The sequence below is a fragment of the Corylus avellana genome, chromosome 9, assembly GCF_965113065.1.
Source record: "Corylus avellana chromosome 9, dhCorAvel1.hap1.2, whole genome shotgun sequence".
Lineage (NCBI taxonomy): Eukaryota > Viridiplantae > Streptophyta > Magnoliopsida > Fagales > Betulaceae > Corylus > Corylus avellana.
The window spans coordinates 12,745,126-12,817,214 of NC_142498.1; the positions used below are offsets into that span (position 1 = coordinate 12,745,126).

The 72,089-nt window shown below is 36.1% G+C and overlaps 4 protein-coding genes and 1 non-coding gene across 5 annotated transcripts; 2 read left to right on the top strand and 3 right to left on the bottom strand.

The window, feature by feature from the left end:
• Positions 1-18,502: 18,502 nt before the first annotated feature.
• LOC148583709 (small nucleolar RNA R71) lies at positions 18,503-18,608 on the top strand. The gene has a single exon (XR_015909178.1). It is a non-coding gene; the product is annotated as a small nucleolar RNA R71 (small nucleolar RNA).
• Positions 18,609-21,767: 3,159 nt separating this feature from the next.
• On the bottom strand, positions 21,768-26,226 carry NFU3 (NFU domain protein 3). Its single transcript, XM_059604147.2, has 4 exons — positions 25,969-26,226; positions 25,764-25,881; positions 24,550-24,848; positions 21,768-22,134 (listed from the first exon to the last, which is right to left on the bottom strand). Exons 1-4 carry the CDS (start codon positions 26,053-26,055, stop codon positions 21,943-21,945), a joined length of 696 nt encoding a protein of 231 aa, XP_059460130.2. The 5' UTR covers positions 26,056-26,226; the 3' UTR covers positions 21,768-21,942.
• Positions 26,227-34,494: 8,268 nt separating this feature from the next.
• Positions 34,495-34,935, bottom strand: LOC148583710 (uncharacterized). Its single transcript, XM_088510776.1, has one exon. It carries the CDS (start codon positions 34,933-34,935, stop codon positions 34,495-34,497), a length of 441 nt encoding a protein of 146 aa, XP_088366902.1.
• Positions 34,936-39,957: 5,022 nt separating this feature from the next.
• Positions 39,958-43,664, top strand: LOC132190566 (ras guanine nucleotide exchange factor Q-like protein). The gene is made up of 3 exons (XM_088510642.1): positions 39,958-40,269; positions 41,566-41,804; positions 42,667-43,664. The coding sequence occupies exons 2-3, from the start codon at positions 41,568-41,570 to the stop codon at positions 43,282-43,284; spliced, it is 855 nt and encodes a 284-aa protein (XP_088366768.1). The 5' UTR covers positions 39,958-40,269; positions 41,566-41,567; the 3' UTR covers positions 43,285-43,664.
• Positions 43,665-60,146: 16,482 nt separating this feature from the next.
• Positions 60,147-64,288, bottom strand: LOC148583711 (receptor-like serine/threonine-protein kinase SD1-6). The gene is made up of 8 exons (XM_088510557.1): positions 64,216-64,288; positions 62,819-63,946; positions 62,571-62,690; positions 62,316-62,491; positions 61,299-61,509; positions 60,959-61,196; positions 60,724-60,871; positions 60,147-60,455 (listed from the first exon to the last, which is right to left on the bottom strand). Exons 1-8 carry the CDS (start codon positions 64,286-64,288, stop codon positions 60,147-60,149), a joined length of 2,403 nt encoding a protein of 800 aa, XP_088366683.1.
• Between the last annotated feature and the right edge of the window lie 7,801 nt (positions 64,289-72,089).

Here is a 72,089-nt window from a genome sequence, read left to right on the forward strand (position 1 = left end):
TTTTTTTTTCCAAAATGCCCCTAATACTTAATGGTTGGGTCATTTAAGATATAACCATATGATTAACTTTTATCATTCAATTATATATTATATAGATACTTATAATCATAAATACAATTATATATTGTATACCAATTAATTATTGTTACGTAACTATTTTTTTGAGAAATACTTAATAATTAATATACATTGACTATTGTTAATTTGTTACTTAATAAGTAATATACTATATAAGTTATTTTTATTAAATTAATATATATGCATATATTTATTAATTAATATGTATATAAATATATACGAATCGTGCTAATAAGCAAGCCGAGCCCATATACGAGTATGTTCACGAACTTTGAACGAGTTAGCCGAGTTTTATACAGGTATGTATTGTTTAATAATCGAGTCTAGTTTCGTGTCCACAAACGACTCATTTAATAACCAAGTTGCGCATGAGCTAAGCTCGGGTTTTCAAGAAGTTTTTTCACCCGTGGTAAAAATGTTTTCTATTAGAGTTGTTTTGAGTTTAGTTGCCAAAATGAATCTAGAGATCGAGCAACTTGATGTGAAGATTTATATGGAGACTTGGAGGAGGAAATTTATATGGAGCAACCAGAGGGATTCGTGTAACACCCTACCTCAATGACACACAATATTGTCCGTTTTTGGCTCCCCCAAACCAGACTTCCCAGGAGGTCACCCATCCTGGTACTACTCCAGCAGAAGCACGCTTAATTGTGGAGTTTTGATGGGATCATAACCATCACGGTTTTAAAACGCGTTGTTGTCATTAAGGGCGTAGTATACATTTAAGAACATCGTCATCTCCATACCCAGGCAATGTGAGATGTCAAAATCACTCCCTCTTAGGACCCAGCATCCCCGTTGGCGACCCTCATGGGATTAGCCCATTCTTGGCGTCCGTCCCAGCGAGTGCCCGCTAGCGATCTTCATAGGCTTGTGCACGCTCTCCCCATCTCAGGCTAGGCAATGGCTCTGGTACCATTTATAACACCCCACCTCAATGACATACAATATTAGCCGCTTTTGGCTCCCCCAAACCAGACTTCCCAGGAGGTCACTTATCCTGGTACTACTCCAGAAGAAGCACGCTTAACTGCAGAGCTTTGATGGGATCATAACCATCACGGCTTTAAAATGCGTTGTTGTCATTAAGGGTGTAGTATACATTTAAGCACATCATCATCTCCATACCCAGGCGATGTGGGACGTCACAGTTTGCAATTAAAGGCAAAGAACATCTAGTATGTCGATTCAAAAAGAACTTGTACAAACTCAAGCAGGCACCGAGACGGTGGTATAAGAAATTCGATTCCTTTATGGTTGAGCACAGGGATGATATAACTACATCAGATCATTGTGTATTTGTGAAGAAATTCTCTAATGGAGAATGAAAAACGCTATGCCGACTCCAAAAACTTGTTTATCACAATTTATGTGGAATTAATACTATGAAGCAATAAACAATTCAATCACCCCAAATATATAAAGCAATAAAGAGGTAGACACAGATATTTTGGTTACGAAGAGGAAACCTTTTAGAAATCGATCTAAAAGTAAAACCTCTTCAGGGCAGCCAAGCCGAGAAAATCACTATCAAAAGATTACCTAGAGATTACAGACACTAGGAACACTTACAACCCTTTGCAAGACCTTGGCTCTGTAAAATCTACAAGCCTAGAACTCGTGTCCTTTCTCACAATCTTCTTCAACGTGATTCTCCTTTACCGAATCCTTCCGATAGACTTTTCAACCATAGATTTATCAAATGAATAACTAAAACTCTAGGAGATTCAATTTAACGCTCACCACATTGATCTCTCTTAGTACAGCCTCCGACGAACTCTCTAGGGGCAAAAATTCGTGCCTCTCTCTTCTATAATGATGTATATATATTAATACATCAAACCCTAGACCTAGGCCCACTAAAAACACGTTTTTGGTCATAATAGGTACGCGGTGTCCAGACAGGTTAGTTGGCTCTCCGGATAGGGCCTTGCGGAGCAAAAATATGCTTGCTGGAAAGCCTGTTCGGACAGCCTAGCACCGTGTCCGGACATGGCCTGTTGTGGGGAGAAAACAGCATTTTGGAAATGTTGTCTAGCCTTGATCAACAGCTCCGATCAATGGGCGTTTGTGGTCCGATTGAGCTAAAATTTTGCAGGGACGTTTATGACACATGAATCTACATTATGAACGGTGAAGATTTTATTCTAAGCATTATATATTAGTGTTTGAGCCCGTGGACAGTAACCTCTGCATTTTGGAACTGAATTAAGCCAACACAAGAACCAACAAACTCCCCCTTTGGCAATTTGGTGACAAAACCATAATGCCGAGCCAATCCCATCATCTCCCATATTTACTCCCCCTTTTTGTCACAGAATGACAAAAGGTCTTCATGTTTCTTAAAACACTTCACAAAATACATTAAGGCGTATGTAGAACAGGAATACAGAAATAAAACTCATGATCACAGATAATAGAACAAGCATGAAGTAATGCAAGATCATGAAGAAACATCAGCAAAAACTCCCCCTCAATGTGTGACTCAATATCAACAAGGGAAAAATGTTTCAAACAAGAGTATTCATAAAAAGAGTATATCCAATAAATGATCAAAAATAGCAGATTAGGAGAAACTCTTGTTGAATGTGCCAAAAAAAATACTCAAAGCATGCAAGAGTATCAAAAGATGAATAAACAAAATCATTGTAGCAACTCATGTCATGCAATTATGTACCATCACTATTTATGCTATATGTGTTGTGTGTGATAAGCTACAGTCAAGAGTCAAGCAATGGACAAAACATATATTGACAAAGAAGGCACATTAAAACTTCGAAACCATATGAAAGAAATTCATATCTTGTTAGGTTAGAAGTCAAACCTTACTAGGGCCTAGTCACCCTCATCCAATATTCTCCCCCTTAGTCTTATCACAAGGCTCAAAACTACATCTAGAATTTTAATTATGGATGAGTCAAGCACAAAAAATTGACACAGTGAAAATTTCATTTTTGCAATATTTTGGCATTTTGCACATTTCACTTTAGATTTTCTCTTTGAGAACATGTCTTTTATAAAAATTAAAGTACAAGACATAAGGGTTTGAACTGAAATTTATAGGTTTTAGGTTCAATTGGCATTTGGTCAATTTTAACCCAAAAAAAAGAAAAAAATCCATCTTATGCATATGGTTTGTCCAACATAACAAATTTGTCATGGATTGACATTCCTTCTTGAAGCTTAAGTGCATAGAGCTATCATAAATGAAATGTACCACAATAACACATACTTGAATGGATCAATGATAGTTCACTAAAAAGATAATCAACTCAAGCATGATAAGTGTATTTCATAGGTACATAAATTAAGAGGATTTCCAATTAAGCAATTAAAAAGCATTTAAAGTATATACCCATCTTAACATTTCAAACATCTTTGCAACACCAATTCCTTTCTCAAAAATTTATTAACACAAATAAACCACAAAGAAGAGTAGCAAAGAAAAACAACACGTTTGAATTGAGATTACAACATGCAATACATGAATGTTCTTTAGCTTTAAACTTTCATCACATCTTATAGGTCCTACTGCAAAATAATGATTTGGTTTAATAACTAGTTCTAGGTCTTCACAAGACATTACACATTCATGAACACTTGATTAGCAAGTATACAAAAATCTTGGTGGTCCGCACACAACATCTCATTTATAAGCCTTTCAAAGATCATAACATATGAATTTCTTGAAAAGTCCTTTATGAATATGCCTCACAACAAGAATTTTAAAACAAACATGTATACTTCACACAAAAAGTGTAACAAAAAAAAAAAAATTGTAATGCATAAACTAGAAAGCAAAAACAAAAAAAAATGTGAAGCAATGAAAAACAACATGCTCTAGGACTTTCAAAAACAAGCAAAACAACTAATCCTAGGCATGTTATTGACTCACCTAAATTAAGGTGAGATCACTACCACTCCCCCTCAATGGGTAAATGTTATTTAGGAAGGATGATAACATTTATGACACATATGGGGTTTCAATTTAAAACAATTTGGTCAAATATGACCAACTTTGCCACAATGATGACAGGTGGGAACAAACCTTTGAAAATGTTGTCTTTTATGAGGAGGGATATATTTAGACTTTGATCTAAGTAAACAAGACTCTATATCACATTTTTCTTTCTTAGGGGCAATCGGGTTTTTCCAAAGTCTTTGGGATTTAAAATGAAAACAGTTTGGTCTGATGTGGCCAATAATCCCACAATTGTGGCATGTAGGAACAAACTTAACTAGATTTTGTTTCTTAGAAGAAGTCTTGGATTTAGATTCCACACAATTACTCAAACATGAAGTTTTGTCCTTTTCCAAATAGACTATATTAGCCTTGACTTCTTTAACATTCAAAGGCTTAACAAACAAGGTCTTTCTTTTAGATTTAGAAGCGTGTGAAGTAGAGCTACCAACATTATTAACAATTATACTATGCTTGTTATCAACACAGAAAAAGGATTATCACTAGAGGATTTTTGTGAGAGTTCTTTAGAAACTTTCAAATCATTCTCAAGTGATATATTCTTTTCAACAAGCATAGACATCTCAGAATTTAAACAATCAATTAAGGCATGTGATTCAGACAATTTGTTCATCAAGGATTCTTTTTCCTGTTCTACAGTTTAAAAATTTTTACAAATCTTTTTGTATTTTTAGGACAGTTGACTATACTCATCCGATATAATCTTGTACACATCGTTAAGATCATCAAAACTAAAAGAGTCAGACTGAGATGTATTCATAGTAAAAAGGAGTCAAGGATTTCACACAGGAATTTAAGCCAAACAAAGTGAACCCGCTCTGATACCAATTGAAAAACGCTATGCCAACTCCAAATACTTGTTTATCACAATTTATGCGGGATTAATACTATGAAGCAATAAAAAATTTAATCACCCAAAATATATAAAGCAATAAAGAGGCAGACACAGATATTTTGGTTACGAAGAAGAAACCTTTTAAAAACCAATATAAAAGTAAAATCTCTCCAGGGCAGCCAAACCGAGTAAATCATTATTAAAAGATTATCCAGAGATTACAGACACTAAGAACACTTACAACCCTTTGCAAGACCTTGGCTGTGTGAGATTGACAAGCCTACAACTCGTCTCCTTACTCACACTCTTCTTCAACATGATTCTCCTTTACCGGACTCTTCTGATATTTTTCTCAACCGTAGATTTATCAAAGGAATAACTAAAACTCTAAGAGATTCAATTTAACGCTCACCACATTGATCTCTCTTAGCACAACCTCCGACGAACTCTCTAGGTGCGAAAATTCGTGCCTCTTTCTTCTATAATGATGTATATATATATCAGTACATCAAATCCTAGACCTAGGCCCACGAAAAACACGTTTTTGGGCATAATAAGTACGAGGTGTCCAGACAGGTTAGTTGGCTGTCCAGACAGGGCCTTGCAGAGCAAAAATATGCTTGCTGAAAAGCCTGTTTGGATAGCCTAGCACCGTTTCCGGACATGGCCTGCAGTGGGGAGAAAGTAGAATTTTGGAAATGCTGTCCAGCCTTGATCAATAGCTCCGATTGATAGGTGTTTGTGGTCCGATTAAGCTAAAATTTTGAAGGGACGTTCATGATACATAAATCTACATTATGAACAGTTGAGATTTTATTCGGAACATTATATATTAATGTTTGAACCCATGGACAGTAACCTCTGCATTTTGGAACTGAATTAAGCCAACACAAGAACTAACAGAGAATTTATTATTCTCATGATATACATGGATGAGATGTTGATTGTTGGTCGTGACACTAATAAAATTGACAAACTGAAGAAATAGATGAGTAAGTCCTTTGCTATGAAGTACTTGGGACGCATAAAGCAGATTCTTGGTATTAAGATTGCTCATGATAGTAAAAATGCAAAATTGTAGCTATTACAAGAGAGTTGTATCGAGAAGGTATTGGATAGATTCAACAAGAGCAAAGCAAAGTAGATTCATGGCATGAAGATCTCTTGTGATAGGAAAAATGCAAAATTGTAGCTATTACAAGAGAGTTATATCGAGAAGGGTTTGGATAGATTCAACATGAGCAAGGAAAAACATGTGAGCTCTACACTTGTATGTCATTTGAAGTTGAGTTCAAAGCAAAGTCATACGAGTGAGAAAGAAAATGATGAAATGAATAAAGTGCCTTATGCATCAGCCGTGGATAGCTTAATGTACGCTATGACGTGTACAAGGCCTGATATTGCTCATGTTGTTGGAGTTGTCAATTGGTTCATTTCTAATCTTGGCAAAGAACATTGGGCAGCTGTGAAATGGATTTTCAGGTATCTTAGAGGTACTTCGAGTATATGTTTGCGCTTCGGCAGTGGTAAGTAGGTGCTTGATGGGTTAACATATGCATATATTGCGAGGGATATTGATTATATAAAATCTAGTTCAGGGTACCTGATTACTTATTTAGGGGGAGCAGTGTCATGGCAATTTAAATTGTAGAAATGTGTTGCTTTGTTTACAACAGAGGCATAGTACATTGCCATCATAGAAGCAGCCAAAGAATTATTATGGATGAAAAATTTCTTACAAGAATTAGGTCTATAACAAAAGAGGTATGTGCTTTAGTGTAACAGTGAGAGTGCTATCCATCTTAGTCGAAATTCAACTTTCCATTCAAGATCGAAACATATTGATGTTAAATATCATTGGATTCGTGATGCATTGGATGAGAAGTGGTTACAGATTGAGAAAATCCATACTATTGAGAATGGGTCAGATATGATGAAAAAATAGTTACCTATGCAAAAGCTTGAAACTTGTGGCAACTTGGTGAGCTTGGTGGAGCCCCCCACATAGTCGGGAGGGGGAGATTTGTTGGGTGGTCCCTCCCATGTGGGGACCAACCCATAGGGCCTTTTAGAAGGCACACGCAGCGACACGATGTGTCTTTTAAAAGGGCAACAAAAGAAAGAAAAAATATATAAGAAGAAAAAGAGAGAGAGAGAAAAGAAAAAAGAAAAAGGGTTTTCGACTAACCACATTCGTTAGAGATTGGAGAATCGTTTGTGGTCCAATCTTGATGAAATTTTAGTATATTGTTCCTAACAACGAAAGCTACGTATTTACAGATGTCGATAATTGGAATTCCTCTCTAGTTGCGTGGTTGCTCATATCCACTTGGTGAGATCTTTCTTTGCTCTTGTTGGAATCCACTTTTATAGTGATGAATTTATGTTTAATCTAAGAATGCATGTATTCTGGATGTGGTGATAACCTCTAGATATTTCTCTAGGAAGGACAATGTAAACATATTATCATTGATAGTGGAAGATTTAACTGAACTAGGTCTCGTGGTTTTTCCCTTCGCATTGGAGGGTTTTCCATGTAAAAATCTTGGTGTCTTGCTTGTAGGTTGCTTTATTAATTTTTTGCATTGTGAGTTTATTTTTAGGTGCTAGTGTGACTATTTAATTTACACAAAGATGAGTAGATTAATTTTACAATGTATCTAAAATTGGTGTTCACCCCTAACATTAGGTGTCCCTTAGGGTTTAGAAAACTTAAAGACGCCTAATATATATATAATGAAATGAAAAGACATATAAGAAGGTGAAAACCGTTCCTAAAATTTACCCGCTAATGCGTGTCCTCCAAGCTACTACCACTAGCCGGTCGCTATCTCCCCCGTTCTTTGTTCAAGCTGTTGCTCAATGTGCTTTTTTACTGCTTTTTTTTTTCCATGTATTTTTATTTTCCTTTGCACCTTTGTTTGCCTTTTGCAGCTTGTACATTTTGTGGGTTGCTGTCTCCTAGCTCTGTGGCGTTTATATCTTATTCTGGAGACTTTTCTAACCAAAATTGTGTTAGTTTCTCTCTTTCCTACATTCCCTATATCAAACTACGACAGTGCATTGGTTGCTTGAATCTCTTTTTAATGGTTGTTGTTGGTTCCAACTGGGGGTTCAAATAGGTCCTGATGTGGTATTTTTGTGACCAAAAATATCAATTATAAAATTACCACTCGCAATAAAACGAATCCCGTAGGATAGGGCTATATTGAGGGTGTCGAACCTCAAGGATTGCAGGGGTTTAATTATCAAAATTCGAAAGATTGAAATTAACTTAATTCGAAAGAGACTAATTTGTTTGTGTAATTTCAAAGTGCATGAAAATAAAGAGAGTAAATATATGAGAGAGAGAGAGAGAGAGAGAGAGAAAGAGTAGGGTATTGATTTCACCACTATCCGCACATCAATGGTTAACCATATTTAATTCTAGCAATTCATTCTTTGCATGTTATAATTTAAACAAGAAAACACATGAAAATAATTTCATACAATCAACGGAATAGCATAACCATCTTTGGTTAGCACGGATCGTCTACCTAAATTAACTAAACTAGGGCGTAGCACGATCCGTCTTTTCTAGGTATGGTTTATCTAACCCTATTGATTGCATGCCAATTAAGAACCATTGTATAACCATTATTCTTATAGTCACAGAAAATAAGAACGATTTGAGTTCAATTGTTGTGCAAATTTATTTAACTCGCAAGTTCGAATCAATTGTAGTTTAATGGATTGCAAGTGCGAGGTCGATCCCACAGAGAATTGTATTTTTGAAAGAGCAATTTATATCTAAACTAATTAAATTCTAATCTAGTTCCAAAAGGGTTTTGATTTTTGAATTTTGAAAATTAAAGGATAAACATAAACTAAATAAAATAAAACAAAAGGTAAAGACTAAGGTTTAGGAATCCACACTCACAGAATCATAACAACATACTCAATGTTCATCAATATTTATCCGAAGTTTTCACAATTTAAATCTTAAGTATGTTTTACTATGCTTCAAAGAATTAATCAAAACCATCCCATGTATCCATTCATTGCCCAAATCACAAAAGGAATCCAAATTCAATTGAAACACCAGATGTATCTGTAAAACAAATCACAAGGGATATCCAATTTTTATGAGTTAAAAACCAAGCAATCATATGAAATTATCTTAAATCATCACATGTATCCTTGAATCACAAGAGATATCCAAGAATCACTCCACACATTGATTAGAAGTAAAACAATTGAAATATAACACTCAATAAAATTGGATAAATAAAGACTTACATAAAAGTGATGTCATTCTTCATCAATGAGGCTTCATCCCCAACCTTAGTTGGGAATTTAGCTCCACATAAAAATAAAATCTAAACCTAAAACTAAAGAAAAACTAAACAAAAGAATTTTGCTCTCTGAAATTGTGTCCCCTTTTCTTGAATGCAAAGAAGTTTATTTATAGGCTTAGGGAAGTCCTAGAAGCCCAAGTAAACCTAGATAATTCGGAGGTCTGTCTCCCAGTCAAAATAGAAGTCTGAAATCCGAATAGGATTCGTCCAGATTTGTGTCCTTTAATTGTGAGGTGATTTTGGCATAGAAACCGTCCGAATTACGAAAATCCTATTTCACAACAATTTTGAGCTAGCTTTCTAATACCGTTTGAATCACTTCAATCCGATATTTGACCGGAGAGTTATAGTCAAAATACTAAGACGTGTGCAGAATCTGAATTTGAATCCGATCCGAAATCTTATCCAATCTGAACTTTAATCTGATTTAACATTTTCTTGTATTTGGTTAGACTTAACCACACAATCTAGGTCTTCTCAAAGTATTCTTTTTTCCAAACTTTGCATTTTTCCCTTTAAAGCTGTAGTTTTTCTTCAATGACCTACAAAATACTAAAAACACAAAACTAACACAAAATATTAAAAAACGACACAGCTAAAGGATTAACTAATGTAAATAAAGGGGTCCAAATATGCAATATTTGGCACTTATCATCAATAATAGTAAAATAATTTCTAAGACAAGATAAGAATTTTACTAATATTGAATTGGAATAAAAGAACAATTGCATTTATAAGAAGAACAAAAATCAAATGTAACAATCCTCAGGGTTATACAATCAACATGCATAAATTGAAAAGCTAAAAATTAAATACAATCAAACCAATATGCTTGGAAAGGGTTACATTAATACCTCATAATTGGTATAGCCGCTCATGATGTTCTAAGCTCCACAGACAATTTACTGAAATTTTAACTCTAGAAAGCGGTGTGTCTGTTTACAATGTTTAGAGCCCTATTTATAGGGATTAGGAGAACCCTAAAAACCCTAGAAACCCTAAGAAAGCCGGAGGTGAAAGCCAAATCCACGCTGGAAAAGGATTGCTGCCGCGCACCACAAGCCCGTGTGCGCTCGATCCGAAGTTTTGTGCTCTCGTGCTTAGCTGTTGTGCGCACGAGCCCAGGCATGCGCTCGATCCTTGGCCGCAGACGCTCGATCGTAAGTGCACTCAAAAAACAAAACAAAATCAAACAAATAACAATGCTAAGGAATTAACATATGTAAATGAAGGGGCTTGAATGTGCAACATTCGGCGCTTATCACACCCCTTAACTTACATATTGCTAGTCCCTTAGCAATTCAAAACAGAAAATAAAGTTAAAAATAAAAAGATAAATCCATCTTTCGTGGGATGTACAGTTGCATTTTATGCAACAAGCCTTTTAAACCCCTTGGAGTTCCCTAGAGGACGAGTGAAGTCTCGTGAGGGTTTTCCTTGGATGATACCCACAAACATTTTTCAACCATGTAGTTCTCAAGAATGCAATATCATGACCATCATGGTTCTCATTCATTAGTAGGCTTAATAGAACAAACACTATCTTCACAATTTCAGGAAATTACAAATTAGCTTCAATCATGGCAATTATGAGATATTACAGGATTCAACTAGTGTATGTGAACTCAACACATAGTCATGGGATTTCAAAACTCATCTCAATCATGCATGGATCAATACTCAAAATTCATTAGACTCCCCATTGGATAAAACAACCAAGGCAAAAATTCTCCCCTTTTTTTTTTTTTTTTTGTTTGTTTGTTTGTTTTTTTTTAAAAAAAACACTTAGCCCCCTCAAGCTTTCTGATTGACCCATGTATCGAGCGTTAAGCCAATGACTCCCAAACCAGACGGTTTTAGCGCAATAGGTGTAAAGACACCTCTAAGGACTTACTAACTCGAGTATAAAAGGATACGTAGCTAAGCTAAATATTTTTTTTTATTATCGATCAAACCAAACTTCTCACTTTTTGACGCGAACACTCACTGCTTAATGAGGCAAGAGGTCCGGTTACTTGGTGAAAAGCTCAAAATGATATATATATATATATATATATATATATATATATATATATATATATATATATATATATATATTGGAAAATGACCTTGGCATAAATTCTTTAATATATATATATATATATATATATATATATATATATATATATATATATATATATATATTAAAGAATTTATGCCAAGGTCATTTTCCCTATAAGTTACCCAACTACATTCCAAATATTAAAACCAGACATCACTGATTCTAGATGCCCCACAGACTACATGCTAGTATGCTTGTGGAAATCAAATTAAAACAAGTAATATCTCATGCTGCCAATGAAAGTAACACAATTTGAATTCCTTAATCAAGTGATCATGTGTTTGTCATATTAAGCCCATCAATGAATTTCAAATCACAACAGGCAAATTAATTGCATGCTCAGAACTAACATGTATGCTCACACCCCCCAACTTAAAATACACAATGTCCTCAGTGTGTGGTAAAAAATAATAAAGCAATGCAAGGGATAGGAGTACCTGACCTGTCACTGCGGCGCAAAAGAAGATGCCCCTGAAATCAGGTGGCAACCGTGCTAAAATAGTGCGCAACAGTGCTTGCTGGGCTTCAAATCTTTCATCTGCCAGGCGCCTGTCCTCCGCCTTCTGGGTAGCAAGCTCAGATCGGAGCTCCTACAGTTCTTTGTGGTGGGACTCATATTGTGACATGCTCATAGTAACAGTCTCCGCCGCTCCCTCTCTCTCTGTGCTGGCCCAGCTGCGGGTGGATCATTGTGCATAGGGGCATCAGCCTCCCTAACGACCTCAGCTGCTGTAGGCTCCCGACGTCATCTCGGCATGTGGGAACAACTCTGGTTCCACTAGATCAGTCCAAACTGAGGGTGAGTAGAAATAGGCCCATCCGCGGGTGTGGGTGAGGAGAGAAGGGAAGGGAAGTCCCCATGAAGACGAACCCTGAGTGCAGGGCACAATCGCCTTGTCCCAAAACTTGTGTATCTGATCTTAAATGAGCTGAGGGATGGAAATCCAAAAGCCTCTCTGAAAAGCATATAGTGCCGCTAAGAAGGGACCGCGCCGTTGAGTTTTGTGTCCAAATGGACACATATTCCGCTGCAAAATGAAGTCCACGAACAAAAGTAGGGAAGGCAACAGGACCTTGCTTGTACAGTTGCGGAGATCATCGGTATAACGGTCGTGGCAGATGTCATCCACAATATGCTGCAGTGTAAGATCGGACGGTAGGTCTGAGTATCGAAGGGAGCCATCTCGAGCCAAAATATTCGAAGGGCACTCATGAGAACATTGCAAAGTAGCAGCAATGTCGTCGGTGGTCAGCTCAATGTCAATGCCCGCCACAGATGAAGAGAGGATGCCTGGCCGAGTACAGTCGAATGTGAGATGATGATAAAATTCTCGGACCAGGCCTTCGTAAGCAACGGGGCTGACTTGCTGGAAAAGTGCTGTGAGGCCGCGGCGTTTGCATTCTTTGACGACCCACTTGGTTGCTTGGAGGCTTTTGAAAACTGTGTCAATGGCAAAAGACGTCTCCAAGATGAGCTTCCATTTCTTCCCACGGCATTGTGAAGGATAGGCGGGGGCTACGGGGGTGGTATCCCGAGCAGGGGAAGACCGGGAGGTGGAGGCATGGGCTTGAAGCATGCTGTTGCTTCGTTGAGGCTTTTTGTCGAACACCTGGTGGGCACCCTAAAAATGCAGTGATGTAGAACCTCCTTTATTTGCTACCAAACCCCCTGCAAAATGAAAGAAACCAACACAGGAGCATTTTGTGTGTGGAGAAGCACCCACGGACTGCTTTTTTCACAAAAAAATTGGGGAAAATGGCACGGTGGGGATGGGGAAAAAAAAAAAAAAAGGAAAAGAGAAGAAGAAAAGGGGGAGAGAAGAGGGTTGGAGTGGTGGCGCGGTGACCGTGAGGTGGCGAGGCAACCGTGGGGGAGAGGAGTGGTGGTGGTGGACAGTGGTTTGGGGTGGGCGGTGGTGATCTACGGGTGGAGTGGCACGGTGGTGGGAGAAGTGGGGTTACAGTGCAGGGGAAGAAATGGGGGAAAGAAAAGGGGCCTGTGACCTAAAAAGGTCACATGAGACCTCTGAACGAGTGCGCTTGAGCGGGCACTAGCGTGCGCTCGATCGCACTTGCACAGAGGGGTGAATGGATGGGCGGGGGTACGCTCGAGCACTCCTGAAGGTACGCTCGAGCACATTCGTGCAAGTGTGTGTAGGTGTTGAGCTGCTGCGCTTGATCCCACTAGGGGTGGGCTCGAGTGTAGGCCCGTGTTCTGGGATCGAGTGCACAGTGGGTGCGCTCGAGCCCAGGGTGACAGTATTTCAATTAAAAAATATAGACGGGATCCGTCAAATTGACAGATTCCATGTCTGTTCCTGGCTCGAAGTGCTGGGTGTAAGGCTTCAACCTTTGACTGTTGACCTTGAGCAGAGTGCCATCCTTTGGGTCCCACAATTCGATGGCGCCATGGGACGACACCGAGGTGACTATGAAAGGACCGTCCCATTTGGAGCGGAGCTTCCCAGGGAAAAGCCAAAGTTTGGAATTGAAAAGCCATACTTGCTGGTCTGGCACAAATGTCTTGGGTAGGATATGTTGGTCATGAAAAGCCTTAGTCCGCTCCTTATAAAGGCGAGCACTATCATATGCATTTTGTCGCAACTCTTTCAACTTTGTCAACTGAAGTTTCTGGTGGGGGCCGGCTGCTTGCATGTCGAAATTGAACTGCTTAATTGCCCACAGAGCCTTGTGTTCTAATTCCACAGGGGGTGACATGCCTTGCCATATACCAGTCTAGAAGGAGACATCCCAATTGGTGTTTTGTAAGCTATGTGGTAGGCCCATAATGCATCATTGAGGCGCAAGGACCAATCCTTGCTGCTTGGCCTGACCGTCTTCTCCAGAATATGCTTAATCTCTCGGTTAAAAACTTCCACTGGGCCACTTGTTTGAGGATGGTAAGGAGTTGCTACCTTATGTGTGACGGAGTACTTGAGAAGCAAGGTTTTGAAAAATCGGTTGCAAAAGTGTCTGCCTCCATCACTGATGATGGCCCGAGGAGTACCAAATCTGCTGAAAATGTTGGCTTGGAGGAACTTCACCACAACCTTATGATCATTGGTCTTGGTGGCAATGGCTTCTACCTATTTAGAGACATAATCCACTCCTACCAAAATGTACTCATATCCACAAGACAGTGGGAAGGGTCCCATGAAGTCGATACCCCAGACATCGAAAATCATGACAATGAGGATGGGGCTCAATGGCATCATGTCCCTCCGAGACATAGCTCCTAAGCGTTGACATCTCTCATAAGCTCGGCAAAATTCATAGGCATCTTTGAACAAGGTGGGCCATGTGAATCCGCATTGTAGAACCATGGCAGCTGTCTTCTTGGCACTGAAATGTCCTCCACAAGCTAGAAAATGACAGAATGTGAGAATACTAGAAAATTCACTCTCAGGGACACAGCGTCGGATGATCTGATCAGCACAATACTTGAACAACTCTGGATCTTCCCAAAAATAGAATTGAACTTGCTTGAAGAAGCGGTCCTTATCTTGCTTAGACCAATAAGAAGGAATCTGTCCTGAAGTTAGATAATTGACAATATCGGCATACCACGGCAGATTTCTCGGAGTGATTTCAAATAGTTGCTCATCTGGGAAAGAGTCATGAACAAGAACCGGCAAGGGTGTCTCAAACAAAATTCGTGACAGATGGTCGGCAACAACATTCTCAGTGCCCTTCTTGTCCCGAATCTCAATATCAAATTGTTGCAGAAGTAGTATCCAGTGGATCAATCGTGGCTATGTTTCCTTCTTGGCCAGCAAATGTCGTAGAGCAGCATGATCAGAAAAAATGATAACCTTTGATACCAGAAGATATGAGCGGAATTTATCCAAAGCAAAGACCACAGCTAGCAATTCTTTCTCGGTGGTTGTGTACTTGACTTGAGCATCCACTAGAGTCTTGCTAGCATAATAGATGACATGAGGGAGCTTGCCTACCCAATGTCCCAATACTGCACCCACAGCATAGTCGGATGCATCACACATGATTTCAAAGGGCTAAGACCAGTCAAGAGGCTGCATGGTGGGGGCAGAAGATAATAGAGACCAGAGCTTTTGGAATGCCTCTTGACAGGCTTCATCAAATTGAAAAGGGGTGTCCTTAGTAAGCAAGTTACACAAGGGCCTTGAAATTTTACTGAAGTCCTTGATGAAGCGGCGATAGAAGCCGGCATGCCCTAGGAAAGAACAGATCTGCTTCACTGAAGTGGGTGGCGGTAAATTTTCAATTAGCTCAACTTTGGCCCGGTCCACCTCAATACCTCTTTTGGACACTATATGGCCCAAAACTATACCTTCCTGCACCATGAGTGGCTCTTCTCCTAGCTTAAGATCAGGTTAGTTTCTTTGCAACGTTGAAACACAAGTGAAAGAATATGGAGACATTTATCAAAAGAAGATCCAAAAAAAGAAAAGTCATCCATAGATACCTCCAAAAAATTTTCCACCATGTCGGAGAAGATAGACATCATGCATCTCTGGAATGTGGCAGGTGCATTGCATAAGCCGAAGGGCATGCGTCGGTAAGCAAAGGTGCCGAATGGACATGTGAATGTCGTCTTCTCTTGGTCTTGGGGATCAACTGCTACTTGATTATACCCGGAATAGCCGTCTAGGAAGCAATAGAAGCTTTGGCCAGCAAGACGCTCCAAAATTTGATCAATGGGAGCAGGAAGTGATCCTTCCAGGTATGGAAATTGAGCTTTCGGTAGTCGATGCAAACACGTCATCCAGTGGTTGTGTGCTGTGGGTCCAACTCTCCAACTGAGTTCTGAACGACAGTGATGCCGAATTTCTTTGGAACCACTTGAGTGGGGCTCACCCATTTGCTATCTAAGATAGGGTAGATGATGCCTGCATCAAGTAACTTGATTACCTTTTTCATCACTACCTCTTTCATGTTGGGATTCAGCCTGCACTGTGCCTCACGGGAAGGTCGAGCATCTTCTTCCAAGTGGATCCAATGCATACAGATAGAGGGGTCGATGCCTTTCAAATCTGCCATGGCCCATCCAATGGCCTCTTTATGCTCCTTTAACATTGCTAGCAGATTGTCCTCTTTGTCCTTTTGAAGGTCGGAAGCAATGATGACCAGCAAAGTGTTGTTAGATCCCAGAAATCCATACTTGAGCTTTGCTGGTAGGGGCTTCAACTCAAGCTTCGGTGGAGATAGTAGAGAAGGAACAGGAGGAGTGCTCGATGTCACAGGTAGGGGCTCCTTTACTACTCTCCATGGATGGAAATCTACACTTCCAGCTATTTCTAGCAAATCATGGACCTCTTTGATGTAGTGGTCGGTGTTGAACTCTTCAAAGTTGAAGTGAATCAAGCAGGCTTCCACTGGATCCTTGGTCAGGAGATTAGGTAGTGAATCTTCTACATATTCTTCAATGTTGTCCAGAAAGAAACACTCATTTTGATCAGGAGCATGCTAAAATGCAGTAAAGATATTCAACCTAACCTTCATATTGCCAAATGAGATCTCCATGACTCTAGTTCGGCAATTGATGCATGCATTAGCTGTGGCTAAGAAAGGACGCCCAAGGATGACAGGGACCAGCCTATTAGGATTGGGCATAGGCTCAGTGTCAAGCACTATAAAGTCGAATGGGAAGAAAATTTATCCACCTGGATGATCACATCTTCTACAATCCCTCCAGGCTTCTTAATAGACCGATCAGCTAGTTGCAAAATCACTGTGGTGGGCTTCAGCTCCCCTAGGCTGAGCTGCTGATATACTGAATATGAAAGTAAATTCACACCAGCTCCTAGATCTAGGAGTGCCTTATCAATTTCCCTTTGTCCGATGATGCATGAAATTGTAGGAGCCCCGGGGTCCTTGAACTTCTGAGGAGTGTTGTGCTTAATCAGGGAACTCACTTGCTCAGTCATAAGGACTTTCTTGGAGATGTTATTTCTGGTCTTCCTCTTTTGAGAACACAAGTCTTTAAGGAACTTGGCATAGGCAAGCACTTGTGCGACGGCATCAAGAAGGGGAAGATTGATTTTTACCTGTTTGAACATCTCCATCATTCCTTGTATTTTCTCTCCTTGTTTCCCAAAGTGGGAAGGTGCCTTGAGACGTTCTGGGAAGGGGGCCCGTGGCTCATATGGAATCTCTAGAGTGGGAGCTGCTGATGACGAAGCCTCATTGCTTACTTGCTTGCATTTATCATTCTACAGATTATGTGCAACCTTCGTGTGCTCATCCTTCTTCTCCTCCACATGATTGTCAATTACTATTCCATTTCCCAGGGTGGTGATGGCTTGAACTTGCTGATGGTATGAAGTGCCCTTATCTACCATGTAGTGCCCCTTAGGATTTACCACTAGCTGACTTGGAAGCTTTCCTTCGTCCCTTTTGTTGAGGGTGTTGGTATGTTGTCCGACTTGAGCTTCCAGCTTGGCAATGGATTAGGAATGTGAGTTAACTATCTCCTCTTGAGATTTCACCGTCTGCTTTATCTCGCCCGCCAGCTCACTCATCATTTTTAGCTTCCGATCCTCAAAATTAGAATCTGAGGGAGGTGGTGCGGCCTGGTATTGTTGTTGTGGAGGCCGGTAAGTGAATGAGGTTGGTAAGGCTGCCTATTGGATTGAGCTTGATTTTGTGGCCCTGGGGCTGGGTTGCCCGAATTTGAGTTCTTCCATGAGAAATTTGGATGATTTCTCCATCCGGGGTTGTAAGCATTGGAATATGGATCATTACCCAATCTGGAGAAAGCTACATTAACCTGCTCATTAGCAATATCAATAAAATTTCCAGCAAGAGGGCAGCCATTTACATGATGCATAGGACTTGAACAAATTGAGAAAGATTCATGTGGTGTGTGCATGTGGGCAGTATTAGAAGTAAAACCAACAGTCATCAAAACTTGATCTAGCTTCTTGGTGATAGCCTTAACCACTTGGTTGGCCATGTTTGGGTTATAGCCTGCTTCATACAAATTCTTTGTCTTGAGTGCTTTAGGTGCTGGTGCCCTTCGTCTGGTGGAAACCTGCTGAAGAGAATTGTTATTCAAATTTTCAAACATAGACCATGCTTCATCTTCGCTTTTTAACATGAAAGTTCCCCCACAAGATGCATCTACCATATTTCTATTGGACTCGGTTAGGCCATCATAGAAACACTGAACGAGCTACCATTTCGGGACACCGTGGTGTGGACATGATCTAAGTAAGCCCTACAGCCTATCCCAAGTCTCATGGAAATCTTCTCCCTTATATTGGGAGAAGCCAGTGATAGCTCTCCTAGTGTCATTGGTCATTCCTATGGGAAAATACTTCTTAAGAAATTCTTGCTGTAATTGAGCCCAAGAAGTGATGGAGTTGGGTGTTAAGGACTGGAACCAATGGTTGGCTTTTTCCTTAAGGGAGAAAGGAAAAAGACGCATCCTTAGGGCATCCTCAATGAATACATTCATTTTAATGGTAGAACAAATTGCTTCAAAATCACTGAGGAAGTCATAAGGGTTTTCAGTGCTAAGCCCTAAGAAAGAAGGTAAACTTTGTATAGTGTTAGGCTTAATTTCATAATGGGCTGCCGTAACCTCTAGCAGCTGGAGACATGTGGGAGTAGTGTAAGTGGTAGGAAGATAATGATCTTGCAAAGCTACGTGGTTACCGTCTCCCATGGTCTCAGTGGGACGCTCTTCTAGCAAATTAGGAGTCCTTTGCGATCTAATTTGTCTAATAGTGTGTTCAATTTCAAGGTCGCAAGAAATTAATGGAAAAGGCAAAGAATGGCGACCGAGCATAAACTAAACAGAAAATAAAAAGAACAGACAAAATAAGCTAAAACAGAAAAGCAAAGCTCACAAACGGCCTTAGATGCACTTAGGGTTTTGGATGCAGGTTGCCGCAAGTGCGCTCGATCGCATGGCAGGGTACGCTCAAGCGTATTGCCGCAAATGGGTGCGAGTGCAAGAGGGGAGAGCTCGAGCACTGCTGGCTTGATTCCTGCTGGAATGCGTTCGTGCGCTCGAACGCACGCGACCTGCGCTCGATTGCAGTCACAGAGAAGGCAGCTACGGACCAGTTTACAAATTCTAAAATAAAAATAAAAACAAAACAAAAAACAGAATTAAAGTTAGCAACTTAAAGCAGAAAAATAAATTATTAAGCTAAAATTTATCCTTAAATTTAGATAATGAAACCGTTAAGTAGTCCCCGGCAACGGCGCCAAAAATTGATGTGGTCTTTTTGTGACAAAAAATATCAATTATAAAATTACCACTCGCAATAGAACGAATCCTGTAAGATAGGGCTATATTGAGGATGTCGATCCTCAAGAACTGCAGGGGTTTAATTATCAAAATTCGAAAGATTAAAATTAACTTAATTCGAAAGAGATTGATTTGTTTGTGTAATTTCAAAGTGCATGAAAATAAATAGAGTAAATATATGAGAGAGAGAGAGAGTAAGGTATTGATTTCACCACTATCCCGCACATCAATGGTTAACCATATTTAATTCTAGAAATTCATTCTATGCATGTTATAATTTAAACAAGAAAATACATTAAAATAATTTCATACAATCAACGGAATACCATAACCCATCTTCGGTTGGCACGGATCGTCTACCTAAATTAACTAAACTAGGGCGTAGTACGATCCGTCTTTCCTAGGTATGATTTATCTAACCCTATTGATTGCATGCCAATTAAGAACCATTGTATAACCATCATTCTTATAATCACAGAAAATAAGAACGATTTGAGTTCAATAATAGTAAAATAATTTCTAAGACAAAATAAGAATTTTACTAATATTGAATTAGAATTAAAGAGCAATTGCATTTAATATGAAGAACAAAAATCAAATGTAACAATCCTCAAGGTTATACAATCAACATGCATAAATTGAAAAGCTAAAAATTAAATACAATCAAACCATTGTGCTTTGAAAGAGTTATATCAATACCCCACAATTGGTTTAGCCACTCATGATCTTCTAAGCTCCACAGACAATTTACTGAAATTTTAACTCTAGAAAGCAATGTGTTTGTTCACAATGTTTAGAGCCCTATTTATAGGGATTAGGAGAACCCTAAAAACCCTAAGAAAACCGGAGGTGAAAACCAAATCCATGCTGGAAAAGGATTGTTGCCGCGCACCACAAGCCCGTGTGCGCTCAATCGGAAGTTTTGTGCGCTCAAGCGCAGTGTGCTTGAGCTTAGCTGTTGTGCGCACGAGCGCAGGCATGCGCTCGATCCTTGGCCGCAGACGCTCGATCGCAGGTGCGCTTGAGCTCAGGAATAGCTGCGCGCGATCCTAGATCCAGAATGCCTAGCTTTTGCCCTTTTTAAGCCCAATTTCCAATGGTTTTTCAAATAAAACCTGAAACACAAAAACAAAACAAAATCAAACAAATAACAATGCTAAGGAATTAACATATGTAAATTAAGGGGCTTGAATGTGCAACATTCGGCGCTTATTAGGTCCGCCTTAACCTTTTCCTCTTTTGCTTTTGTAACCACCTTGTGCGGCCACTTGAGAGGACCGGGTCACTTGTTTGATGCATTTCCTACGCTTTGTAATTATTTTCGTACTGTTTTAATTTGTTTTGGGTCTGTTGTTGGGGAGCCCACCCCACTTTCGTTTTTAGGATCATCCACTTCTTCTTCCGTTCGGATCAAGAGTGAGAATGATCCTCTCATATATCCCTTTCCTTATTCAATTAAAAACAAAATAATAATAATAATAATAGTAAATGCAAAGAACATATAGAGTTTGTAGACTAGGAATAGTTCAGGAGATTAAGCTCAAGTTGTAAGTATAAACGTACTGATCTTACATTAATTTACAAAAGCATGTTATCTATGTTCTCATTTAGTCATTTTATTGAATGCATGTATGGATATAGTTTACAGTGATTTACATGTGCTTAATGAAAAATGATTTTGAAAGGAAAATAATTTACAAAAGAGATTTAGTTTTGGAAGGGCAACGAGATTTGTGGCCCTTTTTAACCTTATTCTTTTTGTTTCCATTGTTCTTGTGTAATCGTAGGTAGACTTCGCAGGATCGATCTTGCGACAAAATTTAGTACAAACTAGTTTGTAACAAATTCATACAAACTCGTCTAATAAAATGACATGTGTCTCTTAGCAAGTGAGAAACACATGTTTTTTTAATAACATGTTATTCTCACATGTGTTTTTTAATAGCTATGTGACACATGTTATTTTTTTAGATGGGTTTGATGAATTAGCTACAAACTAGTTTGTAGCATCATAGAGGCTCGTAACAGCACTCTTCCTTAGAGAACCTGTGTCTTCATTCTAAAGCATTTAAAACAGCACGAAGCAACATGACTGACATAACAAGTGCTTAAAGTATATCAACAATAAATGTAGTGCCCGTGTCATAGGATTCAATGGTATTCTTAGATTGCATGAAAAATATTGAAGTTCAAAGTAATAATTCATACCACCTATCTCATTTTCTTATCTCCTGAAGTACATGGAAGGCATATATTGATCAGATATTACAAGGAAACTCCATATTTCCCAGTTGACCAATTTTGATCTTAAAAACTAGGAAATGGAAAACTCCAGATTTAATGGACAATGTTTTTTCAGTGTACATTTCATTCTATCAGCTGCACAGCCGCAATGGCAGGTATCTTTTCCCTCAATTTTTGAGTCAGAGCGACACGAACTGTCATAACTCCAGCTGCAGGTCCACTTAGCCGAACTTTGACAACATAGTCATTGATCTGAACAAGCTCAAGAATTCCACCTCCTGTACCCGCTAGGTATGGCCTAATCTCAGCAAGAACCTGAAAAAGAAGTAGAAAACAAATAACAAATAACAAATAACCAACTTGATCCCCCCACAACAAACTTGATAGGCTGTTTTAATCAATATTTTAGTTGAAATAATTACTCATAAAGATGTGATCAGAAAACCAACTGAAATTATTGGAAATTATCAATAAATGACTAATTACAAGTAAGCAGCAGTCAGTTAAGGTGTTAATTATAAACGTATTACCGAGTTTTGGCCAAGACATAAAGGTTTCAACCTTGTTCTACATGTGAGATTTTTTGCTCCAATTGACTAGTTCATGCATTTTAGTGAACCTCTTGAATTCAATTGGACTGAGGGTCCTATATAGCTTATCTAAAAGTTTTACTTCTGTGACAAGTTAACCCCCTCAAAGTTATATGACGATTATGATTTCTTTTCTTTTCTTTTCTGTTTTTCCTAATATTTTTCATAAAAGCTGCATGATTTCTTTTATTTCCATTTTAGGTATTTTTGGTTTTAGTATAACTTTTATGATTTGTTTATTTTCTTTTTAAAATCTTCTAGTAATTTCAGGATTTCTGTCTAGATTATGATTTGTGGTAGCGTATATAAAGGTTTTATGTTAAGCTTGTTTAAATTATTGAGATCTTTGAGTTGTCTGGCAGAGTTTTCTTTTCTTCTTTCCCTTCTAATGGATGCAAGAACATCAAGAGAGACCATATTTTTCTTCTCCTCCCACCTACCACTATATTAGTTGGTATTAGAGTGAGTTGTCTACCATCTCTATGACTTCTAACAAGGAGCAAGGTCGTAAAAGCCTAAGAGTTAATGCTCCAAGAGACCACCCTACTGCTAAAAGTCAAACTTTGCAGCAGCAGGTTTACACCAAATCCGAAGTGAAGATAAGATAATTTTCAATAGATGTAGGCGTAGTCATAGTTGTGACTATCAAGGGTTTGAATCTCGTAGAGAACTTAATCATAATGATCCAAGTGATGAAGAGATGGAAAATAGTCTTTCAACCAAAGAGAAGACATGGGGATGTAGTAGAAGAACGTGATTTTTGAGTGAAGGTTATCTGTCATCCTCTAATGGCCAATTACATATTCAAGATTTTCTTAATTGGCTTATGGAGGTGGAACAGTACCTATATCGAGATTCTGGAAGATAAAATGGTTAAACTGGTCACTTATAAACTCAAAGGAAGGATATTTAATTGGTTGAAATTAATGAAGCATAACAGGAAACAGTAAGAAAAACAGCCTATCTAGGCTTGGCATAAGACGAAACAATTGATGAAGGTAAAGTTGATGAGCCTCAAATTACAGACTAGTACTATATCACCAAGATCAAATATGTGTTACAGTTCAACCAAATACCAAAATGTCCACCATCAAGGGTGATGGTTCAATGGCCTAAGAAAATTCCCAAATGGTTAGATAAGTATTAGGGTGTGATTTCGAATCTCCGCAATAGAAAATCTCCATGCCTGATTAGTATAAACCACCTTGGTTCCCATTAATGCCCTGGTGGGACGGACGGTTAAGATATGGCTCGACTGGTCTTGAAGGTGCGCCTACAATTTCCGCCTTCTAAGTCCTTCCTGTGTAGTCCCCCGCGGGTGGGTGTTACTATGGTCACGCCTAGGTAGAATAGCCACAATTGGTCACCCCCTTCAACCTTTCCGATTAGACAAAAAAAAGAAAATACCAAAATGTCCTACAATTTAGCATCTCCCAGCAGTTTGATAGACTAGGTTGAATTATGCGCAATATCACTTTTTAGATGAACCAAAATTCTGTACAAAGGGAGATTTTAAAGCTGGTCCTTAAAGAGTTAAAAGTAGTTAAAGATGAAGAGAATTGAACATTATTTTAAGTTATAAATCCATAGGAGAGGATATACCACCTTTTTATGAGGATTGTTCTGATAATAAAGGCAATGCAGCAGAGTTCAACAACATATGGATCCCCGTCTATGTTAAGATTTGCACTCTGTATGGATGCTTGTATTGAACTCATTTAAGTTTATTATTGAATTGTTTAACAAAAGAATACTCTTTTATTCTTCCTCCACAGGCAGATTCAAGGATGTCAAGGAAGAAGCTGTACTTCTCTCCACCTTCGGCTAAATCAACTTCTGCATCCCCAAGTCAGTTGTTGCGAAGATAGTAATAATATGAGATGTTTAGAAAACTATTTGCAACCAAAATCAATTAACACAGATGTGCAAGTTATTCTGCTGCAGTTAACTTTATTTTTCAACTCCCATGAAATATTCATACTGAATGCAGCTCCCTCATGTAAATGGGAACTGGCCATCAGTTAAAGTTTCCCAATATTTATACCTGAACAAGCTGCTTGGACCAACTTAATTTCAAAAACCTCTTGTGAAAAATTTAGTGAGATTGAGTCTTCTTATGAAACTGATACAAAAAGCTAACCTTTTCAACGTTCTCCTCATTAAGCTCAAGTCCAGTCTCCGTGTCCAGGATCTGCTCCACAGCCATAATTTCTGGTATTTTATCTCGAAGCCGGGTTTCAATTCCCATCTTTAGTGTCATAGTTGAGCTTGGACATGACCCACAAGCACCTTGAAGCTTTAGTACCACAACAAGGCCATCTATCTCATGTAAAACAACATTCCCTCCATCAGCCATCAAGCCAGGCCGTACTTGGTCCAAAACCTTCTCTACATTTTCTTCAGTTAATGGAAGGACACAGCTTGGTGAAACCACACACCCTTCAAAATTAGAAAATCATGCTAAAATCAAAACCTCTATCAGATCTCATTATTATTGCTGCAGAAGAAAAAAAAAAAAAAAAAATTATTGATATCTTCATGTTATTTTTTTGTGTTCATAATTTCAATAAATGAAAACTTGCCTTACGTATGTGTATATACGTTTTTGGACACCCTCCTCTTACAAGCCGATTTTTAATGGTAAGTTCTACCCAAGACTTACACCTTGATTAAGCTATATAATTGTGGCTTAGCTTAGCCATGGTTGATGCAGGATTCGAAATTGAACTTGTTTTCTTTTCTCACATTTCCTAAGCATAAAAATCTTCTTATTCAAGAGGAAACAGAGGAAGATCCATGGAATAAGAGAAATCGCTACGTGAAGCTAGAAGACTATCAGTGTTTCCTTAATTTGGTTCCAAGAAGAATAGCTTATCTTTCTTCAACAGCTTCAAACGGGTCCTTACCATATCAATCCTTATAGAGGAATACGCCTTAGAGTTCCATAAGAAGACCATTTGCCATTAAACAAACATTTCAAACCCGCACAGTTGTAATTCTTAAAATTTTACTTCATTATAGCAGCCATAGAACGCTTCTTACAACAGGGCAAAAAATATAATAAAATTTCCAACATATTGGCAGTTTACGTTGAGCACTTTCAGTTGGCATACCCTTATGAAGTGAATGATGAAAACAAGGTTCGCAGTTAAATCACCACTTATCCCAAAAGTTTAAATATACAGAAAATGATTAAACCTTATAGAAATTCAAAATTTTAATTATTTAATTTATATCCTCAGATAAGATTTACTTCATTATAGCAACCAAAGAAAGCTTTTTACAAGAGGGCAAAAACTATAATAAAATTCCAACAACATTTGCGGTTCAAATTGAGCATTTTCATCAACATACCCGCTTGATTTCGTGGAGCACGATTGGAGAAGAACCGAAGAAAGTATTTGGTATGGAATTGACCTCTGACAAAAGAATTCTGTTTGGAAGAAAATCCTCTGGAATCTGAAATGGGGTTCTAGAGAGAGTGTACAGAAGTGAGTGAGTGAGAGTGAATTGCACAAAATAAGCGAATAACAACAGAATAATAGAGAGGTGAAAGGACCTTGGAGGCTGAAAAACTGGGAGCAGAAATCTTTTCAAATGGGAAAAATGGCGTTGCTTTGAGACCCTGTGCAGCCACGCCCACCATTGAGTGAAAGGGTGGAAAACCCACCACCAGGAATTTGGAATTCTCTTGTACGTTTCTCTATGTTTGCAGTTGAGTTATGGTGATTGCCGCAGGAATGGATCATGGAGGGAATGTAGACTGTAACGAGTGTTTTGTGATTGGCGGAAGATATATATATACATATAATTTATAAAGATTAACGATAAAAAAGAAAATTGGAAGAGACAAGTTTGTGGACAGAATCCGTGAGTTGCTATTGCTGATTTACTGAAAATAAAAGAAGCCACGTTGGAATATTGGGTGGACAATCTCTCCCTCTCTTCACTGTTGGAATACATTTATCTCACGAAAAGATAAAAATATTCTTAATAAATTTGAAAATTACAAATACCCTCATAAATACATTTAAAAATGGCCGTCCGTAGGTTATCATTTTTTTTAAAAAAAAAAAAAAATTATAAGAATATTTTTGTCATTTTGGTACAATGAAGATTCATTGCAATTTTCTTGTAGTTTGGAGAGGATGTTGCTTCAATTGAAAATTTGGGGAGACATTCCAAATTACCTAATAACTAGAGGGGCTAATGTATACTTTTCCAAATTTAGTTTTTGAAATTATGGGGAAAAGAAACCAAACATTAGATGAAAACATTCTAATATTTATGTAAACTGGCTCTTGGGGTAACTGTATATCACATATGGAAACATTAGAATAGTATTAAATTTTGTAATAGGGTGAATTTTGAGGAGCAAATATTACAGTTTATTTGTTGAGAGATTAGTACAAGAATTACGGGGAAGAGCAAAGGAAAGTTCAAGCATACTGTTAAAAATGTCAAGATTTGTGAAAATTGGAGCATTACTTTGAGTATCTTGGTTCAAAATAAGTAAAGAAGCTCTTTTTTTTTCTTTGATGGGTGGTGGCAGTTTTTTTTAGCTTGTGATTTTTTTTAGGAGACCATTTGTAATTGTTTTCATTGTTTGATGTGAAGAACTGAGTTCCAACTTTCTTGTTGGTGCGTTTAGGTGTTTTGAATGAAAATTTTATTCAGCCAAAAAAAAAAAAAAAATTATGTTATTCTATAACATTTTGAAGTGTTAAGAATTAGTTAGTATCATCCAATTCTTACTGACGTATCGATATAATAAGATAAATGTTATTTAATAGATTCTTATAAGATTATCATACAATTAAGGTGTTTAAGTGAGCTATTAAAAACCATTTCGCATCTGCTATCCGCCCATCCACATTGGTTGCGGGTGGATTTTCAACCCTAATGCCAAATGAGCGTATACTATATTTGTATATGCACATACATGGGCTGATAGCGAAATATTAAGAAATTTTTTTGGTTTTATTAAATTAAAACGTCGTTTTAGGGAAAGGAGTAAGGCAAACCAATGGGTTTTCTTATGAAATTGAAATTGGGTGTACAACATATAATCTTATACTTGTTATAGTTTGGTCCCGTCGCCAGCGAGAGAACCTCACTAGCAAAAACATCAAGTTCATCAACAACACGCCACATAAATTAAAATCATAGTTAAAATAAAAAAATAAAAAAATTGAAAGTCCAAAAAAGTGCTCAAAATGCAAAGCGAATGTCACGAGCGATTCGTATAGAAAGACTGGTTGATTCTATAAAGTGCAGATGAGAATACGATTACTAAAATTCATTATATGCAAAGTGAGGATAAATGTATTATCCATCCATATAGTGCAGTTTAAACCCCGGCGTACAACTGGAATGACTTACGGTGAAACTAGTATTTGACTGAGCAAGGGTTTGCAAAAAAAAAAAAAAAAAAAAAAAAACACACACACAATAGCTCTTGCGTCCTTTTAATTGTATGACAATTATATAAAAGTCTACTAAATAATATTTCTCTATGAACAATTTAAAAATGTAATTTTTTGGGGTCATTACATTTTCTCGCTATCAACTACAACGCATTATCACTTTATCCCCATGAACTGACAACTCTACTGCCCGACCCCATCAAACTACCATTTTGTACCAAAAAACCCAATTCCATCAGTTAAAGGCGTTAACTCAAACAATCACCCCGTCACTTTGCCCCAATGAACTACAATGCATTGTCACTTTGCCCCTATGAACTACAACGCATTGTCACATTACCCCATGAATTACAACGCATTGTCACTTTGACCGTCTGAGTTAATGCTTTTGACTGACGAAATGGGGTTTTGGGCACAAAAATGGTAGTTTGATGGGGTTAAACAGTAGGGTTTTCAGTCCATGGGAGAAAAGTGACAATGCATTATATTTAATGGGGGAAAAAGGTAATTACCCCTAATTTTTTCCATCTATTTTTTTCATTTTTAAACACAATTTCCTGTCTTTCTTGATCGTTTGCCTTTGTGATTCAACTTATTGTGAAGAATAGGAATGGGTTTATCACTAAAGAGCAAAAGGCTTGTAGTAGAGGAAGGTTTAGTCCACTTGGGCTAACTTTTGTAGAACATCAAGAAGATCTCAATTCTCAACCCTAGGCCCATTATAACTTGTAGTGCTTAACACATAAAAATGTTATATGGACTAAGCAATCCATAGGCTATGGAACTGAGTTTACTTAATTTGGTTTATGAATTTGATTAAACTCATATATGTAACTCAAAAAAATATTAAAAAAAATAATGAATTCGCTCACATGATGCAATAATTTAATTATTCCTCGAGGCTCAAACTTTAGCAGCAGTTATATATTGGTTCTGACCAACATTGCCTTTAGCCTCAAATGGAGGGAAGCAAAAGTTATTTCCAATGCCTTTTGCAGCTATCCGTGAGTTTGTTCCGGCTCGATTAGGTTAAATTTGACTTGCGCGTGACTCAATTGTTAAATGGGTCGTTCATAAACACGAAAATAGGCTCGATTATTAAATGATATATACTCATATAAAACTCGGCTCTGCTAACATTCATGAACAATATTGTATAAAGCTCGACTCGCTTGTTAGCTTGGCTTGTGTATATATATATGGAGCCGATATGGGCAGCTAATGAATTGGTAAGCTGACTTTTATTAGTTTGTCTCATATATTTTGAAGTCCATGTAGCATCTTTTAATATTACACAATAATTAATGCTATACAATAAAGTTTGTAAGACGGTCGATATTTATATAAGTTGAGGTTTGTTTAGAAGCTTTGATATATTTATTTGAGATGAGTTTAGGGTGTCAAAAGAAAATTTTATTCATGATTCCTTTCAATTAGAATGTTTTTGATGTTATATCATGTAGTATTGTCATGTCGAGTCTAGGCTATGTAATTGGAATTGAAATTTTTATTACAATTGTCAAAAACTAATTACAAAAGGATGGTAACCTATTATTTATAATCTCTAACAACTAATATAGGCTATGCTAGCTCTAGTAAATCTTGGTTAGTTAAGTAGATTGACAACACACTTCAAAAAATTACAGAAAAAAAAATGCCTAATTTCTAAAATAAGGTTCAAAATTTTAATCAATCATAAACCAAAATGCCACACTAGTGATTGTTTCTTCAAATGAAATAACTTCAATGTAGACATAGTATAAACCAACAATAGAGAGGCGCCACTTAAACTTGGAACATAATACTGAAAATGCACCTCTACACTAGATTGAGTCTGCCCTAAAAAAAAAAAAAAAAAAAACTTCATTGTTATGGCATGGGCGGCCACACACAAATTTGGAACGGAGTTGCCACATAGCCACCTCATGGTTCGGGCAGAGGTAGGGGTAGCCGCATTACCACTCGTGCCAAAATAATGGGTTTTTCTTTATAGGACAAGCTCGATCCGGTGCAAACATGCGATAATATGTTCAAAGCTGACATGGCAATTCTCTATAGGAGGGCATAAAGGACGTTATTGAAATGATTCTATCATCCAAATTAAGTAACCTTCCTGTCTTTATTTTCACTTCAATGCAACAAACAGACTACCTAGTATCCAATTAAGACTACTGCAATCAAGCTCTGGGATTCTTGTCTGCTCCTTTCCTAAATTTTTATCAAGGACTTGTCCTATAACTAAAGTTCCCTCCCGGCCATGTGATGATCCACACACCTACTTTTCTAAAGCATTACTCTTTGTAAATCAAAGAAAAGGTTATCAGAACTCCCTGCAAACATGCAAGCAAATTGTCAACCCAAATCGGAAATAATGAAAAAAATAGAACAACAAAACATGGATAAAAGGTGAAGGCCAACTATGTTGTCTTTCTTATTTATTTATTCATGTGTTTATCTTTGTGTTCTGCTAAGCTGTCAAGGGTGATCCATATGTTAAAAATTATGCTCTTTGCTTTCCAACATGTACATCCACTTTGTGTCAAAATGACAAGATGAAGGCTAAGAAATGATGAGAACAATAATGTCGGCGGAGGGACCAAAACAAATGATAATCAACGATGCACTAGAACAACGTGGGGATGAGGATATTGTTGTAAATTACTGTTGGGAAGGTATTGGATCCAGAGAAGATAAGCTTTAGCCCGACAACAGAGAGATTCCTTTGGTCATTTTTTACGAAGCCAATTTTCTAATAATTTTAGAACTTTATTTTTAACATCTATTTATTTATTTTTATTGGTTGGAAAGTCGTACTCAGATTCTGATGCATTGAATGTAGAAACTGAACTGGTGCTGATGAGGGATCTTCCATTCTTTAATTTTTTTTTAAAAATAATGATGCCTTTATATCTTCCCTTCATTGATCATTTATTTATATTTTTTACTTTTTTGTTATCAGTTTCCAATTGGTCGGACTATTTTATCTAAAGAATAAATAAATTTATTTGGGGTACTGCTCTATCTTGAGGGAAGGGGGCTCATTGATTGCTCAATCTCTGCATATTATAAAAAAATGTAAAGCTAGATCCTCCAATCACTTCCTTGCTTTCTTGGTGATTACTTGCTTCGTGGGGTCAACAAAAATACAATCACGTCATACTGGTTTTTCTTTTTTTCTTTTTTATTTTTTTATTTTTTTAATTTTCTATTTTCCAAGCAGAGAAAAGGAGACGTCATATTGAGATCTACCTAACTCAGGGTGCTTGATTGTTATATATATATGTGTGTGTGTGTGTGTGTGTGTGTGTGTGTGTGTGTGTGTGTGTGTGTGTGAGAGAGAGAGAGACATTATAAGGTTAAGGAATTAAATTTAGGAGTAACTTCACTTTAGACCTTTAAACTATTACGTGATTTGACAAGCCCCTAAACTTCAAAACCTCTTAATTTGAATTCTAAAACTTTCAATTGCAGTCGATTAATTTGAACAGCTTCATTAGATTTAGCCCTTAACTTCTAACGACAATACCTAAAAAGACCAAAATATATCTCATTTTCATTTTCTTTTTCTTTTTTTAATTTTTTAATTTTTTAATTTGGAATTAAGGGTAAATTTGAAATTTTATAAAAAAGTCAGGGTTATAAATGTTATTATCTCACTTTCAACGTTTAAAATTTGATGGAAGGGTTCAAATTGACTGTAATTGAAAGTTCATGGGTTCAAATTGAGAGGTTTTAAAGCTTGAGTGGGGCTTGTTAAATCCCGTGGTAATTCAAGAATTTAAAGTGAAGTTACCTCTTAAATTTATCTTCTACTACTCTGTGTGCATCAAATAAGGTTCATAATCTGGTAACATTGCTATAGTAGGAATATGTTAGGTTTAAATCACCACTTATTTTGAAAGAGTAAGTCGATAAGAGGCGAATTTATTTGTTTAATTTATATTTTAACATATTGTAGTTTGTTCACACAGTTTGCCGGCCGCTAGTTTGGATCATGCCGGAAAATCACACGAGGCTTACCAAGGAATTCAAGAAAATTTCTCCTTTATTTCTTTTCTATTCTCTTTTTTGGTTACAATCATTCCTCCTCTCTCATTTAACAAATTTCTCTACTTATACCTCTCTTTCTTGAGATACGCGCCATGGTTCAATCGGAGCATGACACGTATCGTCTGGGGATCGGAGGCTAGGTGAGGAGGTCAAGTTCGCCTGACTCCCGTACACTCACGACGACCCTTTTGAGTACAATGGGGCTTCGACAGGACAGGGATTTGACGAAATTCGTCTGATATGATAGTCCCTTTACTTTGATAGGATGTTTACTTTCACATTTCTCGAGGCTGATTGAACCTTGCTTGACGAACCCGTCCTACGACGATGATGCTGGACTTGGACCTTTGGCGAGGACTTCGGGGCTCGCCCAAGCGACGAGCATGATATGTGAAGCCGAACCTCTACGAGCGAGCCCGAACGTCAGTATTCCGTTGTTCAAGACAGGTGTAGGCATGGGTTGCAGTGGGCCGTCTAGCCTCGAGTCTATGGGTTGCTGTGCCGACTTACTCTATGAACAGGACTTCCGGGCCAAGGGCGTTTTGGGCCTTGCAAATAATTTGGGCTTCCCATGATCCGACCTGCTTTAGGTTCGGGGACTCTTCTGCTGGGCCGAACCTTGGTCCAACAATTACCCCCTAATTCCCTTGCCCATTCATCTTCGAAGTAGAGGGGAGGGCTTGGGAATTATTTACCTCAAAGAACACTTCGACCCGTCGACTTTGGGGATTGCACGCTTCCCTTCGGTTCTAACACTTCGCCGCCATTTGGAAGCTTGGGTTTTCGAGGCTCTTGTCACTTCGTCTTTCTCTTTTCCGTTTCTAACCTTTGTCACTCTAAAGCTCGGACTTACCCCCCCCCCCCCCTCTCTTTCCGCTTTACCCTTTCTAGTTAATCTTGATTGAAGAGGTGGTCCAAAGGAAAAGGGACGCCGAGGAGGGGGCTAAGGAATGCTTGAAGCTTAAGGAGGCCTTGAAGGGCGCCCAGGCTCAAATCGAGTCTCCCCGGAGTGAGGTTGAGAACCACCAGGCAACCCAAGGGGAGCTACACAAGGCCTTGAAGGATATGAGGGACAAGGTGGGGGAGGACTCCTTAGAGATGGCCAAGCTTCGTGAGGAGCTTAAGAAGGCCAAGACGGAATTGGCCAAGCTCGCGAAGGCTCGCCTCGTTAAGTCTGACAAGGCCTCAGAAGAACTGGCTAAGGCTCAGGCAGAACTTGCTAAATTAGAGGAGAATTGCGCTGCCGGATGCACTAAGGCTTCGGAAGAGTTGGCCAAGGCTCTATCGTGTTTCGAGGAGGAGAGAGTGGCTACGGTGGAGAACCTCGAAAAGGAGACGATTACCAACTTGGCTGAGCTCTCTCATTCTTAGAAGGATTGCAGGGCCCTAAAGAAGAAGGTGAAGGAACTCACCGAGAACCTGACGGGTCTGAGCTAGTCCCTCAAACTGTACCAAGAGTTTGCGTCCTCCTACCTTGCCCAATTGGGGCGGGTGTTCTCCGTATGTAATCAGGCCTAGTTTCACGGATACTAATGGGGTTTCAAAATGTTTAGTGCACTGATGAGTATGGACGAATACCGAACCAGGCCTGCTGAGCTGAGATTAAATGACTTCCAAGTCGATGCTACTGCGATGAGGGAGCTTATCAAGATCTATCGAGAAGAACTTCCGAATGCGAGGTTCCTGGACTCTACAGATTTTGAAGAAGGAGTCTTCAAAGATGAGAACACTTCGGAAGATGACGACGAATTGTAGGACCGCCATAGAGATCCCTGATTTTTGTGCTTATGTGTTCTGTCTTTTCTTGTAACGTTGTATGTGCACAGTTGTAAACATTATTTGATCATTGGAAAGACTTCCTAATTTAGTTGCATTTACTTACGTAGCGAATGTTGTGAATTCACTTGCCATGGTTACCCGCGGTAACTTATCGCTGGGAGAGATTCATTGAATGATTATTTTTTCTTAGCAAGGCAGCGCTTAGTGGCTCTCCTTTGCTGAGAAGATCTGCCATTGGGTCGCAGTGAGCTGCTTTCCCTAGCCATGGCACATCTCACGGTAATTTTTGGCTAAGGAAGCTCGGTCACCATGGATAACGGACCTTTTCCTAGCAAGGGTTTGCCTCGTGGCAGTCTTTTGGCAGGAAGGCCCGACCTTCGTGGCTAACTGACCTCTTCCTAGCAAGGGTTTGCCTCGTGGCAGTCTTTTGCTAGGAAGGTTCGACCTTCGTGGCTAACGGACCTTTTCTTAGAAAGGTTTTGGCTCGTGGCAGTCTTTTGCTTGGAAGGTTCAGCCTTTGTGGGTAATGGACCTTTTCCTAGCAAAGGTTTGTCTCGTGGCAGTCTTTTGCTAAGAAGGTTCGGCCTTAGTGGGTAACAGACCATTTCCCAACAAGGGTTTGCCTCGTGGCAATCTTTTGCTATGAAGGTTCGACCCTGCTAAAAATTGGGAATCCAATTCCTTCAATTGTAGAAACAACCATTAGTTACATGCTTTATTATGATACATAGGGCTCAATAATAATAACGCATAAATATCAGTTCACATTATACAAATATGAATTGCCCAGCAATGCACAATACTAATTAATTGAATGGCCATCGGTGTCACTAGTAGAATTTCTTTAGGTGCTCGGCGTTCCAGGGTCGGGGTTGCTTTTTCCCTTCTGCAGTCTGTAGGTGGTACGCACCGAGGCGGTAGCTCTCAACTACCCCATACGGTCCTTCCCATTTCGGTGCTAGCTTCCCCTTCACTAGGTCCTTGGTCGCGATGGTGACCTTCCTCAGTACCCAATCTCCTACTGCAAATTTCCTAGGTCGGACCCGATTTTTGATGTATCGGGAGATTTTCTGCTGGTACGCAACCACCGTCATCTCCGCGGCATCCCTAAGCTCTTGTAACAAATCCAATGATAACATTAGTCCTTCATCGTTGTGCTTCGGATCATAATTCTGTACTCTGAAACTAGCCAAACCAATTTCAACAGGGATCACAACTTCGCATCCAAAGGCTAGCCCAAAGGGTGTGTCCCCTGTTAAGGTCCGCTCCATGGTTCGATACACCCATAGTGCTTCCAATAGTTTTTCCCAGGCTCCCTTATGCTCGTCAAGTTTTTTCCTAATTATCAAAAAGATAGTCTTGTTTGTGGCCTCCACCAAACCATTTGTCTAAGGATGTCCGGGGGATGAGTAGTAATTCTGGATCTTCAGCTTTGTGAACCATTCTCGGAAAGGTTGGCAATCGAACTGTTTCCCATTGTCTGTGACGAAGCCATGGGAGATACCGTATCTTGTGATTACTGACTTCCATAGGAATTGCTTGATTTTGGGAGTAGTGATTCGCGCCAGAGCTTTTGACTCGGCCTACTTGGTGAAGTAATCAACCGCTACCACAGCGAACTTCATTCCTCCTTTTCCGGGTGGAAGGGGACCTACGATGTCGACCCTTCATTGCGCAAAAGGCCAAGGGGACGATATGGGGGATAGCTCTTCTGGTGGTTTTTCTCGATTCTGCGGCGAACCTCTAACACTTCTCACATTTCTACACCATTTCTATGGAGTCCGCATACATCCCAGACCAGTAGTAACCCATTCACACCGCCTTGTGGGAGAGCATGGGCCCTCCGCCGTGACCGTTGCAAATCCCTTCATGGATTTCTTTCAGAATGTACAAACCCTCATCCTTAGGTACGCACTTGAGTAGGGGTAGAGTGTGTCCCCTTCTGTAGAGCTTATCTTCAAGAATGGTGTACTTCCTTGCTTTGATATGGAGTCTGTTGGCCTTTTTGCGATCTTCGGGGAGTTTTCCCTCTTTCAAGTACCGGAATAAGTCTTTAGCCCAATTAGGACGTTTACTTTCCCTTTTCTTGAGGCTAACCAAACCTCACTTGACAAACCTGTCCTATGACAATGATGCTGGGCCTAGACCTTTGGCGAGGACTTCGGGGCTCGCCCAAGCGACGAGCATGATATACGAACCCGAACCTCTACGAGCGAGCCCGAATGTCAGTATTCCGATGTTCAAGGCAGGTGTAAGCGTGGGTTGTAGTGGGCCATCTGGCGTCGCGTCTGTGGGCCGCTGGGCCGGCTTACATTGCGAACAGGACTTTCAGGCCAAGGGCATTTTGGGGCTTGCAAATAATTTGGGCTTCCTGTGATTCGAGCTGCTTCAAGTTCTGTGACTCTTCTACTAGGCCGAACCTTCGTCCAACATATTTAAAATTCTATTAGAAAAAGTTTCTATAAGTGGATTAAATCAAATGAAGTTGTGGAATTGGGTAAGGTGGTCCTTGTTGATATAGATAACTGGACACTAATCGTTTAGTTGACAAAACCGCAAGAGGATAGAGAGTGAGCAAAAGAGAATTGTCGGTTGTACTTGTTAAAATATTGATTAAATTTATCCCTTCTAATCAACCTAAGCTTTTAGGCTAAGTGATAATTTTCATTGTATCAGAGTCGTAGGCTAATGCCAATTTGCGATCTTATGGCTTGCGATTTTTAGAGTAATTCCTCTAGTTAGTTACCAATAATTAATTGGTTTAGGAAAATTGCTAGTAACACTCAAAGTTAATCAAAATTAGTTGGTTTAAATTTTGAGAACATTATACATACGTTATCAAAGTATTATTCTCTGAAAACTATTGCTAGTAGTACTAAGTCTTTAGTTGTAGACTCTTTTAAGAGGAAATGAGAAACCCGAGTCTTATTCCTTGAGAAATAGGGCTGGGAGGCGAACCAGAGAGTTAATTACTAATTAATTAATTTTCTAGGGTGTTACACCCACTACACAATCAATTTGTTACAAAGTGAAAAACCTTAAGAACAAATCATGGGAAAAAATCACTATGAGGCAACCAAATTCGAGAAATTACTATCATGAAGAAGATCCAAAGTACACACAAAGAAACTTACAAAACCCCTTTGTAAATCTAAGTTTCTGTATGACCACAAGCTTTCTGCTTGCTTCTGAGCTAGCCAATCTTCTTCAACTGCATTACCTAACTGACTCATTTAGTAGGCTCTTTGATGGTCACATGATGTGTATGGTATGGTTTGAAACAACTCATGAGCAAATCCCCAAATGGTGAAAATCTTTAAGCTTTTAGAAATCTTCAGTTGAGGAAACAACGGTGAGGAAAGGCACATATGTAGAATGAATCCAGGAAAATGATCTCTCAATCTTCTTCACGAAAGAAAATTGTCCAAATCTTTTCTAGATAGCTATGAGAAAAGAGATAAGCCAAATGAAAATGAGATCTCGAAAAATATATTGTTAGAAAAGTTTGCCTTTCTGTCACAAGGACTACTCACATAATGATGCGTGGCTAAAGTTCTATCACTAAGCCTTTAACATTTGATAGGTTTTGTCCAGGTGGTGTCATGACGGAATTTGAACAGGTTGTGCACGAGACCAGGTCGGGAGCTCTTTGTGTCTTCTCGTAATTGGTTATCCGTCGCGACGGGCTATGCACGGGAGTAGGTAAAGAGTCTCTGTGGCTCATCATCACTTGTCCATCTTGACGCCCCCATGAATGAGAGAAGGCCAAGAGCTCTCTGTGGCTCTCCGTCACTTGTCCATTGTGACGGGTTTTGAACGGGAAAGCATAGTAACTCACAAAACACCCCAAAACCTTTACAATTTCATACCAAAACACAAGGTAATGAAATGGAAACAAACATAATATTTTGCACACTTAATGTTGCCAATTTTTTAGAACCTAACAATCTTCGTTTTGGTCATTGCCTTGGAACCCGGCCCTACTCAAAACTATTTCAACTGCCTCTCCGACTTTCAGAGGTGTATGGAAAATCACCTTTGTTGGAGGGTTTTTTTTTTTTTTTTTTTTTTTTTTTTTTTTTTCACTCTTCTAACTCCAGAAGAGGCATTTAAAAAATGTCACTATTCAAATGTCATTAAACCTGATTTTTTTTTTTTTTTTTTTTTTGTAGTGCCACCCTTAAATTACATTCAAGAAATATAGAAATAATGTATCTCGATTCTCCCCTCTTCAATTAGATTCTGCATGTGTGCGTACCTTATTTGAATGTGGAGAACATATATAGTCTATTAACCATAGTCAATTAACCCTAATTTGATTGATCAAGCAACATGGCAATGGCCTGATCACTTCCGCGTGTGCTTGAATACGTGTGCATATATATGACCAAAACGCATGTTACCTTAGTATTTAAGAGGAGATAATAAACAAGTAGAAGACAAGGGGAGAGCATGCCAGCATAGAATAAATTCTTAAAAAGCAAATCATGTAGTTTTATAATGTTTGCATGTGGGTGTGTGTGGTTGCGATTTCCCTGGATCACACCTCGGAGTGTACGTTGTAATGTTTAGGATTTTTAATGGCTTTGGACAGGTATGCTTTGGCCTCTTAATTGGCTTTTCAAGGAAAGCGATGTGTGGGGAAGTTTCCTTCCTTCATCTCAAATCTCAATGGTTTTCTTGTTTCCTCATTAAACAGCTTTAATATTTATTAATTTTTTAATTAGTAGTCCTTATTCAAGATAATGTAATCTGGGTGGTTCCTTTGTGTTTTTTGTTTTCAAATTAACTTTTGTCTTGTGGTCTTCTTACGATGTATATAAAAACAACTAGAGTGATGATTAGCTCATCCCAATTGTATATACATGTGGAAAATTCTAAGTGATGCTTTATAAACACAGAGTGACAAGTGTGAAAAGTTTTTCTTTTTCTCTATCATTCACATTAAAGAAAAAACCAATGCTAACCTTCACGTCTATTTATAATTATACAAGGAGTGAGCCAAGGAGGGACTGAGACCAGCCATGGCCCTATTCAAGCTCTCTCATCCCACCAATAAAAAAATAGACAAATCTTTTTTTTTTTTTAGCATATTTATGGTTTTTTTTTTTTAACAAAAAAAAAAAAAAAAAAAAAAAAGAGAAAACTTATTATGATGGCCCCCTTAAAATGAAAATTTAATAGCTCTAATATTTATACCCATTTCACATTTGCTAACATATTATATTTTAATTGACTTTTTGTGTTACTCACTAAAAAAAAAAAAAGGATGCATAGTAGAATTAATAATTATTGGTAAAAGTTAAAGGGAAAAATATAAATTCAGTTCTTTTAGTTTACCTGATTTGTAATTAACTCATTGTGGTATGCCAAAAAAAATGAACTCAAAGGCCCTTGAGGTATGCCAAAAAAATAATTTAGTCCCTTCAGTCAAATTTTGTTGACTGACTTAACAGATTCTAATTGCGTAAAATGTTAGATCCAATAAAATTGTGATACTTATCATATTTAAGTCAGCGTCATACTAACGAAATTTATTAAATTAGTGGATGAAATTTGATTGTAGAGACTAAATTATATTTTTAGCATACATCAGGGACCTTTGAGTTCATTTTGATCGATACCATAGAGAGTTAATTGAAAATCAAGTAAACCACAATGACTAATTTTGCATTTCTTCCAAAGTTAAAAAAGAAAAAACAAATAAAATCGTCATATTGAATATTATCGGCTAGGATTTGATTACATGCAAAAGAAAAAAATTGACAATATTACATTTCTAGCTCTCATTGTAAGGAATATATAGGCCTAAAATTTTTTTACGGTAGCCATGGGGGGAACAACAGCTAGCTAGGCAATCACAACACCTGAAACATGGTACTTAGATGAATTCTCAATCACAACAATAGGACTAGATATGGTTGTTTAGTACGGATAGAATAATTAGATTGAAATCGTTGAATTTCCTCAAATTAAAATAAAATAAATAAATAAATAAAGGGTATATAATGTTGTAAGAAAGAAGGAAGCACCAACTTTCCATCATTCATGCATATCTTGATGTCTCCAAGACTTAGTTTGGAATATCTTCTTCACTGGCCTACATTGTCACATTTCCTCTTATTATATATCAAAATTGTGGCCCCCCCTTCTCTGATCTTCCTCCCACAGTCCAGTGCTTCACAAATATAATAAAATACACCTCAATATATATATATATATATATATATATATATATATATAACTTCTCTCTCTCTCTCTCTCTCTCTCAGACACCACAACATTTGCAAGAGTCCAGCTTTTTTCTCCTGCTTCTCCTCCTTCACAGCCTGTCAAGCCTGAATTATTAACAGCATATATGGTTATGATTGTTTAAGTGGGAGGGTTGCTGCTTTGTGCTTTCTCCAAGCAAAGTGGGAGATTTGCTGGTGTTAGTATAGAGGAGGTTGGAGTTGATCAGCATAGCTGCTGCTGCACTGCTTGGATTGTTTATCAATGAAGCTTAATATTCATCAACCAAAAAGAGGCAGTGGCATGAGGGAGGAAGAAGCCCAATGAGCCTCATAGGAGAGAATCACAAGCAGGCTGGCCAGTTTGTATCACAGGTTCATGCAACTTCATGCTGCTTTGTTTTTCTGTCTTTTTATAATTTTATAATTTAACAGGGAAAATTTGATTCTTCTTCAATAGTGAATTTGCTATTAGAACTGAATTTCTGTGTGTTTTGTGTGTGTCTCATATATGTGTTCTTTTACTGTTTTGTAATTAAATATTTTTGGTTGCTTTTAAGTCCCTGTCCGATCGAGCATCATAGGATACAATTTTGGCTGTCGTGTGATTTCAACATGTGGAAGAAACAGGAGGAAGTGGAGACTTTTTTGAGAAGAATTTTGCTGAGATGAAGAACACTGTTTTTATGGGCAGTGATGGTGGCACCCAAGAGAGTGAGTGAGAGGGGAAGATAGACCCACATCGAAAATTTGGTCTCACTATTGCCCACATCCCATCTTCTTTTTCTTCCTTCCTCATTGTCTGCCTACTGTTATCACTCATGCTTTCGGGTCTCCCTATGCAGTTTTAAACAACTCCTTTATCTTCCACCTATGCTTAATTAGTTCCACCAAAGGCCCTCATTTCAGGATAAGGATTTACCGCATCAATTACATGTCTGATTTGCTAATAATTAATTTGGGCCATTAATGTGAGAGAGTCCAAATTTATTAAGCAGGTGGATCCCGTATTTACCTGCCCGAAGAAACCTGAGCAGATGGACTTATTTGGAATTCCACAACATATGGAATTTACTGGCTCAGATAATTAAGAAGTTATTTGGGCAGGTAGATCTCATATAAACCATTTCACAATAGTTGTCTAAATTGTTAGCAATTCGGACAAGCGATTGTCGTGGATCCCAATCTCGGTTTCCAAGACTTCTTTTATGTAGCAAACAAGTCTTAAATATCCTAAAATGGGCCAGCATTTGTAAACCAAAAAGGAAACTGGTAAAATGGTAGAGGACAATTTTAGTATGTACAATAAATTAAGTGGTAGTGAATTTGGGTATGAATTCCACTAGCAAGATGGCTTTGAAGTTTTTTCTTGCAATTGCATTTGATTTTGAAGAGGTTGGAGATGACTCAACAAGATCATATTTTCGGGTAATTTTTGGTGCATGAATTTCGCATCAGACACAGACTTGGGGTCAACCAAACTGTGTCTCCACCTTCATGTAGTGACTTCCTATAAATCACACCCACCCCCACTGAAATCAAAAGGATAAGAAAGCCAAAAAAAAAAAAGGATTTATTTACTTGTTCCCTGCTTTTGGTAATTATTATAAAGCCAAATATTCTGAAAGTGTGTTATTATCAGAAAATAGTTGACAGTAATATTTATTTCAGGCATGGGGACTAAATTTGAATATGCTGTCAATCTCTTAGAAGCCTCGCTAAACAGCAACAGCTTTACTGTGCATTGTGTGGATGATTGGGAGCACCTGCAGAATAGCGGGCTGAAGGGAAACTTGTGTAGGGCTGGAGTTGACAACTTTGAGGACTCCATGGACAAGAAGCTTGGGAAGCACAACATAGAATACATCAAAAGGACAATGCAAATGCATGAAGATGTCTTCAAATACCAGGTACCATGAATCCACAATTACCATGTTTTCCTATTCTTTAATTCAAAATTTTCAATCATTTATGGGGCCATGAACATGAAGCTAGCTCTGTCGGTGCCAGATTCTGTACTTTCTTAATTATTATTAATAAAGAAGAGATGCTTCCCCTTTCAGTCTTTCACATATATTCCATCTATATATTATTGTGAAATCACTGTGCCAGGATTGTTGTTAGCTGTGCACATCGTATTCATTAACATTTTGAGAAATACTTCAATCAATCAACACTCCAGTTTTTCATGGTAAAGAATTTTCAAAATTAGAATTTATATATATATATATACTTTGTGATTTGACAATGTTTTAAATGGAAAGTTTCTTACATTAAAAAAATAAAAAGTCAAAGTTTACCTTTATAAGGCTCAACTCGCACCAAACTATTACTTTAAAGCAAGGAATGTTCAGGTGTTTGCACTTGTATGTATCCGATACTTTGCACCGGATACGCACGTGGCAGTGGCCTATATATATAAGGCGCTAATAGCGCATTTTGCATTTAGCACGACAGCATTGAAGCAATCAGATCATAATCGTCCAATGGTTCGATTTACTATTACTAAATATATGCCTCGACGAATAATTTCTTAAGGAAAGCAACACACACCTTAGAAGCGATTTCATTTCCTGTATTATATATTTCTGTTCCTACATTTCCTCCGACGGCTTAATTAACTATTTCTACATACTATTGACTTGTCTCCTTAAAAATTCTGACCCTTTCAAGCCTTCTATTGGCTTTTGATTTATCAATTGAACATGGTAATTGCAGGAATTTGTTGTTGATGCTAGTTATAGCAATGTCATAACAAATTGAAAGTTGCAGGTACGGGAACTCCACAGGCTCTACAGTCTGCAGAAGATGGTAATGGATGAGCTGAAAAAAGAACTGAAGCAAAACAGATGTTGGAGTTCCATGACTCCAACAACACAAAAGTGTCATGGATTTAATTTCAATCTCCAAAGCTTGAGAGAAGATCCAAGCACAAGGGAGAGAAGTGGGAGTTGCTCTGCAGGCACCATGAGAATGGCAAGGGGTTTTGATCTTGAAAGGCCTGCTGCTGAGGAAGACATCTCAACAGGAGTCAGTGCCGCCATTGATGAAGACCAAGCTGTAGGGCCAAGCTTCCACAATATGCCACCCAGTACTCATAAGTTGACCATTGATGGTTCTGATCATGAAGATAGTGATGTGGAGCTGACTTTGAGCATTGGTGGTAGCTTGAGCAACAAGGCACTGCAATCCTACCAACCTATATTAGGAATCTGTGAGTCATCATCCCATAAAGGAATTATTAGGGAGCTTCATTCATCTGCCTCTTTTAAATCAGATCGAGGAGAGGATTTCAGTGACCCCACCACCCCCATGAGCAGCTCCAGTGCAACATTTGATCAGGAAAGAAACCGGCCGCATTGGCTTTTTCAAGATTTAAAGCTTGAATAGCACCTCAAGCCTATTTGGGATTGCCTTAAAGAGTTTAAAAGGTGCTTTTAGTATATAAAAAAAATTATTCCAAGCAAAAATTAGCCTGTTTGGTAAGAAACTTAAAAGCATTTTTTTTCTACTTTTTTTACTCTAAAAAAGCCGAGAATGTTTTTTCTAAAAACTCTTTTAAGCTTTTTTTTTATAAACAAAAGTTCTATTTTTCAATGCAATCCAAACAGGCTCTTAGTTTTGAACTTTCCGTTTATCCTTTTGACTTTGCAAGAACCACTGGATTTACAGGGTCCATGTGCATTCACCTTACTTTACCTATTTCTGGTTAGTTAAATTGTTGTAAATTGGTCATTTACAAGCTTTTCCCCTTGCTTCTGCAAAACATTGGAAAGTGTTCTGGTTTTGATGACCAAAACAGCAATTGTCTGAATTATATTTATAAAAAAAAATTATTATATGCTAAAACTATGGAAACAAACTCTTTATCATCAGTTAACTTCACGCCTTGTTGATGTCTGTCGAGGAAACTAAGTAAACGAACATCATGTGCTGCATGATCTTGTCACTCAGAGCATCATCCGTAGGAATCAGTGTTTGAGTCATACTGTTCCTCTGCTTTCTTATCCATTGATTGTTGATGTGTATACAACTCTTGACTTTTACTAAAAGCCTCTTTGAAATTGCATTCGAAAAATAGAGCTTTTAAGTCAAAATATATTTTTTGGCAAACGCTTCATTTTCAGGGTCCTTTTGTGATTGTAATTTCAATAAGTACGATTTAAAAAATTGCGTTTTTGAAATCGCTACTTTTTAAAATTGCAAAGGCATTTGATAGAACATGTTAAAAAGTACTTTTTATTAAATATTTGTTATGAGAAATCGTGATTTTGATTTAAATTTGAGCATTTTTAAATAAGCACCCCTTAGCCTATTTATAGAAATCACAGATTTTTTTTTTCTTCATATTTTAAATTAAGTGATTTTTAAATCGCCAAACGCCTTACATTTTGTGATGTATTTTAAAAACATATATTTTTCTTGCGAAATAGCAATCACAAATGCACCCTTAAGCTTTTATCGTGTGTTTTAGCAATTTTTAGGCTTTTTGGACCCTTAAAACCGCTTTTAATTTATTTACCAAAACAAATATATTTTTCTTGAAACTGACTGTTTGAGTGTTAAATGCATTTTTAAGCCCTTCAAATCCCAAACAGGCCCTCAACATCAACCGAGACGGTTGGAAAGAATTTTCTTTTGAAAAAGCTTCTTCATTTCTTATTCAGAAAACCAAAGAGACATTTACAACACACAGAAAAACCTCATAAAAATATATTGAATTCTCAACTATAATATGTCAACTTTTTAATATTTAATCATTTCGAAACCTTTCAATGTAAACAAACGGCTTAAATTCCGTATATTATATGTTGCTGATCATGACTGAGACACTGACATGACCAAAAGAGTTTGATAAGTTCTGATGGTCTAGTACTGCAAGTGGGCTGAAAATGACTTTTGCACCTTTGTGGAACTAAACCTAACACCAAGAAGAAGAGCTTACAAAATTGTGTTGCCAATGTATGTAGATTAGAAGCTCAATCCTTGTAATCATCAATACTGGTCTAGTTAGTCCATCCCAGAGAGTCTCCCATTTGTAAAAAGCACCAAAGTTGTTATGTGCGTACATTACGTGGGATAGAAATTAAAAAGAATGATAGCTTTACCAGTATTTTTGAGGACTCTTAGACCTCTTATGAGCAATTAAAGGTGCTTTCAATTCTTAGAAACACAAGGTTTGATAAATTTCTTAACTAATTAGTTTTATTTCATGGTAATGCGGTATTTAAAGAACTGAATACACTGAAAATAGAATCCAACATAAATAGGACTTACATTTAACTCACGACTCAACAGCCTAACATGTTGTCAGTAAACCAATAAAAGAACAAAACAACTAGTAAAAGAAACACTAATGAACTGGACAACCCAACACTAATGAACTGAACAACCCAACAGATAACACTAAAACAAATAATAAATGGATATACATTTGTAAGAAAAACAAACACCAATGAGGGCCATCACACAAAAGAAAAACATGGCACTCTTTGCCAAAGTTGCCAAGGCAAATTCTACACACAAAAAGGAAGAGAACTAAAAAGGTTTAAAAAGAGGTTGGTGGCTAAAATAGTCGTATATGTAAGGATTGGTGTTCAAAACTCCAATTGGTTGGATAATACTTTGGTTATAATTGAATGATATTGTTTATTGCCAGATTTTATTATTGAACATTGGGCATATACATTAATGTTCTACATGTATTATATGATTGAATATTTTCATATTATATACATCTAAGGTCCCTAAGTTACATTATATTTGACTATAGTGTGAGTAAATGAATTATTACACAGAAGATTATAGTCATAAGTAGGGGTGCAAAGGCGGTTACGGTTAGCGGTTAGTGGCAATAACCGCTAACCGTAACCGCCCTAGTGGTTAGTAAATTTCACTAACCGCAACCGCTAACCGCTAGGCGGTTAGCGGTTAGCGGTTAGTGGCCGGTTAGCGGTTAGTGAAATAGATAACCGCCCGCTAACCGTTTTTTTAAAATTGAGCTTTTTTTTGGGCTTTTTTTTACCCTTATTTTTTTTTCTTGTATTTTTAATATCTTCTTGTGCCCAATTGCTATAAAAAGAGCCCATATTGAAAAATCAAAAATATTTGACCCAAAATTTACATTTACTTGTACTTAAAAAAAAAATTCCTCAAATATTAAATCATAACTCGTTAACTTTTTTTTTTTAGGAAAAAAAAAAATTCAACACAACATACAAAAAAAGGTTCAGAATTCAGATAACTATCACAACATATAAAAAAAAAAATATAAAAAAAGTTCAACACAAAGCATATAAAATAAGTTCAAATAAAACATTAAATGATACAAATAGTCAAATAAAACATTAAAACTTCATCAATCTTCTCATTTGGTCCTCTAGCAAATCCTGTGGACATCAAAAGAAGAAAAGTTATAATATTAAACATAATAATATTAAGGCACAAGCATGTACACATATCAAAAAGTGCTTAATATAATTGTATTGTAATTAAAATACTATGACAATTCAAAAAATAATAATCTTCGTTACTAACAAACCTCTAGGAATGAGATTGATTAGGTTTAGTTTAAGGTTAGGAAGAGATGAATATATATGGGTATTAAAACGACGTAGTTTTGGCTTGTTCAATTTTAAAAAATTGTTCAACAAATGGTTAAAAAAATTGGTCAAAAAATTTGTTCAAAAAATGGTTCAATTTCTTTTTTCATAAAATGGTTTAAAAATTGTCAAAATAGTGTTCAAAAAAAATGAAAAATATATTAATACTTAAATTGTTGTTATAAGTAATTGTTGAATCTAATGCTAATTGCTTAATTTGACATTTTATGAATCACATTGTCATTATATATAAATATTATGATTAAATATTTGAATTATCATTGGATCATATGATTAAGTGTTGATCTTATAAACTTACAAACAAACAAAAATACTTCAATTGTAGTTATAAGTAACACATTGTTTAATCCAATGTCAATTACTTAATTTGATATTATATGAATCACATTGTCATTGTCATTGTACATGAATAATTGATTAAGTATTGGAATTGTAATTGGATCATATAGTTAAGTATTTATCTTATACATTTATATTATTCAATATGCATATAATATAACTATAAGCAATTATATATATATATAAAATTCAAAATTGTTCAAAATTGTTAATTTTCTTTTTTTTTTTTCTTTCAAAAAATGGTTAAATTTCTTTTTCTAAAAAATGTTCAAAAAATACATTAATACTTCAATTGTGATTATAAGTAACACATTGTTGAATCTAATGTCAATTACTTAATTTGATATTATATAATCATTTAGTCTCATTAAATTATATCATATGATTCATATGATTAATTATTTAAATTCTTATCATATTTACTTATAATCTTTTTTTTTTGAATTGAACTTAATATCTAATGGTAAATGGTAATGTTCAAACTCCTAAATCCTAAATTCCTAAAGTATCTAATAATGCTTTAATTAAATTGTAGACTTGTAGTTATAAGTAACATATTGTTTAATTCAATTGAATCAATTGTGATTATCATTGTACATGAATCATATGATTAACTTGTAGACTTATGACTTATGAGTTATGTCATATTATATATGTATTATTTATTATTATATAATCATATGATTTAATGATCAAGCCATCATGTGATATAATCATATCAATTATAGTGATAATATATAAATTACTAAAATTATAATGATAATACATTAATACTTAAATTATGTTTATAAGTAACACATTGGTCATTGTTTAATCTAATGTCAATTACTTAATTTGATATTATACGAATCATATCATCATTGTACATTAATAATATGATTCACTTGAAGTCTTGAATAAAGTATTTGAATTGTCATTGAATCATATGATTAACTATTGATATTATACATTTATATTATTTATATACATATGTAGACTTATATAGACTTATAGGTTTATAATATACATTGGAAATAAGTCTCTAGATATTTAATTGTTGTATTAGTATGAATTGGTATACTTATGAGTTATGTCATATTATATATGTATAATTTGTTATTATATAATCAAATGATTTAATAATCAATCTCATGTGATATAATCATATAAATTATAGTGATAATATATTAATACTCAAATTGTGATTTAATTATTTTTTAAAAAAAATTGTGATTTAATGATCAAGTGATTATATGATATAATCATATAAATTATAGTGATAATATATTAATACTCAAATTGTGATTTAATTATTTTTAAAAAAAATTGTGATTTAATGATCAAGTGATTATGTTATATGTATAAATATTTTTATAATTATAATTATAAAAATATATTATATAAAAAGGCGGTTAGCGGTTAGCGGTTACGGTTAGTAGACCCAATAACCGCTAACCGCTAACCGCTAGGCGGTTATGGCGGTTAGCGGTTAATGCAGTTAGACGGTTAAGCGGTTAGGCGGTTGGCGGTTATAGCGGTTAGCGGTTAGCGGGCGGTTAAAAACCGCCCGCCTTTGCACCCCTAGTCATAAGCCCTTGTAACTTTTGTAAAAGATAGTTCGTAGTCGTAAATGGAACTGAAAAATCCATTTAGACTATAATATGTCAACTTCAATGACTTGTCTTGATCAGGAAAAGCAAGTGAGCTTTGGGTTGATACGTTGGTGTAGAAGCAAAGTAGTGTCATGCACCAAACGGACCACGTGAGTAATCATTCTTTTAACACTGTCATAAAGAATGATGTATGTGCACGACGGCTTATAACAGTTACTCTAAATCCTGACAGGATTATGAACTCAAATGTAAAGTGTAAGTCACTTTGATGTACCTATGAGTGAGATCTTTCTATAGTCAACATCTCCGTGTATTAGGTGATTGCATGTAGCATTGTGAGAACACCTTTTTTAAATAGGAATCTGATGCAGATCAGAGCCTCATCTGCAAGGTTGTCTGCAACTGTCCGGACGAGACTCAACCCGAGAGCCTCATCTGGAAGCTCGTCCTGACGCCTATGTTATTTTCGTGTTTTACTAAAATTTGCACCTGACGACTTTTACTAAAAAGGCAATCTCTAAAGTTTTTGATCTCTGATTGGATCAAGCTTTGCGGCGTTGGAAAGCTAATTCAAAGTAATGTATCACGAGTTTAGGCTAATTCCGATGTTTAGCAGGTCAAAATTGGCTACAAAGAAAAGATTTGGAAAGCTAGATGGTGCTATATTTATTTTATTCACTTTTATTTAGTGCATGTTTGGACGGGGGTATATCCCATCTGGACGGGTCTTGTAAAATTACAATTTCGACTCTATTTCGTATTATTAATAGGTTTAGAGTTTGAGGACATATAAATACATGTTTTATAGACCCTAGAACAGAGCTGTTAATTATATTTGAGTTTGTTTAATAAGAATTACTCACAGTTGAATTTCTTCTTGATTTTCCTTCAAAACCTAGAGAGTATCTAACGTTTTAGAAAAGATTTCTTAGATCATTTGATAAAATCAAGATCTAGAAATACCTATATGTTCTTTATTGTTGTTATTTGTTGCAACTCACTAAATCACGCTGCATTAGAGTCCAAATCCTTTGTCATGAACAAAGTGATAAAGAATATTCTTCACTTTTTAGATTTAATGGGAATGGTTATTCCAAAGCTCAGACCTGACTATTTTAGTTGGATTTACTGAAACTTATATGTACAAAGTGAGATGAAGTCTCACAGGGTACAAACACACATGTAATTAAATTGGGTAGTCAAGGAAAAGAGGTAGTGAGCAAAACGACAGTATATGGACTTTAATTCGACTATGGAGTGATTCTATGGAGGTTAATATGTAATAAATAAGTATGTCATGAGGATTAATTAATTTAAAAATACATATTAGAGTGCAATCACATTTGTTTAGTGGAATCAATTTTGATTAATAGTGTCATGTGACAAGTCATAGATACAAGTGTTACAAACATATTTGAGCTAATTGTATTTGTTTTGGGCATTAGTTATGTATTTATTTAGGAGAAAGTCTACGTACCCTCAAACTACCACCTAATTGACAATGTCCCCCCTCCCCCAAACTTTCAATTGTGACAGTGTCCACCCAAACTACCAAAAATTGTCAATGTTCTCCCAATGACAAAACTACCCTTAGTAAAATAAAAACAAAAAATACGAAAACTTCTAGAAAAAACCTAATACTAAGAAATATATATATATATATAATCCAAGGGGTTGCCAAATTGTTTTTTAAGAAAATTTATTTTTATAAGAAAAAAAATTAAAAAATTTATAAAAATTGAAAATTTTTGTTTCTTTTTTTTTTAAAAAAAAATTAATTAAAAATCTTTGTTTTGAAAAAAAAAATATTCGTTTTATAGGGGTATTTAAAAAAAAAATCGTTTCAATAAAAAAAAATTATAAAAAAAAATCAAAAAAAAATTCCTGAATTTAAAGGTTATTTTTGTCTTATTGAGAAATCAATAGGGGTATTTTTATTTTTTTCCTAACCTTGGCGGGGAACATTCACAATGTTTTCGTAGTTTCACTAGTTTGGGAGGGGCATTGTCACAACTGAAAGTTTGTGGGAACATTGTCAACTGGGTAGACTTTACCCATTTATTTATTTGGATTGTTTTATTTTATACAAAATATAAATTATTACTTTGAATTTAAAATTATCCTTTTTTTTATAAATAGTGTTCGAGTATATATGATTGCCCTAAATTTAATAATTTAATAAAGATTTGATTAGAAATGAGAGTCCAAAAGAGTTTCACAGAGGTGAGGGCTAGAGAGAAGAGAGAGTTCCACATGCATAAGAGAAATGTTAGAGGTACTAAGTTTTTTACTAACAAATACTTACTAAATTGATGTATATCTCATTCGTTGGTACTCGTTACATTTCTTTTAATTAATTGTTTTTTTTTTTTTTTTTTTTGACCAATGAATGAACTACACATTAGTTTTGTGAGTTTCTATTAGTAAAAAAGAAGTGTTAGGGACTCAAACAAATAAACCCAGAAAAATTTCCAAATTGACGTGGCAAGGGTTTTTTAATTAAAAAAAAATGCAATTCTCTCTCCCTTGTCTGCCACACACGATCTGCCACGTCAGTTTGAAAATTTTTCTGCATTTATTTGTTTGAGTCCCTAACACTTCTCTTAGTAAAAGATTTAGAGCATGTTTGCAAAATAGATTTTTTAAGTCAAAAAATGTTTTTTTGGCAAAAGCTTAAAAATTAAGCTTTTGTCAAAAGTACGTTTTGGTTATTTTTAGACTTTTTGAACCATTAAAAACGATTTTATTTTTTTTCGCCGAACGAGTACTTTTTTCTTCAAACAAACTTTTTGAGTGTTAAACGCACTTTTAGGCCTCTTAAACACAATCCGAAATAGGCCATACTAGCCCTTAGTATGAGAAGAAGAGCCCAAAAGAGTTATAACTGAGGGAGACAAGGAAATTTGACGTATATTCAAATGTGTTGTAAAATCAAAGGAAATAACAAGACAAAATAAAGAGATTGCAATATGTGAAACTAATTCTTCAAGAATTATGTATGATTCTTCTATATTATTGTGTGATCTACATACAACTTAATACTCCCTTTTATAGGCATGGAATCATAATGAGAGGTTAAGGAATATGAAAGGGGGAATATGAAACAAAAGGGTTAATCAATTTATTACATGGATGTTATAGGAATTCTAAACGATGATATGAATGTGTAGAATTCCAAGAGATGGAACTAAATGGTCATCCATCAAATGCATGAATGCATTCATAACATTCTCCCTTGGATGACCATACACTAAGAATATGCCTCGTTAAAACCTTGCTAAGGAAAACCCAGTGGGAAAAAACCTATGGCGAAGGAAAAAGAGTACAATATTCTTGTGTGCCTTCGTATGCTTTAGGATTGACTCATTAAAACCTTGCAAAGGAAAACCCAGTGGGAAAAACCTTAGCGAAGGAAAAAGAATACAATCAGCATAATCATTTTACTCCCCCTCATTAGCATATAGAGCTTCAATTGTTTATGATGAAAGATCCTTCAGTCGGCACATTCAAATGTTATTCACCAACTTCTTAAATGTTGCAGTTGGTAATGCTTTGGTAAATCAATCTGTCAAATTGTCACTTGATCGTATCTGTTTAACATCAATATCACCACTTTTCTGGAACTCATATGTATAAAAGAACTTTGGTGAAATGTGTTTGGTTCTATCACCCTTAATATATCCTTCTCTGATCTGTTTGATACAAGCAGCATTATCTTCATATAATATCGTCGGGCTATCTTTGATTGTGGATAAACCACACTTTTCTCGAATATGTTGAATTACTGATCTTAGCCATATGCATTCCGGACTTGCTTCATGAATTGCAATAATCTCTGAGTGATTTCATGAAGAAGTAGTAACAAGTGTTTGCTTGACAGATTTCCATGAAATAGCGGTACTTCCACATGTAAATAAATATCCTGTTTGAGATCTACCTTTATGCGGATCAGAAAGAAAATCTGCATCTGCATATCCAACTAATTGTGAATTTGAACTTCTTGAATAAAATAATCCCATGTCAATTGTTCCACAAAGATAACGTAGAACATGTTTGACCCCATTCCAATGCCTTCGAGTTGGTGCAGAGCTGTATCTTGCTAGTAAATTAACTGAAAATGCTATATCAGGTCATGTGCAATTTACAAGATACATTAGCACACCAATTGCACTAAGATATGGTACTTTAGGACCAAGAATTTCTTCGTCATCTTCTCGAGGGCGAAAAGGGTCTTTTTCACATCAAGTGATCGAACAACCATTGGAGTGCTCAAAGGATGAGCTTTCTCCATGTAAAAGTGCTTCAAGACTTTTTCTGTGAGTTGACTGATGAACAAGAATTCCATTTAGAAAATGTTCAATCTGTAAGCCAAGACAAAATTTTGTCTTTCCAAGATCTTTCATCTCAAACTCATTTTTTAAATAAGTGGCAGTTTTTATGAGCTCTTCTGGAATCCCAACAAGATTTAAATCATCTACATAAACTGCAATAATAGCAAATCCAGATTCTGATTTCTTAATGAAAACACATGGACAAATTGGATTATTCTCAAATCCTTCTTTTAATAGATATTCACTAAGACGATTGTACCATATGCGTCCGGATTGCTTTAACCCATATAAAGATCTTTGTAGCTTGATAGAATAAATACTTCGGGATTTCGAATTATATGCTTAAGGCATTTTGTATCCTTCAGGGATTTTTATGTATATATCATTATCAAGTGATCCATATAAATATGCTGTAACCACATCCATTAGACGTATATCCAAACTTTCTGTAACTACCAAACTAATCAAAAATCTAAATGTAATTGCATCCACTACAGGAGAATACGTTTCTTCATAATCAATACCAGGTTTTTGCAAGAAACCTTGTGCAACAAGTCTTGCTTTATATCTCACAATTTCATTTTTCTCATTTCGTTTTTATACAAATACCCACTTGTATCCAGCAGGAGATACACCTTCAGGTGTTTGGACTACAGGTCCAAATACTTCACGTTTAGCTAGTGAGTTCAATTCTGCCTAAATTGCTTCCTTCCACATTGGCCAATCATTTCTACGTCGATATTCTTCGACGGTTTGTGGTTCTATATCATCATTACTTCTGTTAATGTCAAATGCAATTTTAAATGAAAATATGTTGTCGACAACAATTTTGTTTCTATCCAATATTTCTCCTGTACTTACATAATTTATTAAGATCTTATTATTTTCGGTACCTGTTCCTCTTCAGGGGGTAACTCTTCAGGAGATTCCTCTTTGGGGGATTCCTTTCCAGGAGAATTTTGTTCAGAAAGTTTGGATGGATCAAATTTTGTTACCTGTTTTGTGGGTAAGGCCTCTTCAAGAGCCCCGATTTCATTTCCTTGTGCTTTTCTCTTCCGGGGAATCTTATCCTTTGCACCAATAGGTCTTCCACGCTTCAGGCGTGCCTTAGACTCATTTGCTGCTGTATTAATTAATTGTCCTACAGGGACTTCTATCTTCGCTGGAGTATTAGCAGCTGGAATGTGAGACTTAATTATTTTCTTATTGTCAGTAAATGCATCCGGCAATTGATTTGCAATACTCTGCAAATGAATGATCTTCTGAACTTCTAGTTCACATTGATTTGTACGAGGATCAAAATGAGATAACGTCGAATTATTCCAAGTGATTTCTTGTCGTGCTTCTGGCAACGACTTTTCTCTCCCTAATGATGGAAATATGTTTTCATCAAAATAACAATATTCAAAACGTGCTTTAAAAACACCACCAGTTAAAGGCTCAAGATATCTAATGATAGAAGGAGAATCAAAACCAACATAAATTCCAAGTCTACGTTGAGGTCCCATCTTAGTGCGTTGAGGTGGCGCAATTGGAACATATACAGCACAACCAAAAATACGAAAATGAAAAATATTTGGTGGTTGACCAAATGCAAGTTGCAAAGGGGAATATTTTTGGTAAGCTGCTGGTCTAATCCAAACTAATGATACAGCGTGTAATATTGCATGTTCCCAAACAGAAACAGGTAATTTTCTTTTCATAAGCAAAGGTCGAGCAATTAACTGAAGTCGTTTAATAAACGATTCAGCTAAACCATTTTGAGTATGAGTATGAGCAACAGGATGTTCAACATTAATTTCAATTGACATGCAATAATCATAAAATGCTTGAGATGTAAATTCACCCGTATTATCCATCCAAATAGATTGAATTGGATAATCAGGAAATTGTGCTCGTAATCTAATTATTTGAGAAAGAAGTCTAGCAAATATAACATTACGAGTAGAAAGCAAGCAAACGTGTGACCACCTAGATGATGCATCTATTAAAACCATAAAATATATAATTGGCCCACATGGAGGGTGAATCGGCCCACATATATCCCCTTGAATCCTTTGTAAAAATGATGGAGATTCAACAATTACCTTAGAAGGGGATGGTTTGATAACAAGTTTACCTTGAGAACATGCAGCACAAGGATAATTACTTGGTAAAAGAATCTTCTGGTTCTTTAAGGGATGCCCATGAGAGTTCTCAATTATTCGACGCATCATAATTGTTCCCGGATGTCCAAGATGATCATGCCAAAGCATAAACATCTTTGGATTAGAACACTTCTGGTGCATCACAACATGTGATTCAATTGTTCTTATTGTTGTATAATACAACCCAGAAGAGAAAGCAGACAGTTTTTCCAATATGAGCTTCTGGCCCGAAATTGTTGAAGTAATATAAAGATATTCATCACTACCTTCATTAGTGGTTTCAACATGATAACCATTTAGACGAATATCCTTAAAACTGATTAAATTTCTTCTAGATTTAGAAGAATACAAAGCATCATCCATACAAAATTTTGTTCCTTTTGGCAATATGATATTCGCTCCTCCAGAGCCTTCGATTAGGTTTGATGAACCTGATATTGTATTGACACTAGCTTTGTTTAATATCAAGTATTGAAAATATTTCTTATCTCTAAGAATTGTGTGCGTTGTACAACTGTTTACTAGACACAAATCTTCACCAATCATCTTGGAATTAATCATTCCATCAATATGACCCATACCTCTATATATAAACAAAATATATATTAAAATTTCATTAATCAAAAAGAAAATAACCAAATACAATTAAATTTGACAATGTAAACATACTGTGATTAAAACATAAAGAAAACATATTAATTGTTGTAGACATATTCATCACCAATCAGAAGATCAGTATTTGTGTTAGAGTCTACAAAGAAATCAGAAACATCAAGATGAGTGATACCGTCTCCATTTAGAGTATCAAGAAAAATTAGAGAATCTTCAGGATTACTGTGATTAGCAAAATTCATTTCAATCCCCTTTTCTTTTATGGAGGCTTGATATAGGTTTACCAAATGTTTAGGCGTACGACAGGTACGCGACCAATGTCCTTTCTTACCACACTTGTAACATTTATCTTCATAGTTCTTTGTAGGTTTATTCTGTAAACCTTTGTTTCATTTTGTTTTGCCTCAGTGTGGTTCCACTTCTGGTGGTATGGGGTATTTCTTTTGTAAGAATTATGAGTACGTTCCCCTTGACTTCCATAATTTTTTCTACCACATCCACGTCCACGACCACGGTTTCCTTTATTACCATGAAATGAGGTTCCATTTGCTTCAGGAAATGGTGTAGAACCCATTGGACGAGATTGATGATTTTTCATTAATAGCTCGTTGTTTTGCTCAGCCACTAAAAGACAAGATATCAGTTCAGAATATTTTGTGAAATTACGCTCTCGATATTGCTGCTGCAGGAGCACATTCAAGGCATGAAATGTGGTAGATGTTTTTTCTAACATATCCACATTAGTGACTTTTTCTCCACACAATTTTAATTGTGAGCTGATTTTAAAGAGTGTAGAGTTATAGTCACTGACACTCTTAAAATCTTGCAACCTCAGGTGCATCCAATCATAGCGAGCTTTTGGGAAGATAACTGTCTTCTGGTGCTCGTATCTCTCCCTTAAATTATTCCACAAGGTCAAGGGATCCTTTACCGTAAGGTACTCAATTTTTAATTCTTCATGCAAATGATGGCGAAGAAAAATCATTGCTTTAGCGCGATCCTGTTGGGATACTTGATTATCTTCCTCAATAGTATTTCCAAGATTCATAGCTTCAAGATGGATCTCAGCATCAAGGATCCAAGATAAGTAATTTTTGCCAAAAACGTCAAAAACGACAAACTCAAGTTTTGTAAGATTTGACAATATCTATACAAGAATATATCAAGAATTAAATAAATAAACATTATTTAAAATTAAGTGATATTATACGCAAGCCAAAAATTTTCAAATATAAACTATAAGACATTATATTCATAGCATTAGTATGATAAAATTCTAGTTCATATAAATCTCACGTGGATATGCAAATGTTAGAGTGTTAATTAAAATAGATAATAAGATTACTAAACGTTAAAGAAACTTACAATGAATTGAGAATAGCTCACGGATAGCTTTTGATGTTGAAGATCAAAAGAACACAATAATTGGCTAGAGATTCGTGCTGATAACGTGTTGTAAAATCAAAGGAAATAACAAAACAAAATAAAGAGATTGCAATATGTGAAACTAGTTCTTCAAGAACTATGTATGATTCTTCTATATTATTGTGTGATCTACATACAACTCAATACTCCCTTTTATAGACTTGGAATCATAATGGGAGGTTAAGGAATATGAAAGGGGGAATATGAAACAAAAGGGTTAATCAATTTATTACATGGATGTTATAGGAATTCTAAAAGATGATATGAATGTGTAGAATTCCAAAAGATGGAACTAAATGGTCATCCATCAAATGCATGAATGCATTCATAACAAAATGCGATTTTTTTATTTTTTTTTAAGTTGCCTTATTAAAAGGATAAGCCTTCTATAAGGAAAATGCTACATTTTTTTTTTCCGGTTCTTCTTCCATTTTCTTAATTTTGCAAAATTACCATTGAATATGGAAGATTATATAAGTCCCACGAACTTCACGAATCCAATAAAAATAAGAAAATGAGAGAAAAATCAAGGTTCAACAAACTGGGTATTGAGAAATCGTTGACATTCGGTGGTTTACCTAGTCCAAAAGATGAAGATTCCTACAATCTTTCATGATTACCTTTTAATCCTTTTCGAGATTTTACACTAAACCACCCAAATCCTTGTCACCTTGCCAGACCAATAACAGCTGAGAAGAGATCTGCTTTTTTCCCAGTCTTACTTTCGACAAAACCTCCTTTTGAGAACGTCAAACATGGCGGAGAGAATGTCTAGGCTTATTTTATTATGTTCTTTCCTACTTCTTTGCTATCCGAAATATTGTCACAACCAAATTGATATTACATCTTGAGTTTTTCTTTTCTTTTCTTTTCTTTTTTTTTTTTTTTTTTTTTTTGGCAAGATGATTACTGCAAAATTTAAAGTTGAAAAGTTTAAAGTTCATTCTTAGGTGCATTAAAATGTGTGTTTTGTTCCGAAAACAAGGTTTGGGGAAGATTTCAGATGGCGAGGCGACATCAACATTATCAAAGAAAGAAATTGCGAAACCTGAAAAAAAAAAAAAAAAAAAAAAAAAAAAAAAAGCTTGCAATGCAATTTTGTTGTGTCGATGTGATGAAGTCTTGAGAGAAGTCACCGATGAAGAAACTGTCATTGGACTTTGGAGGAAGTTAGAAAATTTGTACATGAAGAAGTCTCTCACTAACCAATTTTATTTGAAGCAATCATTATATGCCCTCAAGGGGAAGGAATGTACGCCTTTTTATGGTCATCTTGATTAATTTAATAAAATTATTACATGAGTTAATGACAGTAATAATTTAATGTACGCCTTTTTATGTTCAAGTCTGCTTTAAACTCTATTGAGTTAATAATAAAAATGAGAAAGGTAGTGATGATCAGGCTAAGAGTTTATTTATTAAGTGTTCTTAGGAAAATGCATGACATAGTTGTTAGGACTTTGATGGATGTTCGGTGTAACACAGAGTGTGTGGACTAGCTGACATTTCTTGCATTTGTCCAAAAATAGGGAGGAAGTGGAAGACCACCCTCAACCATTCGTTACTCACATTCGCTCAAAAGAGATAGAGAAATGCTAGGCTTACAAAATATTTTACAAAAAAAACTCTTGCAAACTAATGTAGCACAATATAATTGCAACACTTGTAGTCTATCAATAATCAAGGCACTTGAACCCGTGGCGTAGATCTTTTCTTTGCTGAATTTGTTTTTGTAGAAACAGCCGCCTACCATTTTACTCATATTGGCTCAAATGAAATATCAATCGTGAATTGCCGTGGACACATACATCGACCTGTAAGATTCTCATGATAGGATATAATTTGTACTTGTTAAGCCGTCGATTCATATATCCACATGCAACATTCCCATGGTAGCTAGCTCAGGCCAAGAACCGGCTGAGAGCAATCGCCGGTTGCAATGCAAGGTGCGGTTTGGTCGTGAGTGGGGTGAGAATGTCTCAAGAAGGTGTTTGCTATGCATTCAAGTTCAACGAGAATAGCCTCATTCAAAGGGGCCAAAGCAATGGGAGTGAAATTGTGCATTGTGTTTTTGAAAAGTCCTTCACAATGTTGATTAAAATTGTGCATTTGGTATACATTCTGAATAAATAATAATGACTAATCTCCAGTAGATGTTGCGCAATCTTTGAGCAGCTTACCTGAACGTTTTGCAAGAAAATTCCAACGGCCCTCACCTTGATGAGTAATATAGTGAATGAGCAATTTCACTAAGCAGCTCCCCCGCTTTTGGGATTAATCCCATGCACGCCTTGGCATTGACATACATTTCATTGGTTGCAGTGGGTTGAAGAACTTCTGGTTGCATCCGCCACAAGTATTCTCTAAACTCATATATGTATTTCCTTCTAGCATTTGTTGAAGCTTTTGATCTTCTGATATAAATTTTACTGCATACTAAGAAAGTTTGAGATGAAATTGCCTAATGGCCTCTTTTGTTGCTATATTTACAATTGCATAATGGTTTTTTTTTTTTTTCCTGTTACAAAACAATACCATAATCTAAAACAATCATTCGCCATCGATACATGCACTCTAGAGAAGCAATGTAACATCTTTCTAAGAAAACATTGTATTACTATGTGTTGAGTCCCATGATAAATGTGTATTAGGTTGAATTGGACTATATAAGTTATTACAATGAACCCCAATTGTGATTAGTCCTTTTGGATATGAAGTGGTCAGTGCATCCTATATCATGACACTTTTTCTACAAAACTATTCACAGAAAAGTGTTATAGAATGATCACAATACATTTATTAGATAGAGTTGTTACTCTTAACACAAACTTGACTTGTCACTAGTGACAGAACCAGGATTTTTCATCGGGAGGCTGGATAAAACCTAATTTTGATAAGGACCCTCTCATTCCATCCTTGTCTATTAGTGTAACACCCCGTAAGTAATCTATAACTTTAAAATTGGTGTTTTGTCGAAGTATTACAATTAGTTTGTCAAGGCATAAAAAAAGTACAAACAACTTTTCATGCTACATATTAGAAACTATAATACCAATTATATGGCTAAAGACCCAAAGATCCAATACACAACGGAATAATGTTATAGACCATAGGCAAAGAGATTGAATGTTTTCTGACAATTTACTCGGAGAATATGAATGCTTATGGCTGAACTTTCAAATGTTATCGGCCTTCCATAGTTGAAAACGTTGCACCATTCAGAGAACAGATTTGTGGCCTGCTGTTAACTGGGTTTTCCTTCGACATAATTCTCACATTCAAGAAAGCAGGTTCTTTGGGATAAGGTAGAACTACACCTTCATTGCTAAGCATGGCGACAACGTCAGACATGGCTGGTCTATCCTTTGCACCTTCTTGAACACAGAGGAGAGCTATGTTAACATATCTCAATACCATGTGCATAGAGGATATATCATCAAGTAGTGGATCCACAAAGTCCGATCCTCTATCACTTGTCCATAATTCCCATGCCTTCAAATCCCAAAACAAAGAAGAAGTGGAAAATTACATGATGTTAGAAGGATGGTAAGTGATTAAATGCATGATGTTTTATTATCTTAAGCTTTTGAGACCAGTAGTACGTTGTATACTCTACTTTGCGTTCTAAAATTTCAAGAACAGATGACTAACTTTGTTTTAATAACGATAAATGCACATTTGTTCAGCAACTCCGAGCTATGAATCAAAGTAAATAAGTGTTTTCAATTTCTAGAACAAAAGTTGCAAATAAGATACTTACATATCCAATCAAATGGAGAGAGTCAGTTTGATAAAAACCAGTATTCTTCCTGCCACTCACAATTTCCAACAATAGTACGCCAAAACTAAATACATCGGATTTGATTGAAAAGAGGCCTTCCAAAGCATATTCAGGGGACATATAACCACTGTGCAGCATCACCAAATTAAAGATATTAGTAATTGCAAGTTTTATGTTGATTTTTATAATTTAGAAGTTTCCTTATATTACTTACTAAGTGCCAACAATCCTATTTGTATTTGCTTGTGACTCAGTTCCACCAAATATTCTCGCCATTCCAAAATCTGATATCTTGGGATTCATGTCTATGTCCAACAAAATATTGCTCGGCTTCAAGTCCCTATGAATAATCCTTAACCTAGAATATTGATGAAGATAAAGAAGTCCTTGAGCAATTCCTTCAATGACTCCAACACGAGTCCTCCAATCTAATATCCTGCGCTTCTCTTGATCTGCTTTACATATTTATGGAAATTGATAATTAATGAGTCACATGCAAAGGTCCATAAAAATCAAAGATAAACATATATATCAAAATGGGAGATATTACAAACCAAAGAGGAAGAAATCCAAGCTTTTATTGGGCATATACTCGTAAACTAATATCTTTTCATCTTGTTCAATGCAACAACCCAAAAGTCTAACAAGATTCTTGTGTTGAAGCTTAGCTATGATCATTGCTTCATTTTTAAGCTCCTCCCAACCTTGTCCAGATGCTTTTGAAAGTCTTTTTACAGCTACCTCATCACCTTTTAGTAATATTCCCTGCAATTATTTTTTGTTGTGAAAAATACTAAAAAAAAATAGTAAGCTACATTCATAAGAAATCCATTACCAATGATAAAGACTAAAACCTTTTTAACTCTAAAACAAACAACCCATTTTGAGAAACAAGAATCGGATGCAAAATATTTTGTGGTTGTGGAATCTCTAGTCCATGAGCCAAGCTAGAGGCCAACATTCCCGATTCGGGTGTAGAAAAATCAATGCATTGACACCTTAAGAGTCATTAAGTGAGATCATAATATAGCATGTTAGAATATCGTTTTAACACAAAAGCTTAAACTTTTGAGTTTAGACACAATTATGTTATATTAACCACCCAAACTTATGATATATTTCTAATGTGAAACTTAATCCTTTTACATTCACATGTGTATACTCAGCATTATTTACAAACATATATTAAACGTTTTTGGCTCCTTGGCAGAAAAGCTTTGATAGCCAAAATTACCAACTAATTTGTGGCTGCCATGCACTATAGTTTATTTGTCATGCACCAAAAAGTAAAACAGCACTTTATTTGTCAAAAGGGGTAAAAAAAAAAGCACCAAACAATGCTTGTATATATATTTCTTCAATTCCTCTCCATTTTTGTTCATATATGTATCCAATTTCATGTAAACTAACACACACAATAAAAGTTTATCTGAATTGGTATACTGAGTGGTTTCACAGCATACACAGCAACAAAAGTGGCATGTGCTTGTTTGTGCTTGTTAACATGGCAAGGTTTAGCGGTCGAAACATTCAATATCCAAAAGATTTCGTTTAGGGATGTTGAAACATACCTTGTAAACAGGTCCAAAGCCACCCTCTCCGAGCTTATTTGCAGCTGAGAAATTATGAGTTGCAGCAGAAACACTTGCATAACTGAATAATGGCATTTGGATTTCTCTACTATTTCCATCCTCTGAATTATTAGCCTTTTGGGTCATGCCCAAATCTACAAATAACAAATCCTCCCCTACATTTTAGAACAACACATATTTAAGGATATATATGTAGGATTGCTAAAACAACGTTGTGGACGATTCTTTACTAACCCTTCCTTCTGAGCTTTCTCCTCCTCACATAATAAACAGTAAGGCCCAATGCAAAAATCACTGCAATCGGAATGACAATTTTCTTTAATCGGTTATCCTTCAATTTCGTTGAGTTTGTGTCTGCAAAAGGAAACCAGAGAAATAAATAATATAGACATTGTTCTTTGCATCACGAATTGATATACAAATTGGCAATGCCTGGAGATATCTCTACAACAAAATTTCGGTCAGAAAAAAAAAAGAAATACCTTCGACAGCCAAGTCCAAACGAGCAAGTTTCAAATAGAAGTCTTGTTTATATGTATTATCTTCTGAGAATTGTTTCAGATTTAACAGAGGACCTTCCCATACTAGGCAGCCACGCTCTTGATCATAAGCATAACCAGTACACTCGCAGTTTTTCAAGCAAGCTGATTCGCACTCTGAAGCATTGCCAACGTACTGCAACTGCTGGGGATTACTGGGCAAATAAACCATAGACATTTGACGAAACCCATGTTTCTGAACATCATCTCTGCACGGCAAATCTGTTTTTCTCTTACATCCTTGAGTAGAATTGGCTGCATAGGCTTTGAATCCTGGCAAACAGTCACATGGCTCATCGGTTGTCTCATTGCATATGGTGAATTCACCGCAGAAAGCATAAGCCCCACACTTTAATGATCCGGACAAATTTGCAAAAGATTGTAAATTGTCTGACGACCATGTCTGCAGTCGAAGCTCCCCCTTTACACTCAACGACACTCTTCTAAATTGAGAAGGATAATTATTACTAATAGTGTAAGAAATGTTCTCCCCATCAATCACGAATTTATCAGCTAGTTCACCAAAGATTGGACTACTCCAGCATGGTTTAGACCCCTCCATTATGATGAGTTCTTTCCGAGAACCCAGATGCAGAGTGAAAACACCAGGAGCAGGGTCTTCATTATTTTTCCATGATGTTAATGACCATCCTGTCTTATCATCTTCAACCTTCATTCCGGGCAAAAGAGTATCGGTAGGATGGTCAAAGCTTTGCCACAAAACTTCTGATGCCCTGTTTTTCAGTACAAGATTACCTGTATCTAATAGCGTGGCAGAGGTGTCGTTGCCACCTGAATTGTTGGTCACAACGTACGACAAACTGCCATCGGATATTACAAGTTTCCCATCCGGGTTGAAGGTAAGAACGGCAGAGGAATTTGGGAATGGCTGCTCCCTGTTTGCAACCCAAAGCACGTTGCGGTCAGAAACATGACTGAACCATATTCCCACGTGATACTTTGCCAAGGTTTCTTGACCAAAGAAACCAAGTTTGTACATTCCGTTGGCAGATTCAATGGTCTCCAAGGTGTTTAATGATTGGCCTGGTCGGATAGTATCACTGATAGTAGTAGCATTGGTGAAGTGCAAAGCAAGGCAGAATAAAAGCAGCAGGGAAGCAATAAGAGGGGAAATTATTATATGGGTCATATTTGTATGAAGCGGCTATGCAATGCTCTTTGTAGTTTGCACACAAAATTGTATAAATGCTCTTTGTAGTTTGTGTTTAGGGTTAAGAGTTCGACCAGCCTGCACTTTCTCATGAACTATAAAATATATTCTGAAGTTAAAGGAATATAAGAGCGGATGGTATCACCGACACTATCAGTGAAGAAGGTTGCATTGGTGAAGTGCAAACCAAGACAGAATAAAAGCTGCAGGGAAGCAATAACAGGGGAAATTCTACGGCTCATGTTTGTATCAAAATTAATGAGGCAGCTAATTGTATATATGGTGTTCGGCCAGAACCGGCCCTTTTTTTTTTTTTTTTTTTTTTTTTTTGTTATTTGGCCCATGGGGGTGAAGGGTCATGCCCGCAACCGGCCCTAAGGCCATGGGTGGGTTAAGTCACCCCAAAGGCGGTCTGGGGTGGCTTCGGCCACTCCCATAACCCTTAGGGGTGGATCAGCCACTTCAAGTCCAATTGGGATGATCAGCCACCCTTTAATTTTTATTATTTTATTTTAATCTTTTATTATTTTATTTTTTAAATTATTTTTAAAATATAACTGTTATTTTATTATTATTTATATTAATTGGACATATGTCCTATTTATCTTCTCAAGAAAAATTTTAACCATTAACTAAATGCTCTCTTATCCATTTAAAATTGGAAAGATCCGGTTGGTACCAACTACCAAGCTAGGCTGCAATTTCACATTAGCTTTTTCCACTTTAACGTTAGATTTTCCAGTTTAAAAGCCGTGTTGTTTTGTTTGGACTCTCAGTCAAGCTGACATTTCAACGACTCTCCACCCTCGAACCATTCATTACTCACCATCGCTTAAATTATATGTCAATTATTTGAGATGCCACTCGTTATCCTTTTCTCATGAGCTTTCTAGTCAAAAGTATGGGGGAAAAAAAAATACAAATTATTACTTTGAAATAGTTTGAATTTAAAATTATCCCCTTTTTTTCCTATAGTGTTAGAATATTTGATTGTCCTAAATTTAATAATTTAATAAATATTTGCTTAGAAATGAGAATCCAAAAGAGTTTCAGGTAAGAGAAATGCTAAGAGTACTAAATCTTTTATCAATAAAGACTTATTAAACTAATGTGTAGCTCATTCATTGGTACTCGTTAGACTTCTTTTAATTAATTTTTTTTTTTTTTTTTTACCAATAATTGAGCTATACATTAATTTAGTAAGCCTCTGTTAGTAAAAAAATTAGTACGAGGAAAAGAGTTTCAACAAAGGGAGATAAGGAATTTTTTTTTTTTCATTAACGTCATTGGTCTTTGGAGGAAGTTTAGAAAATTTTACAAGAAAAAGTCTCTCACTAACCAGTTTTATTTGAAGCAATTGTTATATACCCTTAAGATGAAGGAATGTATGTATTTTTGTGATCATCTTGATTAATTTAATAAAATTATTACAGATCTGAAAAATATTGATATTAAAATTGAATATGAGAATCAAGTCTTGATTTTATTGTGTTCAATGTCGGATTTTTTTGATAATTTCATTAATTCAATCTTGTACAGTAGAGATACAATCTCTTTAGCAAATGTTTAAGTCTTCTTTAAACTCTATGGAGTTGAGAATAAAAATGAGGAAGGTAGTGATGATCATGCTAAAGGTTTAGGGTAAAGTCGACTTAATCCCCTCAAACTACCACCCCAATGACAATCTACCCCCCAAACTATCAATTGCGACAATTTACCTCCCAAACTACCAAAACAATTACAATGTACCCCCAATTGTTAAAAAATGACGAAATTACCCTTACTAAAATAAAAAATATATATTAAAATTTTTTTTTTTTCAAAATCTTAAGGGTATTTTTCTCTTATTGAAAATTCTATATGGATAATTTCGTCATTTTGCTAGCATTGTGAGGTAGATTGTCATTATTTTGGTAGTTTATGGGGTAAATTGTTGTAATTGATAGTTTGGGAGGTAGATTATCATTAGAGTGATAGTTTGAGGGGGTTAAGTGGATTTTACCCAAAGGTTTATTTATTAAGGGTTGTTGGAAAAATTCCTCTAATCCTAGCGGTTGATCCGGTGAGAGGGACTCAAGAAAGGTAAAGGAAAATCAAAAGGCTAATCATAGTCCAAGTCGAAGAAGAAAGTTAAATGTTAGAGTAGAGATACAATCTCTTTAGCAAATGTTTTAAGTCTTCTTTAAACTCTATGGAGTTGAGAATAAAAATGAGGAAGGTAGTGATGATCATGCTAAAGGTTTAGGGTAAAGTCGACTTAATCCCCTCAAACTACCACTTCAATGACAATCTACCCCCCAAACTATCAATTTGGACAATTTACCCCCCAAACTACCAAAACAATTACAATGTACCCCTAATAGTTAAAAAATGACGAAATTACCCTTACTAAAATAAAAAATATATATTAAAATTTGTTTTTTTTTCAAAATTTTCAGGGTATTTTTGTCTTATTGAAAATTCTATATGGATAATTTCGTCATTTTGCTAACATTGTGAGGTACATTGTCATTATTTTGGTAGTTTGTGGGGTAAATTGTCGTAATTGATAGTTTGGGGGGTAGATTATCATTAGAGTGATAGTTTGAGGGGGTTAAGTGGACTTTACCCAAAGGTTTATTTATTAAGGGTCGTTGGAAAAATTCCTCTAATCCTAGCGGTTGATCCGGCGAGAGGGACTCAAGAAAGGTAAAGGAAAATCAAAAGGCTAATCATAGTCCAAGTCGAAGAAGAAAGTCAAATGTTACTATTGCAAAAAGTATGAGCATTACAAAGCGGGTGTCCAAAGCTGAAGAATAGACGGAAAGATGATAAGCCAAGTTCATCTGTTGTGACTAATTATTGTTGGCAAAGAAAAGTCTGATGATTTAGAACTTATCCTTGTAATCAACATTTCTGATGGTTGATTTAATGGCAGGTGGGTCCTTAATTCTACATGTATATTCCATATGTGCCATAAAAGAGATTAATTTACTACTTATGAGTCAATCAATAGTGATTCAATGAAAACGATGTAGTCTGGAAGATTCTCGGCATGGTACAATTAATCAAAATAAGAATGAATGACAAAGTTGTTAAGACTTTGACGGATGTTCAGTGTAACACCATAATCTCATATTCGAAAGATGAAGAATAACCCACATAAAGTAGATAGCTTATAAAGATAGACATGATTGCTAAATTTCACATTACCTAGTTAGTTGGTGAAATTAGACTTTATAAATGATGAATTGAACATGCCACGTTCGCCGAGTATATGAGAAGAATGCAAAATAATATTTGTCTTATGAATAATTATTTTGGATATGAAGTGGCTAATGCATCCTTGATCATGAGACTTTTTCTGCAAAGCTCTTATTCTTTAAATTTGTTGATCAGTGTTGTAACAAGGACCAAAGGTGTGTTATGTCGCAACTATTGAAATCTTGCAGAAATAATTGAGGTTCCTATATTAGTTTTACAACTTTCAAGTAATAGAAAAACTTATAATTTCATTACAGGCACGCTAACATGGCTCTTGCGCAGAGTAGAAAACTAATATCTACGAACATATCAGAACCGTAATATCAGATTATGTCGCTAATTAGAGACCCAAAAGATACAATACCCAGCTGATTCAATTCTGTTAAATGGGTACTGAGATAAAATAGAAGAAAAAAAATGTATGAAAAATGTTATGGACCAAAGGCAAAGAGCTTGAATGTTTTCTGCCAGATTTTCAAATATTATCAGCCTTTCATAATTGAAAAAGTTGCATCATTCAGCGAACATATTTGTGGCCTACTGTTAACTGGGTTTGTCATCACCATACCACTCACATTCAAGAAAGCAGGTTCTTTAGGATAAGGTAGAACTGCAATTTCATTGCTAAGCATTGCAACAACATCAGACATAGTAAATCTATCTGCTGCAATTGCTTAAAGACAAAGCAGAGCTATGTTAATAAATCTCAATACCATCTTCATAGAGGACATATCATCAAGTAGTGGATCCACCAAGTCCGATCCCCTATCATTTGTCCATAATTCTCATGCCTTCAAATCCAAACAAAAAGGAAAATTAGAGGATGTTAGAATGATGGTAAATGATTAAATACATAATTTTCTATTAGCTTAAGTTTTTGAAACTAATAGGACACTCTATACTTAGCGTTCTAAAATTTCAACAACATATGACTAATTTTGTTTTAATAATTAATGATGAATGCACATTTGTTCAACAACTCCCCACTATGAATCAAAGTAAATAAATGATTTCAATTTCTACAACAAAAGATGCAAATAAGATAGTCACATATCCAATAAGATGGAGACAATCACTTTGATAAAAAACTAGTATTCTTCTTGCCACTCACAATCTCTAATAATAAGACGCCAAAACTAAAGACATCGGATTTGATTGAAAATAGGCCTTCCAAAGCATATTCAGGAGACATGTAACCATTGTACAACTTCATCAAATTAAAAATATTAATAATTGCATGTTTTATGTCTATATCAACACATGTAAACTAGTATGTTGACTTTTATAATTTAGAAGTTCCCTTTATATTACTTACTAGGGGCCAACAATCTTATTTGTATTTGCCTGTGACTCATTTCCTCCAAATATTCTTGGCATTTCGAAATCTGATATCTTGGGATTCATGTCAATGTCCAATAAGATATTACAAAGCTTCAAGTCCCTATGAATAATCCTTAACCTGGAATATTGATGAAGATAAAAAAGTCCTTGAGCAAATTCTTCAATGACACGAGTCATCCAATCTAATATCCTACACTTCTCTCGATCTGCTTTACATATGAGTAAATTGACAATTAATGAGTCACATGGACAGGGCCATAAAAATTTTATATATATATATATATATGTGTGTGTGTGTGTGTGAGAGAGAGAGAGAGAGAGAGATATTACAAACCAAAAAGGAAGAAATCCAAGCTTTTAGTGTGTGTGTGTGTGTGAGAGAGAGAGAGAGAGATATCACAAACCAAAAAGGAAGAAATCCAAGCTTTTAGTGTGCGTGTGTGTGTGAGAGAGATATTACAAACCAAAAAGGAAGAAATCCAAGCTTTTATTGGGCATATATTCATAAACTAGTATCTTTTCAGCTCGTTCAATGCAGCAACCTAAAAGACTAATAAGATTCTTGTGTTGGAGCTTGGCTATGAGCATTGCTTCAGTTTTTAACTCCTCCCAACCTTGACCAGATCTTTTTGAAAGCCTTTTTACAGCTATCTCATCCACTTTTAGTTATATTCCCTTAAATTAGCTTTTGTTGTTAGAAATATTTAAAACAATAAAATGGTAAGTTACATTTCATAAGAAATCAATTACCAATAATAAAGCGACAAACTCAAGTTTTGTAAGATTTGACAATATCTATACAAGAATATATCAAGAATTAAATAAATAAACATTATTTAAAATTAAGTGATATTATACGCAAACCAAAAATTTTCAAATATAAACTATAAGACATTATATTCATAGCATTAGTATGATAAAATTCTAGTTCATATAAATCTCACGTGGATATGCAAATGTTAGAGTGTTAATTAAAATAGATAATAAGATTACTAAACGTTAAAGAAACTTACAATGAATTGAGAATAGCTCACGGATAGCTTTTGATGTTGAATATCAAAAGAACACAATAATTGGCTAGAGATTCGTGCTGATAACGTGTTGTAAAATCAAAGGAAATAACAAAACAAAATAAAGAGATTGCAATATGTGAAACTAGTTCTTCAAGAACTATGTATGATTCTTCTATATTATTTTTTGATCTACATACAACTCAATACTTCCTTTTATAGGCTCGGAATCATAATGGAAGGTTAAGGAATATGAAATGGGGAATATGAAACAAAAGGGTTAATCAATTTATTACATGGATGTTATAGGAATTCTAAAAGATGATATGAATGTGTAGAATTCCAAGAGATGGAATTAAATGGCTATCCATCAAATGCATGAATGCATTCATAACAAAATGCGATTTTTTTATTTTTTTTTTTAAGTTGCCTTATCAAAAGGATAAGCCTTCTATAAGGAAAATGCTACATTTTTTTTTTTCCGGTTTTTCTTCCATTTTCTTATTTTTGCAAAATTACCATTGAATATGGAAGATTATATAAGTCCCACGAACTTCACGAATCCAATAAAAATAAGAAAATGAGAGAAAAATCAGGGTTCAACAAACTGGGTATTGAGAAATCGTTGACATTCGGTGGTTTACCTAGTCCAAAAGATGAAGATTCCTACAATCTTTCATGATTACCTTTTAATCATTTTCGAGATTTTACACTAAACCACCCAAATCCTTGTCACCTTGCCAGACCAATAACAGCTGAGAAGAGATCTGCTTTTTTCCCAGTCTTACTTTCACAAAACTTGCTTTTGAGAATGTCAAACAAGGCGGAGAGAATGTGTGGGCTTATTTTATTATGTTCTTTCCTACTTCTTTGCTATCCGAAATATTGTCACAACCAAATTGATATTACATCTTTAGTTTTTCTTTTCTTTTCTTTTCTTTTTTTTTTTTTTTTTTTTGCAAGATGATTACTGCAAAATTTAAAGTTGAAAAGTTTAAAGTTCATTCTTAGGTGCATTAAAATGTGTGTTTTGTTCCGAAAACAAGGTTTGGGGAAGATTTCAGATGGCGAGGCGACATCAACATTATTATAGAAAGAAATTGCGAAACCTGAAAAAAAAAAAAAAAAAAAAAAAAAAAAAAAAAAAAGCTTGCAATGCAATTTTGTTGTGTCAATGTGATGAAGTCTTGAGAGAAGTCACCGATGAAGAAACTGTCATTGGTCTTTGGAGGAAGTTAGAAAATTTGTACATTAAGAAGTCTCTCACTAACCAATTTTATTTGAAGCAACCATTATATGCCCTCAAGGTGAAGGAATGTACGCCTTTTTATGGTCATCTTGATTAATTTAATAAAATTATTACATATCTGAAAAATATTAATATTAAAATTGAAGATGAGAATCAAGCCCTAATTTTATATCGTTCACTGTTAGATTTCTCTGATAATTTCATTAATTCAATTTTGTACGGTAAAGATACCATCTCTTTACCAAATGTTCAAGTCTGCTTTAAACTCTATTGAGTTAATAATAAAAATGAGAAAGGTAGTGATGATCAGGCTAAGAGTTTATTTATTAAGTGTTCTTAGGAAAATGCATGACATAGTTGTTAGGACTTTGATGGATGTTCGGTGTAACACAGAGTGTGTGGACTAGCTGACATTTCTTGCATTTGTCCAAAAATAGGGAGGAAGTGGAAGACCACCCTCAACCATTTGTTACTCACATTCGCTCAAAAGAGATAGAGAAATGCTAGGCTTACAAAATATTTTACAAAAAAAACTCTTGCAAACTAATGTAGCACAATATAATTGCAACACTTGTAGTCTATCAATAATCAAGGCACTTGAACCCATGGCATAGATCTTTTCTTTGCTGAATTTGTTTTTGTAGAAACAGCCGCCTACCATTTTACTCATATTGGCTCAAATGAAATATCAATCGTGAATTGCCGTGGACTCATACATCGACCTGTAAGATTCTCATGATATATAATTTGTACTTGTTAAGCCGTCGATTCATATATCCACATGCAACATTCCCATGGTAGCTAGCTCAGGCCAAGAACCGGCTTAGAGCAATCGCCGGTTGCAATGCAAGGTGCGGTTTGGTCATGAGTGGGGTGAGAATGTCTCAAGAAGGTGTTTGCTATGCAGTCAAGTTCAACGAGAATAGCCTCGTTCAAAGGGGCCAAAGCAATGGGAGTGAAATTGTGCATTTTGTTTTTGAAAAGTCCTTCACAATGTTGATTAAAATTGTGCATTTGGTATACATTCTGAATAAATAATAATGACTAATCTCCAGTAGATGTTGCGCAATCTTTAAGCAGCTTACCTGAACGTTTTGCAAGAAAATTCCAACGGCCCTCACCTTGATGAGTAATATAGTGAATGAGCAATTTCACTAAGCAGCTCCCCTGCTTTTGGGATTAATCCCATGCACGCCTTGG

Coding starts and splice junctions, on each gene's coding strand:
- LOC132190566 (XM_088510642.1), top strand. CDS start 41,568: ATGGGGACTAAATTTGAATATGCTGTCAATCTCTTAGAAGCCTCGCTA. Junction 41,805..42,666: donor AAGATGTCTTCAAATACCAG/GTACCATGAATC, acceptor TGAAAGTTGCAG/GTACGGGAACTCCACAGGCT.
- NFU3 (XM_059604147.2), bottom strand. CDS start 26,055: ATGGTGGGCGTGGCTGCACAGGGTCTCAAAGCAACGCCATTTTTCCCA. Junction 24,849..25,763: donor TGCTCCACGAAATCAAGCGG/GTATGTTGATGA, acceptor CTAATTTTGAAG/GGTGTGTGGTTTCACCAAGC. Junction 22,135..24,549: donor ATGAGGAGAACGTTGAAAAG/GTTAGCTTTTTG, acceptor CTTCTTTTTCAG/GTTCTTGCTGAGATTAGGCC.
- LOC148583711 (XM_088510557.1), bottom strand. CDS start 64,288: ATGAGCCGTAGAATTTCCCCTGTTATTGCTTCCCTGCAGCTTTTATTC. Junction 63,947..64,215: donor TGGTTTGCACTTCACCAATG/CAACCTTCTTCA, acceptor TCACCAATGCTA/CTACTATCAGTGATACTATC. Junction 61,510..62,315: donor GCTTTGGACCTGTTTACAAG/GTATGTTTCAAC, acceptor AAATAATTGCAG/GGAATATTACTAAAAGGTGA.
- LOC148583710 (XM_088510776.1), bottom strand. CDS start 34,935: ATGGAGCGGACCTTAACAGGGGACACACCCTTTGGGCTAGCCTTTGGA.